Source organism: Lissotriton helveticus, chromosome 11 (genome assembly GCF_964261635.1).
Source record: "Lissotriton helveticus chromosome 11, aLisHel1.1, whole genome shotgun sequence".
NCBI lineage: Eukaryota > Metazoa > Chordata > Amphibia > Caudata > Salamandridae > Lissotriton > Lissotriton helveticus.
Window position 1 is genome coordinate 874489900 of NC_136072.1, and position 72089 is coordinate 874561988.

Sequence of the window (72089 nt, forward strand, 5' to 3'; positions counted from 1 at the left end):
GATCGCTAGCGGGGAAGAGTATGAAGGTTAGTAATTAAGAAAAATAAACAAATTAATTTAAAAAAGCAGGTAATGAAAGTGATGTGATTCCACACAATGCTGAAAAAGACATTTAATAAATAGTCCTATATCAGGGGCAGAAAAATGCAACTCTTCAAATCAAAACATGGTGAGACAAAAAATGCACCTAGGAGGAAAAACTCCAAAATATTAGGAAAAACCGTCAAATAAGGATCAGGGAACTGAGAAAAACAAGAAAATTAAGGATGGAGTTTTGGTTAAAGGGTGAACCTAAAACCCAAGTCAAACATTAGTATATTTGGTCTCTTTACTGTCTATAAGAGTGGCCTAAAAATATACAGCGCTTACCAACCCTTCTCTTGTAAGGCAAAGACAAACACAAACATTTTCATGACTTCAGATGTTGGACTCCTGTCTTCCTAAAAACATGTTTGTTGCTATTGGACGACTTGGAATAGTCTTACTCTGCAGAAATCTCATTTAGTGGGCTACAGAAATAGGCATGAATTGTCAACTGGTTAGTTAATCTCAGACATGTGTGAATCGTGTTCTATTACTGAGGTACAGTGGTTTTACTGATTGTACATCTCTATGATGTTCTTTTGACAGTTAAGAGATATACTACATGTTAAATTATTAAATGAATTTTCTCACTTTCAGGAGAGGTTAGGGGCACCCATGTTGCATGAAACCTGCTAGACATGCCTACTCCAGGAGACCACATACAACAGAACAGTGCTACACACATGGATTAACGAAGACAGATGAAAAAAGTAGAAGAATGAATATTTATGTTGAGGCAATGACTGGGCTTCAGAATCACTATCAGGATTCCTTCACAGATTCGCAGGTGTGTTCATGTCATGTATTTCTGAGTTTTATGGGACATTGGTGTAAGCTTGGAGTGTTGAGCTTAAGTGAGAAGAGACTGGAGATTACGACCTAAGTTCAACCTGTGACTAAGATCTCACAAGACTCAAGAAATGTAACACAGAAAAGTAATCCAATTCTTGCAAGGAATACTTGGGTTAAATTCTGTAACTTGGCAATTGCGTAAAGCTTACATCAGAGAACGTTTGTTATATGTTTAAGATTTAGTCTAACAGAAATACAGTTAATCACTCTACACATACCGCAATGAATAGCAAAACATGACTGTCACTGAATGTTGAACTTCTTGATGCACATTCAATATCTGCAACAAAAGAATGTCCTACTCAGAAACAACATGGCTCTCCATTATGCAATCAATCAATCAATCAGGTGTTTGTTAAGCGCGACTACTCACCCGTAAGGGTTTCAAGGCGCTGAGGGGGGTCGCAGGTTCCAGTCCATCAAGGAGAGGGTCTGTTGCCCAGCCATGTTTTCATGTTTCTTGTGAAGATGAGGAGCGATGTTATCTGTCTGAGGTGGAGCGGAAGGTTGTTCCAGGCTCTGGCCGCACAGAAGGAGAAGGAGTGGCCTCCCGGTCTGGTCTTTCTGGTGTGGGGGCCACAGCGTAACAGAGCTGGGTTGATCATAGGGTCCTTTGGGGTGCGTGTGATTTGAATAGGCTGTTCAGGTATGCTTGTCCGGTGTTTTGGAGGGCCTTGTTAGCGTGGGTTAGCATCTTGAAGGTGACGCTAGCTTCGATGGGGAGCCAGTGGAGTGTGCGCAGGAGCTGGGAGATGTGGCATTGTCTTGGCAGGTTGAAGACCAGTCTTGCGGCGGCGTTTTGGATGTTCTGGAGCTTGCGGGTGAGGTTTTTGTTTATTCCAGCATAGAGTGCGTTGCTGTAGTCGAACCTGCTGGTGACAAGGGCGTGAGTGACGGTCTTTCTGAGTTCGAGAGGGATCCATTTGAAGGTCTTACGTAGGAGGCGGAGGGTGTGGAAGCAGGAGGACGAGACAGAGTTGATTTCGGCGTCCATTTTGAGCTCTGAGTCCAGGATGATTTCCAGGTTGCGTGTCTGGTCCATGGGGGTGGGTGGGCTCCCGGGGGGGGCATCAGGTGTCATTCCAGGCATCGGGGTTTGGGTCCATGATGAGTACTTCCGTCTTGTTGGTGTTTAATTGTAGGCTGCTGTTCTTCATCCATTTGGCGATGGCTTACATGCCTTCTCGAAAGTTATGTCTGGCAGTGTTGGGTTCATTGGATAGGGAGAGGATGAGTTGGGTGTCGTCTGTGTATGACACAATGTTGAGTCAATAGGTTCTGACGATGGGGCGAGTGGAGCCATGTAGACGTTGAAGAGAGTAGGGCTGAGGGAGGACCCCTTGGGGACTCCGCAGGAGGTAGGTGTATGCTCTGAGAGGAAAAGGGGGCCTCTGACCCACTACGTCCTGCCAGAGAGGAAGGAGCGGATCCAGTTGTGGGCCTTATTTTGGATCCCTGCGTCACGGAGTCTGCGTATTAGGGTGAGGTGGGAGATTGTGTCGAACACCGCTGAGAGGTCGAGGAGGATGAGGGCTGCTGTTTCTCCTTTGTCCAGTAAGGTACAGATGTTGTCTGTTGCGGCGAGGAGGGCGGTTTCCGTACTTTGTTTTTTTCTGAAGCTGGATTTGGATAAGTTGAGGATGTTGTGCTCTTCGATGAATGTGGCAAGTTGGCTGTTGATGGCTTTCTCAATGTTGCTCGCAGGGTTGGGCGAACTCCTTGATGATGTTGAAGAGTTCTTTGCTGTTGTGTGCATGTGTGGAGATTCTGGCTTCAATCGCTTTTTTCCTCATTTTACTGATGAGTTGGTGGTGGGCATTGGTGGCGGCTCTGAAGTTGTTGTGGGCTTCTGTGGATTTAGTGTTCCTCCAGGCCTTTTCCAAGTGGCGGTAAGTGCGTCTGGACTCTTGAAGTTCGGTGGTGAACCATCTAGCTTTCTTGGTGTGGGTGTTGTTGTTTTTCTTGAGGGGGGCTATGGTGTTGGTGCTGTCGGAGATCCTGCTGTGTAGGGTTCGGGCTGCGGTGTTGGGGTCATCGTTTTGCGTGATGGTTGGGGTGGAGTTGCTGAGTGATGAGGTTAGCTGTTCGTCAGTGAATCTGGTCCAGTTTCTTTGTGGGAGCAGGTGCTGATGTCTGTGGATGGTGGGTGTTCTGAAGGTGAAGTGGATGCATCGATGGTCAGTCCATGGGAGTTCGGTGGTGTGGCTGAAGGTGATAGAGTTTCCTGTTGTGAAGAGGGGGTTGAGGGTGTGTCCTGCTGAGTGCATGGGTTTGGTCATGATCTGGCGGAGTCCAATGTTGTGGAGGTTGTCTAGGAGGGATATGGTGCTGGGGTCCAGTTGGTTGTCGAAGTGGAAGTTGAGGTCTCCGAGTAGGGTGTAGTTGGTAGGTGCGGTAGCATGCTGGGAGAGGATGTCCGTGATGGAGTTGGTGAAAAGTCCTTGCGGTCCAGGGGGTCGGTAGATGAGGGTTCCTCGGAGGGTGGAGGTAGGGCTGGCCAATATCTTGAAGTGAAGGTGGTCCATCAGGTCTGTGGGCTCATCGGGGAGTGTGCTCAGGCGGAGGGTGGATTTGTGGACGATGGCGATTCCTCCTCCTGGGCGGGTGGGGCGGTGCTACCTGGAGATGTTGTTCCTTGGGAAATGGCGATGGTGATGTCCGGTCACGAGGTGATGCTGGTCCAAGTTTCAATAAAGAATGCTACGTCCGGGGTGGTGCTGTCGAGGAGGTTCCAGATTTGGGTGGCATGTTTGAGGAAGGATCGGACGTTGAAGAGCATGCATTGCAGGGTCTTAGGTTCGGCTGTGTTCTTAGACTGGGTTGCTCTGGGTCTGTGGTCTTGGCGTTGCTGCAGGTTTGCCGGCAACGGTGACAGCTGAAGGGTCCGTGGGTGTCGGCTGGTGATGCTAGCTTGCAGTTGTTGTTGCGGCCTAGGTTTGGAGCGTGGAGTGCCACTGGGTTGTAGCGTTGGCGGTGCAGAGATCCAGGGTTCCTTGCACGGGTCGCGGACGGGTGCAGATGGGCTTGCCTTTGGTGCGCTGGCGGAGTAGCCGTTGCGCGTTCATGCAGCGGCCTCCATTATGTAGGGGTGGGGGAGGCTGGACAGCTGGGAGCAGGGAGGGGAGCTGGATTGGGCCAGTCGTACTGGTCTTGCTGGGGAAGAGGGGCCGCGTGGGCAGCAGCGGCAGGGAAAACGGGCTGAAAAAGGCAAAAGAAAAACAGCAAAAAGAGAGAGAAAAGTGCAAATAAGGCAGATAGGACACAGAAGAAGAGTGAAAGGGGGAGATTGAGATGAGGGTAAAAATGAGTGAAAAACGAAGGAAAGACACAGAAGGAGAGTGAAGGGGGGAGTTTGAAAGCAGGGGAAAACAACAGAAAATGGAGGAAAGACCAAAAAGGAGAGTGAAGGGTGGAGATAGAAGTGAGGGAAAAATTGATTTAAAAAGGAGAGAAAAAGTGGAGCAAGAGAATGGAGACAGAGGTCCACTGGACCACCAGGGATGAGGAACAGGTGAAACCTGCGGGTGGCGGAGGGCCTCGAACACCAACACTCAAGAGTGCAGGGGCTCAGGGGAAGGCCTCACCTAATGGTGGAGCTGCGAGGGAGGGAGAGCAATTTCACTGACAATAAGTCAGTTTTCTTGCTCGCTTGTCCCCGCAGCGGCCGCCATTAAGTAGGGGTCGGGGAGGGCTGGACAGCTGGGAGGCTGGAGCGGGGAGGGGAGCTGGATTGGGCTGGTCTCACTGGTCATGCTGGGGGGAGGGGCTGCGGGGGCAACAGAGGCGGGGAAAAACGGGCTGAAAAAGGCAAAAGGAAAAAGGCTAAAGGAGAGAGAAAAGTGCAAATAAGGCAGCAAAAGTGCAAGCAAGAGTGGAGGAAAGACACAGAGGACACAGAAGGAGAGTGAAAGGGGGAAATGGAGATGAGGGTAAAAAACAAGTGAAAACCGAAGGAAAGACACAGAAGGAGAGTGAAGGGGGAACTTGAAATGAGGGGAAAACAACAGAAAATGGAAGAAAGACAGAGAAGGAGAGTGAAGGGGGAAGATAGAAGTGAGGGGAAAAAACGAGTGAAAAGGGAGAGAAAAGGCGGATTGAGAGAATGAAGACAGTGGTCCACTGGACCACCAGGAATGAGGCGCAGGTGAAACCTGCGGGTGGAGGAGGGCCTCGAACACCAACACTTGAGAGTGAAGGGGCTAGGGGGAAGGCCTTACTTAATGGTGGAGCTGCTAGGGAGGGAGAGCAGTTTCACTGACAATGAGTGCAGAGCTTTAGTGGCAAGATACTGTGTAACTCTGCTGCCTGACTACACTGTCTCAGTGTATCTGGTCATCTTCCAATGAATACAACCTCAATGGCCTATGCACTGTTCAGCTGTGTAAATTGTTGCCTCTCTGTGGTAAACTCTATCAAAGAATCCTAAACACTCCCATGTTGTAATGATAGGTCTCTGCTTAGTCACTCTATAAATGACCATATATTGGATCTTTCTACAATTGAAATGCTCTCCATTGAAAACAATAGTACTGAACTGTTTGCTTCCCTCAATGTATGATGTGTGGACTCTTGATGATGTACACCAACCAAGCAATTCCCTACATTTTATTCAATGGACAATCCACATCACACACTATAATTGAGCCCCATATTGTAATGTGGTCCTCTTCAAGGCATAAACTAATATGTTATTAGTGAATCTTTTGTTGTCCACAGAAGAACAACAGGACTTCCACTGACACACTTCTACTGAAACCTGTACTTTAGCCTTCTTTTATTGTTGAACTTTCCAATACAGGCATCATCATTTGGCCTCAAACATTTCCACTTTATAACTGTGGATTGGTCCACAGCACACACTCTCTCTGAGCCAAATGTTGTGCCCTAGAGGAACAGCAGGGCAATCAGTGGCATACACCTTATTTGATACCTATGCTTGCCCACAGTAGAACTGCGGGTGCCTTCAAGGCTCACACCAACACTAGGCCTCACATTCTCTTGCAGTTCCTCTCCTAAAAGCTCTGAACTATCAATACCAGACAACATCACTAGACCTCACATATTCACACAATAGAGCATCCAAACTCTTGCTGGTACTCACTGTCACTGGACCCTAGAATTTACCCCTCTTTACATGCTAGATTCTTCACTGCAGACATCATCACTAAGCCTTTTCACTATATCTCTTTATATCATGGTATAGCCACTGGGGACAGCACATTGATTGCAATAGGTCACACTGTCCCAGTCTGTGGCATGGGCAATCAATCAATCAATCAGGAGTTTGTTAAAGCGCGACTACTCACCCGTAAGGGTCTCAAGGCGCTAGGGGTGGGGGGGGGTTGGGGGGTGCAGGTTCCATTCCATCAAGGAGGGGGTCTGTCGAAGAGCCAGGTTTTGAGGTTTCTTGCGAAGATGGGGAGCGATGTTGTCTGTCTGAGGTGGAGCGGAAGGGCGTTCCATGCTTTGGCCGCGAGGAAGGAGAAGGAGCGGCCTCCCGATCTGGTCTTTCTGGTGCGGGGGACCACAGCGTAGGAAAGCTGGGCTGATCGTAGGGTCCTTTGGGGTGCGTGGAATTTGAGTCGGCTGTTCAGGTATGCTGGTCCGGTGCCGTGGAGGGCCTTGTGTGCGTGGGTGAGCATCTTAAAGGTGATTCTCGCCTCGACGGGGAGCCAGTGGAGTGTGCGCAGGTGCTGGGAGATGTGGCAGTGTTTTGGCAGGTTGAGGACCAGTCTTGCGGCGGCGTTCTGGATGTTCTGTAGCTTGCGGATGAGGTTTTTGTTTATTCCGGCGTAGAGTGCGTTGCCGTAGTCGAGTCTGCTGGTGACCAGGGCGTGAGTGACTGTCTTTCGGTGTTCGAGGGGGATCCATTTGAAGGTCTTACGAAGGAGGCGGAGGGTGTGGAAGCAGGAAGATGAGACAGAGTTGATCTGGCGGTCCATTTTGAGCTCGGAGTCCAGGATGATTCCCAGGTTGCGTGCGTGGTCTGTGGGGGTTGGCGGGTTTCCGAGGGCGGTGGCCCACCAGGTGTCACTCCAGGCGTCGGGGTTTGGGCCCATGATGAGTACTTCTGTTTTGTTGGTGTTTAGTTGTAGGCAGCTGTTTTTCATCCATTTGGCGACGGCTTCCATGCCTTCTCGAAAGTTGCGTCTGGCGGTGTTGGGCTCGTTGGATAGGGAGAGGATGAGCTGGGTGTCGTCTGCATATGACACGATGTTGAGTCCGTAGGTTCTGACGATGGGGGCAAGTGGAGCCATGTAGACATTGAAGAGCGTCGGGCTGAGGGAGGAGCCCTGGGGGACTCCGCAGGTGATAGGTGTGGGGTCCGAGAGGAAAGGGGGGAGTCTGACCCGCTGCGTCCTGCTGGAGAGGAAGGAGCAGATCCAGTCGAGGGCCTTGTCCTGGATTCCTGCATCGTAGAGTCTGCGTATTAGGGTGCGGTGGGAGACTGTGTCGAACGCCGCTGATAGGTCGAGGAGGATGAGGGCTACTGTTTCTCCTTTGTCCAGTAAGGTGCGGATGTCGTCTGTTGCGGCGAGGAGGGCGGTTTCCGTACTGTGTTTTTTTCTGAAGCCGGATTGGGAGGAGTCGAGGATGTTGTGTTCTTCAATGAATGTGGCGAGTTGGCTGTTGATGGCTTTCTCGATGACTTTCGCTGGGAACGGGAGCAGGGAGATGGGTCTGTAGTTTTTGAGGTCGGTGGGGTCCGCTGAGGGTTTCTTTAGGAGGGGGTTGACCTCGGCGTGTTTCCAGTCGTCGGGGAATGAGGCGGTCGCCAGGGAGCGGTTGATGGTTTGGCGGAGCATGGGTGCGATGGTGTTGGCGGCTCTGTTGAAGATGTGGTGGGGGCAGGGGTCCGTGGGGGCCCCTGAGTGGATTGACTTCATTGTCTTCAGTGTGTCTTCGGTGGTGAGTGCTGTCCAGTCATCAATCGCTGGTTTCCGGGTGTCGGGGGTGGTTGGTGAGGGTTCAGTGTGTTGGTTGTCTTCGTCGAAGTTGTCGTAGATGCTCTTGATTTTGTGGTGGAAAAAGACGCTGAGTTTGTCGCAGAGGTCTTGTGAGGGAGGGATGTCGGTAGACTCGCTGGTGGGTTGGGCGAACTCCTTGATGATGCTGAAGAGTTCTTTGCTGTTGTGTGCGTGGGTGGAGATTCTGTCTTCAATCGCTTTTTTCCTCGTTTCTCTGATGAGTTGATGGTGGGCGTTGGTGGCGGCTCTGAAGTTGTTGTGGGCTTCTGTGGATTTGGTGTTTCTCCAGGCCTTTTCGAGGCGGCGGCATGTGCGCCTGGACTCTCGAAGTTCGGTGGTAAACCATCTGGCTTTCTTGGCACGGGTATTGTTGTTTTTCTTGAGGGGGGCTATGGTGTTGGTGCTGTCCGAGATCCATCTATGCAGGGTTCGGGCTGCGGTGTTGGGGTCGTCGTTTTCCGCGATGGTTGGGGTGGAGTTGTTGAGTGAGGAGGTGAGCTGGTCATCGGTGATTTTGGTCCAGTTTCTTTGTGGAAGCAGGTGCTGGTGTCTGTGGATGGTGGGTGTTCTGAAGGTGAAGTGGACGCAACGATGGTCGGTCCATGGGAGTTCGGTGGTGTGGCTGAAGGTGATGGAGTTTCCTGTAGTGAAGAGGGGGTCGAGGGTGTGTCCTGCTGAGTGCGTGGGCTCGGTCACGATCTGGCGGCGTCCAATGTTGTGGAGGTTGTCCAGGAGGGATGTGGTGTTGGGGTCCAGTTGATTGTCGAGGTGGAAGTTGAGGTCTCCCAGCAGGGTGTAGTTGGTGGATGCGATGGCCTGAAGGGAGATAATGTCCGTAATGGAGTTGGCGAAGGGTCCGCGGGGTCCAGGAGGTCGGTAGATGAGGGTTCCTCGGAGGGCGGCGGTGGGGCTGGCCAGTATCTTGAAGTGAAGGTGTTCCATCAGTTCTGCGGACTCGTCAGAGAGTGTGCTCAGGCGGAGGCTGGATTTGTGGATGATGGCGATTCCTCCTCCTGGGTGGATGGGGCGGTCCTTCCTGGAGATCTTGTATCCTTGGGGGATGTCGATGGCGATGTCCGGTCCCGAGGTGGTGTTGGTCCAGGTTTCGGTGAAGAATGCTACGTCTGGGGTTGTGCTGTCGAGGAGGTCCCAGATTTCTGTGGCGTGTTTGTGGAGGGATCGGACGTTGAGGAGGATGCATTGCAGGGTCTTCGGTTCGGTTGTGTTCTTGTGGGCGGGTTGTGCTGGATCCGTGTTCTTGGCGGTGCTGCAGGTGTGCCGGCAGCGGTGACAGCTGAAGGGTCCATGGGTGTCGGCTGGTGATGCTAGCTTGCAGTTGTTGTTGCAGCCTGGGTTGAGTGCGTGGAGTGCTGCTGGGTCGTAGCGTTGGCGGGGCGGAGGTCCAGGGTTCCTGGTGCTGGTCGCGGACGGGTCGCAGACGAGCGCAGACGTGCTTGCCTTTGACGCACCTTCGGTGCACCAGCGGCGCGCCCGCAGCCCGCGGCCGCGTGGCCGCCATTAAGTAGGGGTCAGGGAGGGCTGGACAGTTGGGAGGCGGGAGCGGGGAGGGGAGCTGGATTGGGCCGGTCGTGCTGGGGGGGAGGGGCCGCGGGGGCAGCAGCGGCGGGGAAAGGTAAAGGGAGGAAAGAAGGGATAAAGAAAAAAGGGAGAATAAGCAGAAATAAGGCCCAAAAGAGCAGAGATGCAGAAAAGAGCAGAAAGGAGAAAGATAGAAAGGGTAAAAAAACGAGTGAAAACGGGTGATGGAGCAGAGGGAGAGAAAGGGAAAATGGGCAAAAATAAGGCACAAAAGAGCAGAGGTGCAGAAAGGTGAAAGATAGAAAGGGAAAAAAAACGAGTGAAGGAGCAGAGGGAGAGAAAGGGAAATGGGCAGAAATAAGGCGCAAAAGAGCAGAGGTGCAGAAAGGTGAAAGATAGAAAGGGGAGAAAAAGGAGTGAGGGAGCAGAAAGAAAGAAAGGAGACAGAGGTCCACTGGACCACCAGGGATGAGGCGCAGGGAAACCTGCGGACGGAGGAGGGCCTCGATCACCAACACTCAAGGGTGCAGGGGCAGGGGCACCTCACTTAATGGTGGAGCTGCGAGGGTGGGAGAGCAATTTCACTGACAATGAGTCAGTGGTCTTGCTCGCCTGTCCCCGCAGTGGCCGCCATTAAGTAGGGGTCGGGGAGGGCTGGACAGCTGGGAGGCGGGAGCGGGGAGGGGAGCTGGATTGGGCCGGTCGTGCTGGGGGGGGAGGGGCCGCGGGGGCAGCAGCGGCGGGGAAAGGTAAAGGGAGGAAAGAAGGGATAAAGAAAAAAGGGAGAATAAGCAGAAATAAGGCACAAAAGAGCAGAGATGCAGAAAAGAGCAGAAAGGAGAAAGATAGAAAGGGTAAAAAAACGAGTGAAAACGGGTAAAGGAGCAGAGGGAGAGAAAGGGAAAATGGGCAAAAATAAGGCACAAAAGAGCAGAGGTGCAGAAAGGTGAAAGATAGAAAGGGAAAAAAAACGAGTGAAGGAGCAGAGGGAGAGAAAGGGAAATGGGCAGAAATAAGGCGCAAAAGAGCAGAGGTGCAGAAAGGTGAAAGATAGAAAGGGGAGAAAAAGGAGTGAGGGAGCAGAAAGAAAGAAAGGAGACAGAGGTCCACTGGACCACCAGGGATGAGGCGCAGGGAAACCTGCGGGTGGAGGAGGGCCTCGATCACCAACACTCAAGGGTGCAGGGGCAGGGGCACCTCACTTAATGGTGGAGCTGCGAGGGTGGGAGAGCAATTTCACTGACAATGAGTCAGTGGTCTTGCTCGCCTGTCCCCGCAGTGGCCGCCATTAAGTAGGGGTAGGGGAGGGCTGGACAGCTGGGAGGCGGGAGCGGGGAGGGGAGCTGGGCACCTTGTTAATAACTTAAAGGGGCACTGTGGAACCGCTGAGGCTGTGCAACTTTTATTTTACTCCAGCCCCGAGACTCTCTCCAGCAAAATGTATCACCAGACACCACACTTTGACACTCTTATTTGCTGGACTCTACACACCACACATGTCTGGGTCCCACACTACCCAACATTATTATTGTTGGCCTCTCAAAGAAATACAAAGTCACTGAGCCCCACACTGTCCCACAAAAGAGCAGGTGGGGTTGCATTATATATAGGGTGTTCTGCCCTGATCAGCACGGCTGTTCACCTCTACAGAATAACAACCCCTCATTCTTAAAGGTAAACATACACTTTGTAGTAATTTATCTAAAGTTATTACTCACAAACTTTGCACAGGGTTTTACGACTCCACACTCCCTATACTTATGTGTGTGAGGTCTCCACACCAGGAGACTCTGCAGTTGGGTCTATATCAGTATAGGCAGTGCAGAGTCATAAAATTCTGCACGTCGTTTGTGAATTGCACTTAGTAGTATGTTTTCTTGTACTACAGAGTGCAATTTGAGAATAATGCCCAATATGTTGACACCCGCAAATTCACGCCTACCCTGGGGCAGCAAAATAGTGAAATGCAGAGTGGCTGTTTGAAATGGCTGATCCATCTTTCACACTTGAAGAGACATCGAGCCTGCTTTTAAAGAGGGACAGAAGTCTCCTTGTGGGTGGGTGCAGTGAAAGACGGCATTTGTCTAGAGGTATATCATGTAGTGTCCTTGAGATCGCCTTTTCCCCCTGTTAGGGTCATACTCAGGTTATGCCCACTAACTGTGCATCACCTCTATGTGGTGCACGGCCAATGTGTCTCCTGACAGACTCTTTGCCTCTATGCCCATTTCCATAATATGTGCTTTAGTAAAGTGTTTCCCTATTTAGCATGTGACCATGTCCTCACACCAATAATATATGTGTGCTGCAGCACTCTGTATTACAGAAGGATCCCTCACTCGCATCTCTTGCCTCTTCTGGAATACTGAAGTTCCCTGTGGGCAAACACGCTCATAGCACCCCAGGGGGACATTAGATAATATGGCCCCTGAACTCTCCACATTACATACCATGGTACAGCCCCGATATAAGTGGTGACATTTGGATTGTGCCCATATGAAAAAGCCACCTTGTCTCCATTCTTTAACTGAAGGACGTCCAATAACTTCCTCAGATAGGCACTTATGCAACACTGAGGCGACTTAGAGAAATGGATATACTGAATTTAGGTGAAGCTTAAAGGAAGCAAAACTGATTTTATTAGGAGCGTATAGGTCTGAGGGTCACATTGATGCTATGCACAATCATTGTTTTTTCGGTTTTAAATGCCGGGAAGTGTGAACAATTTACTGTTGAGCATTCTTTTGTGTTTCATTTAAAATATGCACTGTAGATCAGCACAGTCTCAAAATCAATTTAATGCAAAGTACATCAAATAGCAGAATAGGAATGCATTTGCAAAGCAAGAGTTAACGCAATCAATTAAAGTACCAGGCCATCACAAACCATAATCAGAAAAAAGGTAATGTGCAGAAAACAATTACCAAAAATTAAAACCATTCATCAAGTATCTACAACCTGTATCCTTCCGTGTAGGTATAGTCGTCTTTTGCTATTCAATTACATTATTTTCACTAACTTTTCAGAACATTATAGCAGATTTAGCCATTAAGTAAGTAACGAACACCTCTGTGTGCTGTAGTACAATCTGCATTGCGGCCATAACTTGTCTAATTTCAAGTTTCTTCAAAATTGGGAAATGTTATAATTTGCTAAGCGAAGAATAAAAAAAGCCACGGCACTCGGAAATTATATTGCATTTGCTTAAATATTAGAAATGCGTTCATTGAATGGAATTCCCTTACCGTGCGTCTGGGTTCTTATATGATGTAATTGATTTAAATCCAATTTTGAGAGCATACTTTGCAATTTTGTCCTGTTTTACCTAGATATTTCCGAGTCAGGGAAGGATATCCAATTGAACAGGAGAGATTCGGAAATATACATACTATCACTTTGGGATAGTTATAATTTTGACTGTATTTCTTCAAATTTGATTTTAGAAGCATTTCTATTTCCCCGTAGATCTTGCTATGTCTAATTCCATCAGCGCATCATAACACAGATAAATCAGGAAGAGAATTCTTACATCTATATTGTTAGCAGCTTTTCTGTTTATTTTCTGCTAAGATGCAAGGCTGTTGTCACGGAGGGGTTGGTACTTGAGTGAACCTGGTTTATAATTAAAATCTTTGTTGATATATAATAATAGAAAATGTGACTCTATATGGAAGTAGGGATTGCTCGAACTTTGCCACTTGCATCCTTAGGGGCTGTCAGAACTGAAGCTGATCCCAAAGTGTCAAACATATGCAGATTTGATTGACCCCTTTCAGAGGAAGAGCAGCTTTTCACTTCTCCGATAACCTTAGAGTCATACACGGATATAACAGATGTTAATGAACTGACCCTACAAGAGCAAATGTAATCTCACTACTCTAGTACGAAGAATGTGCTACCGCGTGAGTTGCGCTAACACATTTCATACTAGCTCAACAGCATGAAAAAGGGCTCTGATGGATTAGTCATTCAATGTTTCTCTTGTTGTTAAGTACTTGATCACCTAATATGACCTTTAAACAAGACCATTATTTTCATCCTATAATAATTTATCTTAAGGCCATTGCCCTAACATTTGCAGAATTAAATGCCAGTTGTCAATTAATCCAAGCAGGCTATCTGTCAAGAAATTGTGTCATTCTGCAGGAAGTGAGGGGCAAACGGCAGAGTTCTTGCTGGGTCGAAACGTATGTAATTGCATTATGTGATCAGCTAGTTCTTGGCATCCCAGTTTTTCTTTTAATTGTCAACAGTCGTAAACGATTCTTACTTTTCGTTACAAGAACTGCATGGGATTTATGTGTGGCCATTGATTACAAGAGATCCACCAAACTGTGATTTTCAAAAAGCCCTTTATAACAATTACGTGAATTAATTTATTTAGTGAAGGTTTTAAATAGGTTGGACCAGACCCTCACGGGCATCAGAGGGTCAAGCAAAAAATACTGATTGCAGTTACATATGCACTTGTGATAAGAATTAGAACAGGCAAGGAATCAAACAAAGCAAGATGTAAAATGTAGTGGCTCAATCCTAGTCGTTATTTATATGCCGATTATCGTCGCGCACATAGGAGCATATTAACAAGGCCAGGCGATAATTATCACTAAGCGCACTTAGTGCTAGGATAATTATCGCCTGCCAACTCTGAATTTTATTGCGGTGATAGCATGCTATCAGCAACGCTTATCTCCAAAGCAAGCTGTAATTGTGAGATTATCACTGGAAATACAGCGATAATCCCACTAGGTTTGGCGATAGCTTGCTGATAGGGATAGACATACTTAGCCATGATATCCACCTACAAAGTATATCATGGCTAAGTCAGAAAATTACCAGACGTTAAAAAAGCAGCGTTAACAGCGGTTAGCGCGGCTCTTTTTTATCGCTAACAGTGTTAGCGATATCCTTGATAATAGGAGAAATGTTGCTTAGCAACATTTCACCTATTATTTTACTCTGGAACGCCCCCTTTGCATCTCACTAGAGATGCAAGGGGAAGCGTAGAGTAAAAGGGTGCTAACATGCAAATCTGCGTGTTAGCACCCTGTTGCTGATAGGGCGCTAGTTTTATCTCTGCTTTTTTGGCTTTTAAAGCAAAAAAAAGCAGTGACAAAGCCCTTGTTAATATGCCCCATAGTAAAGTAAAAACAACAGTTGATGGACAGAATGCAGAACAATGTCATACATTCACCCAGTACAGAGATCTGGGCCTAAATCCATCGTTTTTTTGCTCACCACACCACCCCAGTTCAGACATGGCAGTTCGGTCTGGACTGTTCCCATGAGGCCACAGGGTCAAGACTGATTTGCATATGGCCATGTCTGAAATGGGGTGGCTTGGTGAACAAAATAACGATGGATTAATACCAGATCTGTTACTGGGGGTTAATGTTTTGCCATTGTGCCAAATTCCGTCCATCATCTTGTGTGTTTTGCTGTTCACCCTATGTGGGAAGGGTATGCCCAGACGTGGCTCCCGCCACTTTTTGCCTTCAAGAAAGGTAAAAACTTAAAACAACATCTTGTCCGAGCAAGTAGAGAACCATTGGCTAAGAAAGATACCAGAAGCATGTGAGGTCTGCCAGCTTTGGTTGGACACTATTGTTGCAGTAACTGTGCCGCTTGCACCACATACTCTAAATCGATTGTAATTAATGATAAGACGCACATCATGCAATATTTCCCGAATTGCAACACCAAAAATGTGGTGTATGAGGTGATGTGCCCAAGTGGTCTCACCTACATAGGCCAGACCACCCAAGCAGTGAAAATGTGCATTTGCCAACACAAGTCTCGCATAAGATGTAGGACCCAGGGAGCGCCGTTGGTACAACACTTCACTGACTCTGGACATAGCGAAGATGATTTAACCTGGACAGTGCTAGTAGTAATTAAAGCAGGTAACAAGGAGAATTGGAGATGAAGCTGAACCTTGTAGAAGCTAGGCTAATTGAAAGATACCATACTGCTACTGAGGGGTTGAATGATAGAGACAAACTATGGGCACTAATTTAGATACCCTTCACCTGATTGTATTGAGTAGCTGATTATAGAGAACTGGATTTAGAGACCCTTTTCTTGGAGGTACAGACATTTGAGCATGAACGGTACTTGTCTTAACTCTGTGTGTGAATAAGAGTGTAAGCCCAGATGCGAACATGCAGTTCCAATAAGAGTGTTATTTATTATATATATTTTTGTTAGGCTCTATATATGTGGATAGGCCCACAACTGTGTCAGTTCAGTGAAGTTAGAGATTTCCTACTGCCTATAATCTCTGAGATGGTTTTCTCCCCCCTTGGGGACATATTTTAATTTACTTTAGCCGGGAAGTTTGGAGTACCTGAGGCTTTGTGATTGTGAGGCTGATAAGTGGCGTGTACATGTCGAGGTAGACTTTTTTATTAGTGTCCTTTTTGTTTTACTTTCTTTGGTTCTGGTTTTTGACCCATGCGAGACCCCTGTTGTACGTGATGTGCGTTTTACTGCCGTATGTTCGTACTTTGATGTTTGTTCCATGTGTCGATGGACTTCTAATGGAAGCCTTGAGTTCTCGGCCGCTGACCTCTAACCTCCCCTTTTTATGAAAAATAAAAAAACATGGCTGCCTTGAGTTGGATTTTTTCTTGACCTTTATTGGTCTCCAGCACCCACTGCCGAGTGGTCTGGTGAGGTGGGTATGTTTTATGTGCTTTGATACTGCGTGAATTATACAGCGGCTCGTGGCTTCCACCCGATGTTTTCTCCCCTTATATAAGAAGTTACTTCCCCATCCCTTCCCCTTCGTGTGCGCATCTGTTGTGGCACGATTACTCATTAGTATTATTTAGTTTTCAATAATTTTTCGTTTTCTTACCGGTGGGGGGTGGGTCTGTTGCAATGCATCGCACCGAGGACAGTAACCCCCTTAATATTGCTTGGGTGACATGTTAGTGTGGCTTTTGGGACATGGTTGTTGGAGCCCGTTCTCTTTGTTTTGGTCTACTCGCGTGGGGTCAGAGCAGCTTCCAGGACGTGGTCTCTGGAGTCCGTTTTCCATGGTGTTTGATCTACGCACATGACTTCAGTGCGTCAGTGTTGGAACTGGGGATCTCTAGTTGGCAGAGATAGGTACCACTGTCCAAATAGGGACCCTTGCTTCTAGTCAGGGTAAGGCGAAAACCCTCTCTAGATAACCTTTGCTCACCCCCTTGGTAGCTTGGCACAAGCAGTCAGGCTTATCCAAAAGCAATGTGTAAAGTATTTGTACCAACACTCACAGTAACACAGTGAAAACACACACGGGTTGCTTTATAATTGATGGAGGAATACGTTGTGCGTATGTGTAGTCAGTGTGTGACTACAGTACAAATGTATATTTATTCCTTGGCTCTCTGTGGTCTTTCGCCAGGAGAAGGAGAGCCGTGACCTTTTGAAATTCTAGGAGTGATTTTTGGGTGATTCAGTGTGCACCAACAGACTGCATATCTTCAGGTATTTTGTGTACCTTTTAATCTGGATATTACTGTTTGACACTGGCCTGCTGGAGAATTGTATGATATTTGATGGCTGACTAGACTTGTGTAATTGTTTGTTGTTCCAGATTCATAGTGAGCCATCGAACTAGGTGACTGTGGGGACCTTACCTGTTATTCAGGGACTGGAGAGTGTTTTTCCTTCCGTCTTATCTAAGGTACTTGTGTGCCTCCTTTTGGTGATGTCCACCTTGGTTGTGGTAATGGTTTGACACACACAGGACTTTGGGGTGTGTTTTGATCCATTTCTAGGCACTTGTACTGTATTGACTCCACGGTACACACACAGTTTTTATTTTTATTTTTATTTTCCCCCCTTTTTTGGCTTTTGTTTTGCTTTTTTCTGTTAGAATCACTTGACGTTTCTGGCACTGCATTGTCACATATGGGATAGTGCAATATTGGTAGAATTGACTGTTGTTTCCAATGGTTGCTATTATTATTGTTTTAGTGACAGTATACCCTTGTCCTTATGAAGCCTATAGAAATGACTGGCTGAAACCCGACCGCGACTGCGTCAACACTTTGATGAGGAGTCCCTCAAGTGTTGAGTTGGTTTGAAAATAATAATGCACCTATAAAATATTCATTTAGAGGTTTTTCACCTCTGGCGCAATTAGGATTTCCTCTGAGTGTACCACTTGGAGTTAGGAGTGTACACAGTGATAGTTCTATTTTTACTAGGGGTATATCTTTTTGTATAGATTATCTGCTTTATGTATGTATTATAGATGTTGTATATAATGTATTATGTATTGTAATATAGATATGAATGTGATTCAAATGTGATTAAGAATGTTCTGTCTTTGTTTAGCATATATGAAGTGTATATATAAATTTTTGTTTATTTGTGCCCTACCCCGTCCTGGCTGAAGACGGCTGATAGCAGAAACCGGTCCTAGGATGCTTGATTCCGGTCCAGGGAAGGCATGGCTTGGCAGTTCAGTCTGGACTGTTCCCATGAGGCACAGGGTCAGGATTGATTTGCATATGGCCATTTCTGAACTGGGGTGGCTTGGTGAACAAAATAATGATGGATTAAACCCAGATCTGTGACTGGGGGTAAATGTTTTGCCATTGTGCAACATTCCGTCCATCATCTTGTGTGTGTTTGCCATAGTAATGTATGCATTGAGGGGATCTAGGAAGATTCTTAGGTGACTGAACTGCATAAAGAGGCCCGCTAGCATAGATGTAGGTGTAAGGACGAATATTCCTCACTGTGCATCATCTTGGCATTTTGGCAGCCATTTTTGAACCCTTGCTCCTCTGGGCTCCTAAGTAACCTGCATTTGTTGTTCAGTAAAAATCGGGAATCGTCTTTGGTCTCTCCGCCACTTTTTTTTTGTTGCAGACTTATATAGGGCGAACTCCACCTGGTTACGTTACACATTTAGTCACGAGGAGATACAGGGCCTTATTTATGAGGCTGTGCGTCACTTTTAAGCGTCCGGTGAGTCACTTTTTGTGACGCACCAGCAGCGTAAAAAATGGGCCTTGTTGCACCATATTTACAAAGTGACGCATCTAGGTAGATGTGTCACTTTGCAAACCCATGCACCACATTATACCTGCACCAGGTATAATGTATGCAGGGGGAGACGTTTTGACACAAGAAAGGGTCATAGAAGTGACGCAGTGAAATCTATATGCGTCACTTCTATGACCCAATTGAGAATACCTGGTTGTGCTTGACTAGCAAATACAAAAGTTCAGTCCAACCGCAATATAGCACAGGCTAGATTCAGACCTGATTCAAGAGTCACGCAGACTAGACCACTATTAGGAAGGGTTGAGTCAGAGAATTTGGAGGCCAGCTAGCGGCTCCAAATTCTAGTTGAGTTGAGTGAAACATACCCTAAGGTTGTTTAACCGCATGCGTGCGGGCGGAATTCCGCCCGTACGCTGAGTTTTTTAAATCGCATGTTACGTGACGAGCTGGGCTCGTCATGAGCGTGCGAGGAGGCTACCTCATGACGAGCCCAGCTCGTCATGAGCGTGGAAGGGGTTAAAGTAAAAAACTTACCAGCAAGATCCTAGAGTGAAGAAAAGAGGGTGAAGTAGGAAAAAAAAGATGGGGTCAGGGGTTATTTTTTCTTCTGAAAGTTGGATGGAAGACCACTGGGCACGCTGAGATTTAGAAAAGGGAGCCACGCTGGGCTAAAGCCACACATGATCTTCATTGGGGCTGCAGAGCCACGGTGAGGATTTCCTTCCAGAGGAAGCAAGGAAGGGGCCGCTTGTGCAACCAAGAAGCAGTCGGAGAGAGAGTAGCAGGTTCGCTGCACACCCGATTGTGCCACACTCAATGCAATTTATGGACGACAGAAGGAAATATAGCACATTGACACCACATGGTAGACCAGCCCTGCAGCCTGCAGTAAGGCGTAAGATGCACAAAGTATGTCTGGAGTGATTGGAGGAGGTGGACAAAGTGTAGGTGCTCCAGGATCAAACAAATCAGGATTGTAGTATTAAACAACTGAGATACACTTTTAGTGTTGCTAAAGAGGTACCCCCTTAGGTCTTTTTCACTTTAGATCAAAATGCATTAATGGTTAGCACAATGAAGTCTGTTCGAGAGGTTAATCCCTCGCTACCTGTCCAGCTGCCTGCTAAAAAATTAACGCGTAGGAAGAAATTAACTTGTGTGAGAGGGGGGAAACAAACAGATCGAGAATCAGGAGAAAAGGCTTAAGATCACCCCTTCACTCTGGACTTTCTTTATAGTCATGCCCAAGGCCTTGATATTAAGAAAAGAAAGACAAGAGGAGGGGCAAAAGGAGGTCTCGATTGGAATAGTCCAATAGGCCTTAGGCTATGTGAAAAAAAAGAGGGTTCTCATGGGGGAGTGTCGGGGGGGCGGGTTTTAGGTAGAACTAGGCGTAGGGTCACTAGGTGGGGACCATCAGGGATATAAACAAATACAAATGTCCTCAATAACTAAACATCCCTCTGGAATCACGGTAGACAATGTTACATTAGTATTAGGGTTAATTTTTATAGCCAGCAGAAAATGGCTGAGGACCAGATCGCTCAGATAAAAATACTATCCTGGAATGTCAATGGCCTGAGAGTGAAAGTAAGAAGAGAAACGTTGCAGTATTTAAAGTAAAGTAAGACTACAGGTTACGAGTGAGAGTTCCGCCAGAGGGAGCTCGCGAGTTATTCGAGGACGCCAGAACGCCATCTTCACAGTTGCAAGGAGGCTGCGGCCCGCTCCGTAATCGCACCCGCAGGTCCGTGAAAGGCCTAAGAACCGCGCAGCATCGGTCGGACTGAACCGCACTGAATACAGGAGTGAGTGTGCGTGTGCCACCTCCGCCACGCCCGCCTGCTCTCCCGCTGCTCTACCCACTGCTCTACCCGTTGCTGACCCGAACTGCGGCCGAACTGTTGCCGGTCTTGCAGCCAGACCCGGCCTCGACTTTTCATCGACACGGCTGCACTGAGACAGCTACACGGTGAGCTGGGGGAGCAGTGGGGGCTGGAGGGAGTGTAAGGGAGTAAGGGAGCAGCGGTTTGTGGGCAAGTGGGCAAGTGGAAGGTGAGAGCTCCGGGGGAGTATCTGCGTGTTTTAGGCACGGAGCCAGGACTAGCGGCTGTCATACAAATTACTCAGTGACTCCCTGCAAACCCAGTAAAACCCTCCTTGAAAACAAAACAAAAAAAAAAGAAGAAAAAGCACAGGGACATGTCTAAGGATTAAGGTGCGATGACCACGGCGGCTGGCAGGTGTGAGCGCTGCATTGAGCGCTGTGATAACAACGCCTGCTAGCAGGGGGGGGGGTCCTTCGGTGTTTGGCCCTTCATGTAATCATCCTTGTCGTTAAACACTAGAGCTAAAGTGCGGTTGGCAGGCGTAAGCGCTGTGTTGAGCTTCGAGCACTGTGATAACAACGCCGCCACCGACACTGCTCAGTTTGTCCACCCGGGCCTCATACTTACTGACAACAGACTCGAACTATAGGGGAATTAGAGCGTGTGAGGACTATGACCTGAGGGAAAGCAGAGAGTTGGCCCATCTTTGGGATCTCGCTTAGAGGAGCGCGGGATCGTTGCCTTCCTCCTTACCGCCCTACTATCCCAAACGTTTCTAACGCAAACGCAGCAGGATAAAAAAAAAAGCAAGAATTTACAGGAGCAATAATGAGGACCAGAAACTCTTCCTTATTACAGGACCAGATACAGGCAAAGCCTTGCCCTCATAGATCTGCCCGAAGACGGAAGGCAAAACTCTTTTACCCCCCGGGAGTGGGGGAGCCCCACCCCGGGTCAGTGCTTTTGGAGGGGGCCCCTGCGGACTCATCTGGAGCCACCGGAGCTACACCCACACTCCCAGGCTTATTTGTGGTCCCCCCAGCACTGTCAGGGTCATTGAACATGGTATCATCACAAATAGGGGAAGAGGGGAAGTGTCACACCACAGCCAATTTGAACCTCGCCCCGGTGCTACCACAGCAGCCACTGGGCCCCCAGGGAACAGAGATATAAGATCTTTCTTGCTACCTTTGGATACATGTTCTGCAGCACCTTTCAGGCCTCTGAGCTGCTCATTATCCACCAAATCTCCCGTACAGAGCCCGAGATCCACCGCGGGGCAGGCACCAGGGCCTCCCTTATCTCCAATAATAATCACTCTTAGGGGGCAGATCCGCTCAAGCTAGTGTCAGCTGATAGGGCAGCATTGAGGCCAGACCATGACAGATCAGCAACCCCGCCCCCACAAGCAATAAAAAAACCTCAACTAAATACATCATCATATGAGGCCCTGACGGCCGACGTTGGCAACGGTCCCCGCTGCAGTGCATCAGCAAACAGAGAGTACTCACTTGACGCGTCTGGGAGCTGCAAAGTACACGACGAAGGAGGAGTAATCACTGAACTACCGGCTGGGCAGTCGCAGTCCCCGATCATGTTGAGCTGGAGCCCACCGAATCAAGACAAAACGTCTCAGCTCTCACCCACGACACGCGGAAGGGAGGACAGCCTCCCTGTATTAGTAGATTATCTAACACTGATCAATGAGACCCTTATTTCTATGAATGGAGCAGCAATCATGCATGCCGAAAAGCTTGATGCCCAGATAAACATATTACAAACAGTGGCAAATTTAATTTCAGGGGTTGATGCCAAACTGGATCACTTGAACTCCCTGATTCGTAGATCACAGGAGAGCCCAAACCTCTTGCCTGAGCCTTGTAGTTGCGGTCAAATTTTAAAAAATCTAGAAAAACTCCCATACATCATGACTACTCTAATTGAGGACCTTAAAACAGAAGCCGGTAAGAACAAGGATTCAAACACAAAGGCTTCAGTGTCTGATCCCTCCATAAAAGAATGCTTAAAAATCTCGTTACTAGACGGCACAGTAACACATAATGAACATCAATCTGCTAGGGATGGGCCCATACCAACGAACAATGCAAATATTAGAGATGCCGCACCAATTACAAACCAAAACTTAGAATGGCAGCAGACTCCTACATCGCCCAGTTCAGACCCCCAAAAGAATTTATCGAGGAAAAATAAGAAAAAATAAAAAAAATGAACAAGGCGATTAAAAACAAATCCATACGGGAATGGCTGCAGCCTGGTCACCAGACACAAGGCCACACAGAGTTACCGGAAACGACTGACCTAGAAGCTTACTCCTCAACAACAGAAAGCTTGGTCCCAAAGTAGGAAGCTCTCCATTTGCCTAACCCAATAACAAACCAAGGGTTGGCTGCCTCTCTGGTGGCGTTCCGGCCAGCCCCACCAGTATCAACCACAAACCCTGTAAATGACCCACAAAATCAAAACGCCGTGGAAGCGACTTGCATTACTGAATATGATGCTCGATCAAATCATCCTTTGGCTGCTGTTTCATCTACGTCGACGACGCACGGTGTGCCTCAAGTGTCACGGGCTGTTTTAGATACAAAGGGCATTGACAACACTTGGCTTAATAATGGGTTTCCCAGCTTCCCACTTACGGCGGAAGCTCATCAAGCTACGGGGGCAATAAGGCAGACAGATGCCCTCTCATTTGGCCTTTCACAGCCAATACAAACAGGCGCTCAGGCTGCGGTCTCCGTTGGTGATTCAAATTACTCCCAATCCCAGGATCGGGAAATAAGGCTATACCCAGAATATGTCTTGCAGGGGAGGTGGGACATCCTTAATCGTAGCAATCTTCTGATCCTCTGCGCAAACATCCCAGAGCTGGAAGGAATAAAAATCACAGACATCGAAACCATCGCCTTCCTACCGCCAGAGGCGGAAGAGATAAACGAAACCACGGAGTTAACCTTCATGAGCTCGGCCATGGCAGAGGCTCTAAAAAGCCAGCACGAACTATTGGAAAGCTGGGGCATAAAGATAAAACCCAAGTGTCCACAAAAATATCCTTTGATATTAAAAACACACTCTGCGCACCTCCTGATGGGAAATATGGCACAACCAGCTGGGGAGCATCCACGTTTGCATGCGCTCTACAACGATGCTCCAGAATTGGTGCCCAGACACCAGGGGCACAAAGGTGGCATAAACTCCGGCCACCCCATCAGAACCCCAATTAAGATCACCATGGATTAAATCCAGGGGACACGCACATGCGCAACACTGGGACCCGTGAATAAAGACTGGTCCTGGCTCTCGCTTGCTTTAAACTCCAAGACCTAATGGATCTTGCTTTAACGCCTGGGGCCACTTTCCACGACGCATGAAAAACCCAGACCTAAAACCCACAGAGAAGGAATGGTCCCCGGTGAGTCTGAAAGTCATGTCTTGGAACGTTGCTGGCCTTAGGCGGTTGCTTCTCAAACAAAACTCGCTGTCATTTATGGAGGAAGCAGACGTAATTTGTACACAAGAGACTTGGCAAATCCACCCTCTCTCCCTGAGAGGATACGCTGAGTATGGACAACCAGCAACTGAATGTAACATCTTCGGTAGACCCTCAGGAGGAATATGTGTCTATATTAAACATGCACTAAATCTGGAATTTGCAGAAATCTCCAACCTACCGGACTTCCTCCAGGCAGGCATCCTGAAAGGCTATCGCCTGGTAAATAGTAATCTCTCAATACTGTTAATCAATCTTTATCACAACCCCCATGTGCCTTCATCTAACCCGGCCATGCTGATACATCATATCGAGTCCTTACTGGGGGCCTTGAATGCATTATTTTTGGCGATTTTAACACTCATAACATAGGGGTTTCGACCACACGCAGCCACCAGGCAGGGGCTACTGACGCATTAAACGATCTACTGAATCTTATAACCTGGCGGCGGCCCACTCAGTCCTCTTAAAGAACAGTCCAGGGCAGATGGTCGGCCCCACGTTCAATAGCCAAACCACGGTTGATTACATAATTTTAAGCGGCAAACTCCAACTTTTAATGTCAAACTTTTCAGTCCATCCGCGCAGTGACAGCGACCACGCTGCCTTAACTGTCACTCTGAACCTCATAGTGGACCAACGCCACAAGCTTGAATACATCGGAGCGGCCGATGGAGAAGAACTAATATAGCTGCCCAGAAGGATCAAATGGGAACAAACCGCAATAACCAGATTTAATAGCTGGGTAAATCAGTGGACAGGTTGGCCATCGAGTGAATAGAAAAAGGGCGCAATAGAAAGCTGGAATGCCACATCAGAGACCCTGGCGGTGATTCTTCGCGGGAATCAGAATAGTGTGTCGCACAGGCGTCCCCTCCGTAAATATGGTCATAATACAGAAATCAAAATAAGCGCCAAAAAACTAAACAAGAAACGTAAACTGTTTCATAAAAGCGGGACAATACAAAATAAGAACCAACTACAAGAAGCTAAAAAAAGTCATGCAAAAAAGGTATGGGCTGCAAAACGTGCCCATTGTGAAGCACAATGGTTAATTATATTTGACTTGCTGAGCCCGGGAAAATCACAGGAGTTTGGGAATTATACATGCAACATGGGACGAGGCCCAAACCACAGAGATAATGCCCTCGAAGCCTCTATTTGGGTCGCCCATGTAAAAGCACTATATACTAATGAAGCTCCCGCAAATATGCAAAATGTAACACCTATTGCTGGAGACTACCTTGACCCTTCCATCGAGATGACGGCCCCACCGGGAAAATTGTTGGTCTCCAAAATTTTAAAAAACATCAGACAAAACGCCGCACCGGGCCCCAAGGGGCTTCCCGGGCATCTATTCAAGGCAAACATTGACTTTTGGGCCAAAAATTTGGGCCACCTGTACTCCGAATGTTGGCTCCAGGGGGATGTTCCAGACTCGTGGAGAGGCTCGCTCTTACAGCATATTCATAAAAAAGGCCCAAAATCTGAACCCGCCAATTACCACATGATTGCCTTGTTGGATATTGAGGGAAAAGCTTATGCTAGCGGCATCTTGAGGGACCTCGCAGATTGGTCAAGCGCAGCCGGCATCCTTCCATTCTGCCAAACCGGATTCAGATCTGGGTCAGCCACAGTTGATAACATCACCGCTCTTTCTTTCCTGACGCACCGCACACGGACAGGCAAAAGTCTTCCCCTCTTCGCTTGCTTTATTGACTACTCTGCGGCGTTTGATGGGGTCGACCGTGCAATTCTGTGGCACAAGTTGGTCCAATGGAACATCAATCCGGGGCTGCTAAGAGCGATACAGTCCCTGTATCAAAAAACTTGGGTGCGCATCAAGCTCTCAAGGGACCATGCTTCTGCAAAGATCAACACAGATAGAGGCCTAATACAAGGGTGTGTGCTAGCCCCATTATTATTCAACTTATACACAGCGGACATGGAGAGGGCCTTGACTGGGGCTGCCCTGGCCACCCCAAAGATTGGCGGGCGCAAAATACATTTTATGCAATATGCTGATGACTTGGTCCTTTTGGACCACACGAGAATGGGGCTGCAAAAGGTGTTGACGGCACTTACCGTATACAACGATAAAAACAGACTTGTAGCTAATCGAACAAAATCAAAGGTAATTATATTTGTGCATTACCCAAGGAAAAAATCTTTGAAATGGAGGCTAGGCAATCTTTTGCTGGAAAGTACACAGCGGTACATCTACTTGGGCATCTGTTTTCAGGAATCGGGGCTCTCAAGTGCCCATCTTAAGTCAATCCAGGCCAAAGGTAAATCCATCACCTATGCCATTTGCAAACTGCAAGCCTCCTTATACAGCCCGTCTACCACGGCCATCAATAGAGTACTTAAAGCCAAGCTTATGCCGGCACTCAACTACGCCCTCAAGGCATTTCCGGGCAAACTGAGCAATGCATTAGAAAAAACTCATTGCAGGGCTTACAAGCTGCACCAGAAACACCCTCGTTCGCCTGGTGTTCTCACTCAACCAGCAAAACCTGGAAAAGCTGGCCGCCTTAAGTAAATATTATTTTTTAACAACGGCGGCACAAGAGAACACACTGAAGGCAGTCTTGAAATGTATCTTCAGAGAGCCAGGGAACCCCTGGTCGGCCACCCTCGAAGCGGCTGAGGTCCATCTCAACCTCGCCATGGACTCCTGGAATCCTGAATATGTCACATACCCTGCCATCAAAAACGTGATTAAAAAACAAGTGCGTGCGCGCTCACGGGAACTGTGTCTGGAGTCCCTGAGGAGAAGAAAAGACTTGCATGAGACCCTGTGTTTCCCGCACACCCTGCACACCCCTAAACAGCATCTCTCGCAGGCAGTGGGCAGAGCAGCCCTTCATAAGATCTTGGCTTACAGATTACACCCATTGCCCCTCAAAGAATTATGCCTGTGCGGCAAGGCCAGCCCAGGAGCACAGGATTGTAGGCTCTGCAGTTATAAACGGGAGTCATTGGCCCATCTTCTCTTCTGCAGCCCGGCCCTGCGTTTGCCCCGCAGTCTTTACCTTAGACCACTAATAAGACATTCAGGGTTACGCTCTGCAAAGGATGGGATTTTCATCTTTATACCCTGTCCACGGTAAAGCACATGGCCGCCTTTGGGAAGTTTATCTTTCAAGCACGGACAATGCTGATGACTTCTACTGGTCGGACATAGAGTCTTTTGCCGGCCCATGAACCTTTTTCTTGGCATTTCTGTATTCTCGGTGCAATTAGACAATTTGATCTGTTTGAAATTCTTTTGATTTTAACTTTTGTAATGTTATGACTTTTGTATCTTTGGTTTTATGTAATGGTTTTCAGTAACCAACAATAACATATCATTCATTCATTCATTATTTAAAGTATTGTTTATCATACATTATTATCCTACAGGAAACCCATGTAACCGAAAGTGAATGTTTGGAATTGTTTGGTTCTAGGAGATGGGTGCAGGGAGTAGCCTGTACCATCCACCACTCCATTATAAAGGGGCTGGCTGTACTGATAAAAAAATACACACTACCATAGAAGAACGCAGAGGAGATAAAGCGAGTAGATGGGTCATTGCAAAACTTCAGAAGTACCACCAACAGTTTACCTTAGTGGGTTATTTTGGACCGAACATTGATGATGTGGGGCCATTTAGAGAAATGTTGACTAATTTACTAAAGTTCCCTGATCCTGTTACTCTAGCGGTTAGTTAACAGCAGTTCAACCATGAAGTAGCTAAAATGTTTGAGGGAAGACCACCCAAAAAAAGATATGTCTAACAGTATATATTTCTACATTAACCCTTTTCGGCATTATTGTGAATGTTGTTTAATTTATTTTGTTTTAGTTTAATGAAGAGGGATTTGTTATATGTTGCGTCTCTTGTTTTTACCCTTTCCTTACTAGGAAAAGGAAACAATTACTCTCAAAGTAACTCACCTTAGCAGTCTTTCTCTTGAGCAGAACTTGAATGTTGAGATTCTCTTCAGTGCCCTGTTCAGTGAGAATGGAGGTATGCTATATCCTATATAATCAATAAAGTACTGTATCTATATTATCATTAAAGTTCAAGGATTACCTCTCCACTCGTCATCATTCTTCATCATCCTTTTGGCACAAGGTGACAGACTGTGTCAACAAATTAATGGAGGAGGTCCATACCTTGGTGCAAAATGGCAAGATGAGAGTTGGTGGGTGAAGGAGATGTTCTCCATGATTCAGCTGGCTGAAGTTCTGCCTAGTGGGCCAACTGGATCCTGTCTCTGTCTCAATTCCCCTCGAGAAAACTGCCCTCTCCGCAATGAACTCCCCACCTGATTTATGGGTTCCTTACATCTTACAACACAAATATGGTGCCAAGAAAGACCCTGTTTGCTCTCACTCTCTCTCTCTTTCTTTCTCTCACTAAAAAACAAAAATCCTATCGCTCACCCATACCTGTCCTTTTATTTATACCTGCATTGTTTGACAAACATCAAAAATATACTATTCTGAAATCCCCTATAACACAACCCCTATTAGTTACTATATTTTATAATGTGTCTTTTTTTAATAATCCTTCCAAACAGCAAGTTTAATTGAGTCAATCGGTAGCTTCAACTGGTGAAGGAGTCGTTGCAAGACTGGCAGGACAACACACAGGGCACGTCTTTTAACACCACTCATCGACACACATTGGTGTGTCCTTTTCTTAACATGCTCACTAACGCACTATATTCTAGTGCTATCACTGCCTTAGTTAGTTCCTAACACTATATTTGACATTGTTTTTTGAATGGCTTTTAATTGAGGTCAAATGTAATTTTGACATTTAGGGCCAGATGTAGGAGCCCAAATACCGGTCGGTAACGGCTGATTTCGGCCATTACCGACCGGTATTTGAGAATTGGCATGTAGGGAGCCAATATTTCCTATTCGGTAAAATTACCGAATCGGCAAATTTACCGAATCGGTAAAATACCGAATCGGTATTTTTACCGATTCGGTCAATTCTAGATGTAGGTGGGACTCTTCTGAGTCCCAAAGGCCTTACAGATTCGGTATTTTACCACCCAATTCAATTGGGTGGTAAAATACCGAATCCAGGTGTGCGTGCACATGTGTGCATGCACACCTATGCCATGTGACAGACAGACATGCCCTTAGGCCACATGGCACCCATGCCTGTATTTGGGGTGATAGAGGGTGTCAAAGTGACACCCCTGCACCCTTGCTGAAATCGGTATTTACCGAATCTGTAAATACCGATTCGGTATTGCCCATTGATTCCTATGGGCTTCAAGGCCCATAGGAATCAATGGGCAATACCGAATCGGTATTTACCGATTCGGTAAATACCGATTTTTACAGATTCGGTAATTCAATTACAGAATTTACCTAAATCTCCCTCCTTCTATTTTACCGATTCATAAATACTGAATCGGTAAAATTCGGTATTTATGAGTCGGTAAAATAGAATTACCTACATCTAGCCCTTATACTCTTACCCTATTATGTACTCAGATTTTTAATCAAGAAATGTAAGCTCTTTGTTATTGTGAATTCCACAACTTGCCAAAATGACTACTGCTGATAGCAGTGCACCATAACCAAGACTGGCACAACACAGCAGGCACACAGAAAGCTAAATTACTGCTCTTTTTCATTTGGATCTAGATTGGAGCCTGGTGTAGAGTTTGAAGTCCAGGCCATCACTTTTCCATTAAGAAGGAACTGATTCATCCTTCAGGCTAATGGAATACTCTCTGCAGTATTTAAAGTTTGGACTGACGGTCCATAGTCTTTCCTGAGAAAGTGGGGTGCATTAGCTTATTCTCAATACTCTGTCGTCAGTTTGCCAGCCCGCCTCTGACAGAGAAAACTCTGTCAATGTTGGTATGATGTGCATTTGTCTGCCATATTTAGAGTTGTTTGCTGTCAGAGTGGGACTTGGACATTTAAACTTAGTACAGCAGTGTCAGACGTATTTTCAATGCAGAGACAAAAGAATACAAAAATCTCTTAAATACATAAATGTATTAAATCCAAATCAAATTTTATATATGCAAATGTATCTATCCTCTTATATGGGAATTTTAATAAATCATCACTATATCATGATGTAACAAGTACACATAAAGAAAGAATTTGCAAATTGATACATACCAACACATACCTCAATACATACCTCCCTTGAAATGCAACCCTACAACTCCATTATTCACTCTTATTCAATCAGATTGAACCAATTAAAAAGAAACTCAGCATCACCAAAGTCTGAAAATTAAGGTAGAGACAAGCAATGTTTTCATCGTCCATCGTTTTTCTATTTTTTGAAGCATATGTTCACAATCTCACTTTGGTTAATACAATTCGGTAAACATAAATACCCAACTATATATACAATCAAATCTTTCTTGTGTCTAAAATAGCAATATTCTAATACTTTATGTTGGTCAGTCCACATTTTGGTGCCAACATATACTGACACACAGAGATGTACTTTAGCCTTCAGCCAAGGCTCAGGGCGCCAGAGTGGGGGTGTAGTACTATGGTGTAGTACCTTTCCATCACATAGTCATGCATTAACATTGAAATAAAAATGAACACATATGCATTCATCCACCATTTAACGTCATCACACTATGTTGTGTCTTGGCCACAAGAACAGTCTGAAAAATTGGCACAAAAAAGTATATGTTTAGACTTATTTTTTGCAGTATATAAAATTCAATTGGTGTGAAAGGTAACAGATATCACATACACCCAAAAAAAATAACACGTCATACATCATGAACTTAGAGTAAGAAGGACTGAATTATTGTCAGTGTGATGCTAGACAAACACATAAAAAGGTATATCATTCTCCATCAGTTGTTAGCAATTGTACATATATAAATATTGATATAGTTGTTAATTGCTGTAGATTGTAATGTGATAGAATGGGTCCATAAGTGCCACAGTTTCTATTGTCAAAAAAGTACCAGGACCTTTGGTGGTTGGCCCACCTCACCTCACGTTCACGTCTATTCCCTTTGGGGTATTTTCATAGCATTCCAAACATGCACTCACACCACAAGTTACACTCAAGACACACAGGATCGATTTTTTCAGTTGCCAGAAAGTCAAATGTAAATACAATATTTAAAGAATTTATATGTTTGATTTTTATTATTATTAGGTTGGCTCAAAGAAACATATATACCATTTATCATTAAAAACAAGACATAGTTATACACATTAAAAACTACACAGATAAAAAGCACAATTAATAATCATAAAAAAATTAACACATTAGTATGAATTGATATTTGCATTGGTTCTACTCAAGGAGTTAATTGACTGGGCTAATGAAAACCCTTTAATTCCACTGAACCAATCAGGTTTTGTACAAGGTCAAGGTACAACAACAAATGTATTGGCAGCATCTAAGACGATTACCGCCAAGGGTTTTGATCTTACTGTGGCCAGATCTATGTTACCAATGAGTAGCTGCATCTGTTCCTCATTATATATAACATCCATTAATGAACCCCTTTTGATCGGAATTGACCAATCCAGGGGCCAATTTTGCCAGTCTCCCTACTAATATGCCCATGAAGATTTTATAGTCGGCATTCAGCAGGGAGATCGGACGATAAGAGTCTGCTCTCAGAGGGAGTTTCCCAGGTTTGGGTATTAGAACAATACTTGCTTCCCTCCATGAACTGGGGATTTGCCCTGTTGGGTTATAGATTGACTGAAATAAAGTCCCCAATGCTGGAGTTACCTCGTCCGACAGAAGTTTATATACCTCGCTTGGGAGGGCATTAAGGATCCGGATGCTTTCTTATTTTTAGATATCGTTATTTGAGTTTTTATCTCCTCCAATGAGATCGGTGAGTCCAGGAGGTCTTTACCAGCCTGCATTAGGGAAGATAGGGATTTAGTGCTCAGCCATGCCCGTATTTGATGTTTTGAGGGGCTCAGGTTCTCCTTATACAGGTCTGTCAATAGGGAGAGAAGGCAGTCCTGTATGTCCTCTTTATCAGTGGATTTATCGCCGCTGTCATTTATTACTAGCTCGCTAATGTTGTTTTTAGAGCGGTCAGTTCTAGCTTTCCATGCTAGCAAGGCACTAACCTTCTCGCCGTACTCATAGTTCTCCATATTCTTATTTAGCCATTGAGCCTTACATTTCTCATCTAGCTTCACTCTAAAATCTTGCCGAGCTAGCTCTAGCCCTCCTATTGACAAGAGAAACTCTGCTTCTAACTTCTTAAACTTTTCCTCTCTCAATTTTAACTCCCGGCCTACAGCTTGATTTTTAGAGTATATAAGACCATGAAGCCGACCCCTAAGGCTAGCCTTAAAGGCGTTCCAGACAACCTTCATAGACGTTGAGCCTATGTTGATATCAAAAAACTCTAAGGAGGGTGCTTTGATGCCCTGAATAATATCTGGGTCAGTCAACTTTCCCCTATTGAGTGTCCATCTAGTTTGAGTCGAGCTTGTTATTTTTTTGTATGAAAACAAAACGGGGCATGATCAGAGAGGTGACTTGGAAGAATAGAAATGGCAGACGTTTTAGCCAGGAGATCTCTGCTCACTAACATATAGTCAATCCTGGAAAAATGGTGGCATCTTTTACTATAAAACGTAAACCCAGTTACATCTCCCATCTTGCCCCTCCAAGCATCTACCAACTCTAGGTCGTGTATCAAATTCTTCATTTCACGCCGAATTCGAGGTGCCCCTATATAATGACCTTGATTTGGCCTATCCTTGAGGGGATCTAAGAGGACATTGAAGTCCCCCCCATGATCATTGGAGGATTCTCCAAGATTAGCTTTGAGTAATGTTTAGAGATATATGACGAGTCGTCCACGTTTGGGCCATAAAAAGAAGCACAGATTAAGTCACTGCCCCCAAGGACCAAATACGCGACGATCCACTTCCCGGTTTGGTCTGTATGCGTTTGATTTTCACCTTTGATGCCACCAAGGCATTCAATAGGGTCTTTTGGACCTATCTCTGGGAAGTTTTGGAAGTAATGGGCTTCGGCCAATGCTACCAGGGAGCATCAGCAAAAATTCAGATTAACGGGTCGCTTACTTCCAGTTTTGAAATTCAGAGGGGAACTAGGCAGGGGTGCCCTAGTTCCCCCCTGTTGTTTGACTTATACATAGAGCCGTTGGCCCAGGCTATTAGGCTAGATGAACTAATCCCTCCTTTCAAATCTCGGCAGTACTCATCAAAAATAGCACTATATGCGGATGATATTATCCTCTATATCAGCAATCCAGAAGTAACAATACCACGAGTCGAGTTCCTCCTTTCTGGATATCTAGCCAACTCCTCCAATACGGAGGTAATGTGCTGGAATATTGAGGAGTGAAGGGGGCAGATCAGTATAGAGTTTAAATATCTCGGCACTACTATAGTTAAAGAGCTTGAGAAGATTGCCCCTTTAAATCTGAAAAAAGTCACTAAAGAACTAGACCGTCTGTTCGCAAGGTGGAAGAATCTCCCCCTACCTATATATGAGAAGGCAAACTTTGTAAAAATGTCTATTCTCCCCAAGTTAAATTATATCTTCAATGCTGTCCCCCTGATGTTTCTCCAACAGGGTATATCGAAAATCCAAAGTAAGATCGGGAGTTTTGTATGGGGAGACAAGGGAGTGACGATGTCATGGAAGAAACTGAGGAGGTTAGTCAAAGGCGGGTTAGCCCTCCCAGATATCAGCTGGTATCTGGTAGCATTTTAATTTAAAGCTACCTGGATGCTTTTGACAGAACCTGCGGCTTTAGCCTGGGGGCTATTGCTTAGTGAACTGGCAAAGAATGAAAATGGGGGTAGTGCAGAGGGGTTTCTCTATAAATTTGGGTCAACTACATTTTTTAAAGGAGTTCGCCAGAAGGTCCTTAAAAATGGATTAGGAATCTAGTTTAAAGTAAGGACTAGTTGTGGGATAGGTTACTATTCTGATCATGCCCCTGTCTGCGACTCTCCGGGGACTCCTCTCTGCATTAAGAGAGCTGGAGTCTCTATTTGGTCAGATTTGGGGGATGCAAATGGTATCCACTCATGGGAAATACTGAGAGCCAGGATAGGCCCCGGCATATCTAAATTTAAGTTTTTACAACTAAAATCCTGGTTTGAGGTGGATAGTGGGGGTATAAGGGGAAATTGGGATATAGAGCTTCTATTTACATCGGCCCAACAGTTGAAGAAAGAAGTTTTGATTTGGTATAGGAAGCTAGTTGAAGCAGACAATAAGGATATCCCTACACAGGCTTCTGCTTGGAATCAATCCCACTTTGAAACTGTAATAGGTGATCTTTTAGAACCTTCCCTAAAACTTCTTTATAAATTTACAAAATCAGCTAGTTTAAAGAAGAATCACTATTTGCGACTAATCATATTTAATATACCCCAGCTAAAATAACAAAATTTGCCCCAATCCCGAGCCGAAATGTCACAGATATATGGCTCCTAAAGCTAACAACATCCATATTTTTTTTGAATGTCCAGATCTGGGTCCATTCTGGAAAGGGATTGGGGGCTATTTGTGCAGGATTTTTGATACGAACATTGTGGTTAATGGGTCTTTAGTTTTCTTCGGTAATGATGGTTCCTCAACAATGGACTTGGCAGCGAATGATAGAGGATTATTGCTATGTCTTATCCTGCTGGCGCGTAGAGAAATATGTATGAAATGGAAAGACCCAAGCACCCCAAGAACGGAAGATTGGCTTAAATCTGCATTTGCGATGGCCCGCTTCGACCTTGTTGGCCCTAGCAACACCTTAACTAGCCTCTGGCAACCCCTTATTAATATGGGCCGAGATCTGAGACTGTTTTGATAACCATGCGGAAAGGTACCCGGTCCTATCATTACACCATAACTCCAGTGTAAGGAGTAGGTCGGGAGACCTAAGCAAGTGCAGCTAGGTGGAGGGAGCCCAGATCCATAATAACAGCTGTAACACTCTGCAATATGCTTATAGGTAAGATGAGGATAAAAAATAAATAAACAACAAATGTGTAAACATTGGGAATTCTAATGGAAAAATATATTTTTTAAAAATACAGCCATTATATCTCTGTTTCGTTGATTTTAAAGCTGCCTTTGACTGCGTGAATAGGCAGATTTTGTGGAGGAAACTGGATCGGTATGGCATTAGCTCCAGCCTTTTAAACGTAATACAATTGTTATATACTGATACTTGAACAAGAGTATGGCTAGGGAATGGCTCAAAGCTTTCGAGGAAAATTAAAACAACTCAAGGCATAAAGCAAGGGTGTGTTTTAGCTCCTTATTTATTTAATCTATTTTTATCAGACATTACACTTGCAATGAACAATGAGTTAGCAGACTCACCAAAGCTGGCTGAGAAATAAATATCTTATTATACGCTGATGACGTCGTCCGGCTCGGCCAAACAAGGATAGGGCTGCAGTGATTAATAAATAAAACATCAATGTATTCAATTGAGAACAAAATGACCATAAATTAAACAAAACCAAAAGTAATGGAAGTCAGTACCAAGAAACGGAAGGCCAGTCAATACAAATGGTACCACCAAAGGCGGGAGCTAGAAAAAGTTCAATGTTATACATATCTTGGGATACTCTTTGACAAGAAAGGATCTTTTTAATACCATGAAATGGAGATGAAGAAAAGAGCTAAGGGTCTACAAGGGACTTTTCGCGTACTTTATAGCTCCATGGGAGGCCCAACTTATACCCCATTAATAAAAGTAATAAAAGCGAAATAGCTCCAGAGCCTTACATATGGAAGTGAAATACTCTTGGTTTGGATTCTTCATTGCTAAATAATGCTATTACAAATACATTTAAACATCTGTTTCGGCTTCCACTTAATGTATCACCTGATCAGATAAGGCTGGAATTTGGCTTTTGTAATCAACATTATGCAAGAATGGAGACAAATTAAAACTAATATCAATAACCCAATGTACAAATTTTTGTGGAAAGAAATGCAACAAAATAAAAAATTGTCGTTCTATAAATATCTACAAAAAGCTCTTGAAGAATTGTCAATTGCTGAAATTTGGGAAATGTCTTTAGCAGTATAACGTTTTAAGAAAATAATTAACAAATCAGTTAAGCATTTGTCTCTTTTAAAAGACAAAGAACTGTTTATTAAGAGATCCCATGCATGGATGTTGGTCCAACAATATTTAGAAATACCATGGTCTGTACAAACCAAAAACACTTTTATGAAAGCACGATTCGGCAACTTACCTGGCTTAAAACATATGGTCCCCTGGTTGAGACCATCTAAGCCGATTATGTGCAGACTATGCAACCTATGGGACAAAAGTATTTTGCATTTTGTTTGTATATGTACTGTAATGATGGCTGAAAGAAAACGATATTTGAAAAACTGCTTCATTGACAGAGGTGTTCGTACCTGCAGACATGCCATGGTAGTTTATTTTAGACCAAAGTATATTAAAATTGACGCCAATTTTACTAAATTTTTAATACTTGTTAAAAAGAAGTTGGATAATTGTGAGTTGCCCACAGGAAATCCGGAAGTCTAAAAGAATTAAGGACAAAATGTAGGACTATTTTTATGATATCACATAAAAATGATAGAAATATTAAGTTATACTATTTAAATTAAGTCCTGGAAAGATGACGGTTTGATCTAATGTCTATAAATTGTGTTTATGTTTATTTAAGAAAACTATTTTAGACTTTTAGAAATTTTAAAATTATTGATCTGTATTTTAAATTGGTGTGTTTTCTTTAAGAATGTAGTAATTGTAAGATTTTTGTTAATCATGCAAATAAAATTTACCTTACTGATTAGTGGCACTCGAGAATAAGGAGGCAACATAAATTGCGAGAACTTTATTAGAAGAGCTTCAGGCTTGGGCTGACGAGGAATCAGCTATTCCCCGGAATCAGACCGGCTTTGCAAAATCCATCGGAACAACAACAAACCTGCTAGTCATGGCAATGTTAATCAACAAGGCGGATTCAACAAAAATACCATTACACCTACGTTTTATTGACTACAGGGCCGCATTTGACTATGTAAATCGTAGCAATCTGTGGGCTAAACTGGCGAGCTGGGGTATACCACAGACGTTGTTAAACCTGATAATTAATCTGCAAATAAACAAATGAGCCCAGATAAAGCTTGGAGATTGATTTTTTTCTGTCAAGGTGCATACTGACCCAGACGGAGTTAAAAAAGAAATGCGTTTTAGCCCCAATCCTGTTGAACTCGTTCCTAGCAGGTCTTGTTCTGGCACTAAACGCCTGTAACTCACTTGCACCAAAGTGAGGTGGCTTAGTACTTCCATGCCTCCTCTGAGCAGATGACATTGTCCTGATCAGTCATACACAGGTGGGTCTACAACATCTCCTCACCAGCACGTGGAAATACTCTGAAGCCAATGGCCTAGTTATCAACCTGGAGAAAACAAGGACTATGACAACCAGGAGAAACCTAAAGAAATCCCCATCCTGGTTCTAGGGCAGTACACACATTGAATAAGCATGGGAATATAAATATTCTATGCGTGATTATTGATAAAAGAGGCCACAGAGAGGTCGTTAGTAGTGAGGGTGAACCCTTCTCGCTCTGAAGCATTGTTTTTAGCCTTGTTTAGCCTATATTTTAAGTGTTGGTTGTGTTTAAGATTGCTTTTAACTGCGCTGACACGTACCCACTTTAAACCGTGTTTTGCTGTGTTTTAGTTTGCTGTTAACCCTGCTGATACGGATCTCTCTGCTGCTGATCCACGCATTCTATAGTTGCAAGTGATAATTGGCCTAATCACCTCACCACTGCATTGAAGGCGCTGAAGGCAGTCACCTCCAGCATGATCCCTGGCCCGCTACGGTAATTAATTACTGATTGAGCGGAGGGACGTGACTCCACCCCTGTACCTCCCACACCCAGCTTGCATGGCCAGCTGACGCAGCCACTCTACTTTAGTAGCATGTGTGAGCGGGCGCGCGCAGCCAGCGCACCGCCAGCAGGTCGAAGGCACACCAAAGGCAAGCCCGTCTGTGCCCGTCCATGGCCGTCCGGGGCCATGGGCCACCCACTATGCCCGTTTAAAATCCGCACAGCCTTTGCGGTACTCTAGCCGCAACCCTCCAGACTATGAAGAGATCTCTGGCTGGAGCCTGATATCACTCTGTACAGGAAGGAGAAGGGATTACACATTGTATAAACTGTCAGTTTTGTCTCAAACCCTGCATTAATACATCCCAGCAGGACCACTTGAAGCTCGCCCTCATAAACTGTGGATCCCTTGTCAAACACAAAATGGAAGTTTATGACTACCTCACTGACCACCAGCCTGATGCTTTGTTCCTCACTGAAACATGGCTCAGTGAGGACTCCGCCACCAACATTCTAGAAGCAATTCCAAATAACTGTGATATGGTCAGACCTGACCGCATCTTAAAACGCGGAGGGGGAATACTCATAATTTTCCATCTATCCCGTATCTGTACCCTAGATAAAGTCCTTGTAGGAAGCTCAGAGGCAGCTCTATCTAGTTTATGTAGAGCAAACTTTACTACGAAGAGTGGTCTTCTAATCTAGTGCCCACTTGAGCCGCTAAACGATTTTACGGCTAATCTCATGGACCTGGGCACCCAACAACCCCTTAAACACACTAACTTTCTGGTCTTGGCTGATCTTAATCTACACGTAGAGGATTAACTTGAAAATGGAGGCACACATCGTACATAAAGAACTTGCGAGCATACATTTAAAACTTGAATCTGTGGCACCCATATATTGTGCAGGCCACTATTAGACCCCATTTTTTCAAACCATGTGGGCCTGCTGGTGGAACAACCGACTCCTGTTCCTTGGTCTGACCACCACCTCAGAGAATTCCGTATACCTCTACCTAAATCTCGCTGTACCAAAAACACTAATCTTAATGGTTCCCACAGGAACTGTCCAAGTTCAACTGTGAAAGTTTTTCCAGGGCACTTCATAAAACCCCACCATTACTCAATAATGATGTTAATCAGGCTAACACCTTGATTAATGAGTGGATGTCAGAAGCATTTGATAAAGTGGCCCCTTGGACATCTAAGACCACCAAGCGAGGGTCTAAATCAGTCCATGGTTCAACGAAGAGCTCAGAGGTGCCAAACAGGGATGAAAGCGTCTAGAACGCAAATGGAGAATAGCTTTCTCCAAAGAAGCGAAAGATGCTTATAAAACAGCACAGAACAAATACCAATCTCTCCTCAAAAAGAGCCGCTCTATATATTCCAAAGAGAGGATTGATAGGGAAGAAAACTCCTCTAAAGAATTGTATGCCACACTGAAAGAGATCTCGTCTCTGGAGAGAACACTGACAACTCCTGTCAGCTCTGAAGAGAGGTGTAATGCTATTGCCGACTTCTTCCTACAAAAAGTATCTACGATATACAACTCTTTCCCTGAGGAAGCTCAGAATTGCCTTAGTGAACCTAAAGAGGTTTCTAATGAACCATACGGGCGACGGATGGACGGGGGATGCTGGGGTCGCCTGAGATACCACTGCAGGGTCTTATCACAGTACCCGAAACACATGGTCGTATCTTGCTTCCTGAATTAATTAAGGAAGAGAACACTACTTCTTGAATCACAGAGTCCTACTTTGAAATACTAAATATCTGGACTTCTATTGTTGAACTAACAGCTACACTACAGATCGTAAATTGTTTCATTGAATTTTTCTAAATTCTGAGTTTTACATTTAAAAGACTGCTTGAACTGGGAGAATCACGAGCTGCCAGATTGTGAGTATTCGCTGCCTAGTTTACATCCGCTCTCAAACCCCAGTGTCCAGGACAGAACAAGACAAGAGAGGTTTTGCTACCTAACAAATTAATTTGTATTCGCTGTCCGCCACTAGCTTTGACAAAGGATCTTCAGTAGTCCGAGACTTTAGAGCCTCATTTGGAACATTTTCCTGGGCCCATCTGTTACCACAGTATAAGCCTGTCCGCCACTAGATTTGACAAAGGATCTTCAGTTGTTCGAGACTCTAGAGCCTCAATTGGAGCATTTTCCCAGGCTCATACGTTACCATATTACAATCCTTGAGAAAGTCACGGTGGTGAGGACACGCGCGTTGGCTGTTTCAGTGCTACAAAGGCAAGGAACTGGAATTCTACTTAAATCACAGAATTTGTGCTTTGTTAATGTTAAGACTGTTTGAAATATAACTTATGTGCTTTTGAGGAAATAAATCACTGTTGAATCATCCAATCTTGTTCTGTATACCAAATTCCTGTGACAAAATGTTTCTCTCATTATCCTATGGTGTTTTCTTTGCTGTAGAAATGTATCTACAAACTGTACATGAAATATTTAGAGTGCGGGGGTCCTGTCTCTTGTATATTTTGAATAAGTCTTCTGTGCCTTGTTCTAACTGATACTCTGGGTAGTGGGGTATCTTACCCCGAGTAGCACCTACCAGAAATGATAAAATGTGAAGAGGCGAGAGCTAATTTCTACCTATATCTGATAACACCTTCTTTGAAGTGCGACACTATATCCACCACTACCGTGTGTGGTTCTCTGTCTAATGAACCATGTGTGCCATCCCTGAGCGTGTTTACTGCTCCCCCTACACTGGAGCTCAAGGAAATAGCTCTAAAAATTAAATCTGGCTCCCCGGCCGATCCAGTGGCACTGAACAGGATAAAAGAAGGCATTGAAGTGATAATACCTCAAATCCAGCAACTAATAGATGCATCCTTTAAGGGCAGAGAGGTTCCTAGGGCGTGGAAACATGCAACGGTCACACACCAAAAGAAAAAGCCATCAGCCAACCCTGAGATATTGGATAATCTGCGTCCCATCTCTTTGCTCCCCTACATATCCAAACTCGCTGAAAAGGTTGTGAACAAACAATTGATGGAACATATAAACTCACACAACCTTCTACATCCAACTCAATCTGGTTACAGAGCACCTTTTTCTACCAAATCTGCTCTCCTCTTTGTAACAGAAACCATACAGAGACAGGCAGGTGTAGGTCAGACGATGGCCTTGGTCTTGCTAGACCTAAGTGCTGCCTTTGACACAGTGTCCCACAAGCTACTCCTTCCACGTTTACGGGAGTGCAGACGGGATGGGGTTTCAATACAGTGGATGCGGTCCTTCTTGGAGGATCGTAGTTTGTAGGTTGTATAACACCCCCATCAATCAAAAATCCTGCCACTCCATCAAGGGATCTCACAAGGATCTACTCTGAGTCCCGCCCTTTTTAATTTATATTGTGGACTTTTGGCGAGGATTATGGACAATTAAAATATCTCCATGGATCTAGCCGCATGGATGTCGAACCACTGCCTTAAACTGCATGGGAACAAGAGAAAGGTCATGATTGTCGGGAAATCACCCTCGATCTGAGATGCAGCCTGGTAGCCTCAGGTACTGGGGCCTATCCTAGAGCCCAAAACTGAAGTTAAAAACTTGGGTGTGTGGCTAGATCCTAAATTCTCATTTGAGTCCCAAACTAGAAAGGTGGCAGGGAGATGCTTTGGCAATCTGAAGATGCTAAGTAAAACCCTGGACATTCTCCCTATAACAGCTAGAAAACCATAGTCCACACCCTGGTGACCTCACAACTTGATTATGGGAATGTCCTGTATCTGGGTGCACCTAAAGCCTGCATGAAACGACTTCAACGTATTCAAAACACAGCAGCATGCCTTGTTCTCAATCTACCGAGGCGAGCGTCATCAAAACAAGCTCTCAACTCCCTCCAATGGCTGCCAATTGAGAAGAGAATTCTTTTCAAAGCCATATGTTTCTGTCATAAGTGCCTACAGGGGAAAGGCCCTACCTAGCTGCACAACTTCCTCATGCCTTACAATCCTGGCCAACAGCTAAGATCTACAGGAGTACAGTTACTCAAGATTCCCAGGATAAGGAAAGTGAGGATGGGTGCTCGATCCTTTGAGTATCTAGTGGCCAAGAACTGGAATACACTCCTTTTTTAACTACGAGCGGAGAAATCTGAACCAGTCTTTCGTAGAGGACTGAAAACCTGGCTTTACAATCTCTAGTCCAGCTATTCACCCACACCTGCTGATGTGCTTCTAGCATGGGGACACACCTTTTGGGGTAGCCAGGCACTCTATAAATGAATTATTATCATTATTTACTGCACAGAAAAACAACATCAACGCAAAGGCCGCGCCCTTGCAGTCTCATTAAAGGACGGTAAATTCCAAACTGAGCAGTCAGTTGATATTTTGCAATTAGATCAGGTGGTAGGCGCCAAACTCCTTTCGACAATTGCCTAAGGCAATTGTTGAAAGGAGTCACAACAGCATAGAGAATCATTCTCGGCCTGCCCAAATAGACCTCGCCTGCACAGATCAGGCTAGAATTTGGCCTACAGAAACAGACCCTGGCAAGGGGCATATATAATTAACTGGGACAGAGTCCGGAAAGCAGCACCAAGAACTCTCAATCAATGTCTGTGGAAAGAGCTACAACTGCAAGCAGAAACATCCTCTTTGAAATATCTTCAAAATAGCCTGATCAACACACGGCTACCTCAGCTGTAGGACACACCTACCAATAATGCTGTTTTAAAAAAACTTGCATGGAAAACGGTTAAGCATCTCTCGTGGATCAAGGACAAGGCTTCCCTCTCAAAAAGGGCTCTCGGCTGGATGACTCTAAGCACCCATACAGCCCCAGTTCCTAAGAAATATTTTGATTTGTGGTATGCCAAAGCCACTAAAATTAAGCTTCTAAAGTACCGACTAAGCCTTTTACGCTGCATACAGCACCTCCCTCACTGACTCAAGGAAAAACCGGGCTCCACCTGCCGCCTATGTGGCTTAGCAACAGAATATCGGCTGCATCTCGTATGCTCATATAAAGAATTTTCAGAAGAAAGGAAAACACTAATAAAACCTCATTTAAACAAACAAGGGATACACACTACGAGACAAGCAGTGCTGGCATGTTTTGCACCTGGAGACCCACAGTTGAACTGCTGCCCGGTGAAGCTTCCGAGACTGGTGGAGAAAAAAATGCCAGATTAATGGATGAGCTTTAGACCAAGGGAGTTTCCTTAGAACAACTTTAAACCTCTCCTGCAGAGAGCACTGGGCCTCATGATGCCCTACTTCTACCTAGTGATCAAAGGATACGTTTTTCCAAGTAAATTGCCATGCTCGCAAAGACGCAATAAAACAAAAGAAGATTTTAGCAAACATGCAAATCACAAATCTGTGAATCCGTAAGATTGTAGTACTGGGCCACATCAATCATGCAGTAAATCTATCTTATTAAAATGTACTTATTAGGCATTCTACATTTTAAAGGGGGCAATTTCATACATCAAACTCATCCCCGATCCTATTACGTAGCACAAGTAAATCATGCTGGGATGAAACACAAGATTAGCACTTTAAAAATACTTCAGGCACTTTTTGCACTAAGAGCACTTTGTAACCGTCCTGGCATTAGGCCGGACGTGAAGAGATGGGTGGAAACTGACTATGTAGCTCCTTCTAACTGCACGGAAGAAAAAATAGATAGCTTTATGAAGAGTTATTTTTTAGCTGTTTAAAGTCTGCAAAGGACCTTTTTTAACGGACGTGAACGTGCAGCCGTAATTTTATTATTACGTGTATTAATGATTTTATTGACTGACGTTTTGTATTGCAATTGTCTTTGTTAACTACGCAAATAAAATTAAAGTAAACTAAACTAAGCATTCGTTGACTGCCATGATTCTTCAGTCAGTGGTCTACCCTGACTTGGTTGGGGAGCTAAAGGACATGGACCAAGGTACTGGTCAGTTGATTTATAATCATTTCTATGGTTTTATTAAACTATATTTACATTTAGCAACTTTAAACTATTGTCTAAAATATAAGTGCTGGGTTTATGGTTTTGTGTAGATATTTGGTAAAGGGTACTTCAGTTTAAGCATCATGCATATCTAATCCTTCATATTAAAAGTGACACAGGATCTAGTGACAGAAGTAATAATAATGTGACATCTGACAAGTTTGTGTGTGACTAACACTTCTAAATGTTTATGAATGTGTCTATTGAAGCATATAAAATGTACAAATTGAAGGGACATTATATGAAATATACTTGTCACAGATTGTTTCAATTATTTTAATGTGCGTTAATCTTTCACATCATGACCATTCTCACATCCACGTTGCTACAAGTGCATTAACATTCAACACACTTGCAATAATGCAGATGGGATAGAGGTCTCATTGTGACGAATTAACACTCCACCTAAATATAAATCTAGCCAACATTCATTGAAGTCAAGGAACCGATATGTTAGAAGTAAGCATTATGTATGATTATTGTAAAAAAAAAAGCATTATTATTTTGATATGGCTGACCACTCAACTCAAGGACTAATACCAACTCTAGTTAGATTGAACCCTCGAGGTCACTAAACTAACCTGAGCTCAATCCCTGGTAGCAAGGCCACAAAACTGACAGGCTCAATTTATAGCAATATGTAAATTATATATATTGTAGTAAAACAATGATCAAACCAAAATCATAAACAGCAAAAAAAAGTAGAAAAATAGAGTAAATTTTCTTAAACAAAATAAGAAGTCGCAGTCTAGTTTGTGCTTTCCCATTTTTTAGCTATAATTATGAAGAACTTTACAAATTTATATCTCGGGTTTCCAATATTGGATTATTGTCATTTTGATCTCTTTGTATTTATTGATTATTCCTCTTTTTTTGTAAGCCTCGTTCTTGGCCCTTTCAGTGGAATCAGACACTGACAGTCCACTTACTCCATGCCTCCCTTATTGTGACAGGCTTCACATCCACAGTACGGGCAATGCCAAATGTATGGTCCTAAACATCCAACAGTGAGAAGTACAATGCATTCCTAGTAAACAACTCTTAGATTTACAAAAGTACATTTGCGTTGTATCCCTTTGCTCGCATTTAATTCAGACTTCTTCTTGTTTTTCTGTTGCTGGATCGTGGATGCCGTTTCAAGCCATAAACTGATTACAACGGTCTGATTAGGACTTATCAATGTAGGTAGATACTGTAGGATATAGCATTTATTACTATTTTTGGCTATACATTCATATTTCATGACATGGTATGGTTTGGTAAATGGCATACTTTGACAACATCTTACGTGGTGCCATTGTGCATCTCCAAAACTATACTGGTGAGAATGCAGTTAGCTACTATCTGGAGCTACGTAGCTGTTGAATGCACTTTGACGCTTATGAGACCGGGGTATTTTTCAGTGTTATTCCCTACGCGCTCTGGATTGTTAATTTTACATCCATAATAGTAACTGTCCCATTTGTCCACAGGTTAATATTGGCCATAAGTGAGAATACATTAATGAATTGTTTCACTTAGGGTAGGCCATTCCGAATCACCTTGTTACTCTGGTCCATGGGTACTCACAAACTTTCTCTCAGGGGCCAAATTTACAGTGTGGTTTGTGTCTGAGGGCTGCACCGGTGGGTGCGGGGTCAGTGGGGAAGGGGGAGGGGCTAGAGCAACAAAAAAAACTGTGAGCCATGAGGTTGAAAAGGGGTCCCTGCAGCGGACGACTTCGTCCACTGAGCTACCAGACCCGGTATCTAATTATCTATCTATCTATCTATCTATCTATCTATCTATCTATCTATCTATCTATCTATCTATCTATCTATCTATCTATCTATCTATCTATCTATCTATCTATCTATCTATCTATATATATATCTGCCTCCCTCCGTCCCTCTATCTCCCTCTCTCTCCCTGTCTCCCTCTGTCGCACTCACTCTGACTGTCTCACTCCCTCTCCCTCTCTCCTTCCCTCTCCCTCCTTCTCTTTCCTTCTCCCTCCCTCTCCTTCCTTCTCCCTCCCTTCCTCTCCTTCCTTCTCCCTCCCTCACCTTTCCTCTCCTTTCCTCTCCTTTCCTCTCCTTCCCTCCCTCACCCTCACTCCCCTTCCCTCACCCTCACTCCTCTTCCCCTTCTCCCCCCTCTCCCTCCCTCACTCCCCTTCCCTCACCCTCACCCCCTTCCCTCTCTCCCTCCCTCACTCCCCTTCACTCACTCCCCTTCCCTCACTCCCCTTCCCTCACTCCCCCCTCCATCACTCCCCTTCCCTTCCCTCACCCCCTCCCTCACTCCCTCCCTCACCCCTCCCTCACTCCCTCCCTCACTCCCCTTCCCATTCTCCCTCACTCCCCTTCCCTCACTCCCTCACTCCCCTTCCCTCACTCCCTCCCCCATTCCCCTTCCCTCACTCCTTCCCTCACTTCCTTTCCCTCACTCCCTTCCCTCACTCCCTTCCCTCACTCCCCTTCCCTCTCTACCTCACTCCCCTTCCCTCACTCCCTCACCCCCCTTCCCTCACCCCCTCACTCCCCTTCCCTCACTTCCTCACTCCCCTTCCCTCACTCCTTCCCTCACTCCCCTTCCCTCACTCCCTTCCCTCACTCCCCTCACTCCCTCTCTCACTCCCCTTCCCTCACTCCCCTTCCCTCACTCCTTCCCTCACTCCCTCACTCTCTTCCCTCACTCCCCTACCCTCACTCCCCTTCCCTCACTCTCCTCACTCCCCTTCTCTCACTCCCCTTCCCTCACTCCCTCCCTCCCTCACTCCCTTTCCCTCACTCCCTCCCTCACTCCCTCCCCTTCTCTCTCTCCCTTCCCTCACTCCCCTTCCCTCACTCCCCTTCCCTCACTCCCTTCCCTCACTCCCCTTCCCTCACTCCCTTCCCTCACTCCCCTTCCCTCCCTCCCTCCCTCCCTCCCCTTCCCTCACTCTCTCCCTCATCCCCTCACTCACTCTCCTTCCCTCACTCCCTTCCCTCCCTCACTCCCTTTCCTCACTCCCTTCCCTCACTCCGTCTCCCTCCCTCAGTCTCCCTCTGTCGCCCTCCTCCCTCTGTCGCCCTCCTCCCTCTGTCGTTCTCCCTTTCCCTCCCTCTGTCTCTGTCCCTCTACCTCCCTCTGTCACCCTCTGTCATCTCACCCTGCCTGTGTGTGCCCGGGCTGAGACAGCTTCCCCAGCGCGCACAGACACACAGCCCCACCGAGCACTTCACAGGTCTTTAAAAAGACCATTTGCAAGTGAAAGGGGCTTTGCTGTATTTCACCTCCTCTTAGCGCCCCTGCACCTCCACTCTGGCCTCGCTGGAATGAATCGCCCGGCCCCCACAGAGCAGCAGTCTCTCCGAGTGGCTCTGCAACCGTCAGTGTTTGCAGACACTCTTTGAAAATGTTTTTTTAAAACACGGGTACGATGATGTCTCATGGTCCGCGGGCCGCCATGGAAGCGGCCCCCACAGAGCAGCAGTCTCTCCGAGTGGCTCTGCAACCGTCAGTGTTTGCAGACACTCTTTGAAAATGTTTTCTTAAAACACGGGTACGATGATGTCTCATGGTCCGCGGGCCACCATGGAAGGCTTGCAGGGCCGCTGCTGGTCCACGGGCCGTACTGTGAGTACCCGTGCTCTGGTCCAACACTTATTTTACTCGCTGGCCATCAACGTATTGTATTTACAAAAACAGCAGCATGTCATTATATATGATTATGTGTCCAAAATTATGAATAAATGCTCTATCTTATAAAATCCCCTCACATTACTTAGTCCTGATTAGATCCTTGCAAATAGTTTATGGATTGAAACAATGTCCACAATCTACAAAAAGAAAAACAATTAGAAGCCTAAAATGAATATGTACAAACGCATAAAATGCCAAAGAACGTTTGTCAATTGAAGAGGTATTTACTGGGAATGCATTGTACTTCTCACTGTTGGATGTTTAAGAATATTACTGTATAAATCTTCCTCGAATGAAGTAAAAACTTCTAGAACAAAATAATGTTATTTATGTATTGCAGTCAAAGCATTGATTAGGAATAGTAAATGTTTATTGATATTATTAGACTTTTGTTTAAAAAATGCTAAGGAGAACAATTGTGTCCTTTTATTGTCTACCCAGTTTCTGATGGGTTTAGGGGGTCACTCGTGCATAAGTATTAATATTTTAACATCGGCAGGTAGAGCCTGCGTTATAGGTGAATCAAGCTTCTGCTTCCAGTCCGCAAGCATGTCAAGCATGGTAAGGGTCACACTAGGGTAGAAATGGTATCTGGAAATGAAAGCTTCTCTGTCCATGCCACATATGTTGCCTGTCAACCCTCTCTCTCCTCCTCAAATAATTATTCCCCAAAATGAGGGGGATAGCAATAAATATGTTCAATCACATAGTGAAGGTAAGAGAAGAGTTTTGGTGTGTGAGACCATTTCTTATGTGGTCAGCCTGGCTGTGATTAGTTGGTGTTGAACTGTGTTTTAGCCTAGATGAATGGTAGAGTTGGGAACAATCACACCTTTCATTCTCAGGTGTGTTGCATGTATTGTAAGGTTCGTAATTTACCATTTCCTTTAAGTTATAGAAAAACGTAATTCCTTACCTAAAGTGAAAAAAATAAAATAATTTAATATGGAGTAACAAGTTATGCATTGAATTAGGTTACATTAATTGAATTAATTAAGAAGAAATATGAAGAAAATAAAGTTATATTAATTTTTCGAATAATATATATTAATAGTATTTCCTGTGGTGTTTTATTTTAAGTCCCTGTCTTTATTATTTCCTATAAGAGTGTGCTGCAGTATGTGTGGATGCCCGTCTGTGGTACCGGACTCACTGAACCTCTGAGCTGTAGGACATTTACAATTTCTTTGGGTAATTTTTCTTTCCCTGAAAACCTTCCGAACCCTGCCTTAATCATTTCTTTTTCCTTCCTTAACACCTCCATACTAGTAGCGGCATCATTTTCCAGCCACTCTTGCAGTATTTTCCACATGTATAACTAAAATGTTTACTGTGCATAGTGTGTGCAGAGGTCTTTGCAGTCGGGTGGAGATCTCCACACATAAAAGATAGGAGAGGCAGAGACCTCCACACTTCGGTTTGTGAATAGCATTTTGTGGTACATGTGTATAATTATTTTATTACTACTAAACATACACCAAAATTCAGTTTGCAAACGGTCCCTAGTGTGTTCAAGCCCCCTCTGGGCCTCACAAGGGCTTGGATCAAGGATGATAAAGAAATCCAGGGGCATATGTACAGGCCCCTCTCGCCATGTGAACTGCACTATTTGTGGCGTTCTCGTGGCGATAGGGGCCTTGCCTTGTATACAAGGCAGCGTTAAGTAACTTAAAGTAGCTTAACACTGCCTTGTAAATAAGGCCCCCTTTCACGCAATGCTAGGCATGAAAGGGGTGGGCAGTGGGTGTTGCGTTGGGCGTTCCACTGCAACACCCATTGATTGCCCCCTATTTACAAGGGTAGCGTAAATAGGAGGCACCACCAAAATTAAGGCCAGGGAAAACCTGGTCTTAAATTGCTTTATTTCTCCTCTTTTCTGCTTTCTGAAGCACACATGGAAAAAGCAAAAAGCCTTTTGATTGTTTTTCTACAGGAAGGTCCCCCTTCCTGCATATTAAGAATCTTTTTGAAAAAAAATTATTTTGGGACTTCCATGTGTGCTGCATTAAGCAGCACACATAAAAGTGACACAATGGCATTTAAAGATTGTTTATGTACAGGAAGGGGCACCTTCCTTTACATAAACAATCTTACCCCTGCAAGCAAACTCCCTTGCACTACGGTGCAAGGGTGCCTGCATTGGCGCTACACTGCTAAGTGCAGCACCAGCACAGGGGGGTGGGGGGGGGGAACCAAGGCTGCACCATATTCTTGTAAATATGGTGCGCCTTTCATTTCTGAAGTGTTGGAGTGAGGCGTTAAACCATGACAGCTGACGCCTCACTCCGCCACTTCCTTGTACATATGCCCCCTAGTGTTGCTTTTTTTCTTTTTCTTTTTAGCTGGATAAATACTTTACCCATTGTATCTAAGTTAATTTAGTTCGTTTTGTGGTTTACCCTGAATGGATTTTAGTATTATTTTCACTAAATGAGTGGGACTTCTACTGAGACCATAATCAACATTTGAGAAAAACAACATTGACTATATTTAAACCAATTACAGGGCAATTCCAAACGATTAATTACAATTGAAACACATCCTAAAAATATAAACACACTAGACTGTGGTTCAATAGAATAGTTAATTTATACATTTGGAGCAGGGTGCACATTACAGCTTTAGGTTGAAGTGACACTGCACCTGCTGGACGCAGGGGTGCAGAGCAGGAATATCGACGGGGAAATATCGAGGAACAAAAATATTGCTGCAGAAATATCGTTTGGAAGAAATATCGACCAGAAAAATATAGATGACAAGAATATCGACTGACAGGTAAGTAATATCGATTGTAAAAATATTGTTATATTAAATATCGTTTACAAAAATATCTATTTTTTAATAATGTTATGTATTTTTCTTTTTTTAATAAGAATTGTTTGTCATTTTATTATATGTTTTAAAATTGTTCTTCTTATTCATTTATTTTAAGTTTAATTTTGCGTTATTAGTTCCGTAGCGGGTTGTGGGTTTATAGGGGAATAGGGTGGGAAGTAATTTAATTATGTAAAATTAATTTATTAATTAATGTGTTGATGTATGAATTAATTATAGTTTAATGATTAGTTTTCATTAATTTCAATTAGTTAATTAATAATTAATTATGTTAATTGTTTAATTTATTTTAGGTGTTTGCTGTGGTATATATATATGTAAATGGTGTGAAGGGTGGTAAGTAATTCATTGTTTAATAAATAATAAAAAAATAATTTTAAATAATTATTTAGTAATTATTAATTGTAATTGTGTAATTAATTTTAGGTATGTGTTGTGGTGTATATATGTGTAAATGGTGTGAAAGCTGGTAAGTAATTAATTGTTTAATTAATACATAATAAAAAAATAATTTTTAAATAATTAATTAGTAATTATTAGTTGTAATTGTGTAATTAATTTTAGGTGTGTGTTGTGGTGTTAATATGTGTAAATGGTATGCAAGCTGGTAAGTAATTAATTCTTTAATTAATAAATAAAACATTAATTTTCATTAATTAATTAGTTAATATTAAATGTAATTGTGTAAAAAAAAATAAGTTTTTGTTGTGGATTTTATAGTGCTAAATAATGTTTTACATTTGTTAATAATATATTTATATTCATATATTAATTATGTTAAAATTAGAAATTACATTTATTGAAAATGTTGATAGTTTTATTTTTTATTGTTTTGGGATCCTGCACTTTCCCTACTGTTGCACTCACTGGAGTGGTAATAATAATTTTTACCCCTCCGCTATCCTGTGCTTTCCCTACTGTTGCACTCACTGAAGTGGTAATAGTAATTTTTACCCCTCCGCTATCCTGTGCTTTCCCTACTGTTGAACTCATTGGAGTGGGAATAGTAAATTTTACCCATACGCTATCCAGCGTTTTCCCTACTGTTGCACTCACTGGACTGGGAATAGTAATTTTTACCCCTACACTACCTAGCGCTTTCCCTACTGTTGCACTCTCTGGAGTGGGAATAGTACATTTTACCCCTACGCTATCCAGCGTTTTCCCTGCTGTTGCACTCACTGGATGGGGAATAGTAATTTTACCCTCCCGCTATCTAATGTTTTTATTTTCTTATTACATGTATATATTATTCTCCCTCTCCCTCCTTCTCTTTCCTTCTCCCTCCCTCTCCTTCCTTCTCCCTCCCTTCCTCTCCTTCCTTCTCCCTCCCTCACCTTTCCTCTCCTTTCCTCTCCTTTCCTCTCCTTCCCTCCCTCACCCTCACTCCCCTTCCCTCACCCTCACTCCCCTTCCCCTTCTCCCCCCTCTCCCTCCCTCCCTCCCCTTCCCTCACCCTCACCCCCTTCCCTCTCTCCCTCCCTCACTCCCCTTCACTCACTCCCCTTCCCTCACTCCCCTTCCCTCACTCCCCCCTCCATCACTCCCCTTCCCTTCCCTCACCCCCTCCCTCACTCCCTCCCTCACCCCTCCCTCACTCCCTCCCTCACTCCCCTTCCCATTCTCCCTCACTCCCCTTCCCTCACTCCCTCACTCCCCTTCCCTCACTCCCTCCCCCATTCCCCTTCCCTCACTCCTTCCCTCACTTCCTTTCCCTCACTCCCTTCCCTCACTCCCTTCCCTCACTCCCCTTCCCTCTCTACCTCACTCCCCTTCCCTCACTCCCTCACCCCCCTTCCCTCACCCCCTCACTCCCCTTCCCTCACTTCCTCACTCCCCTTCCCTCACTCCTTCCCTCACTCCCCTTCCCTCACTCCCTTCCCTCACTCCCTTCCCTCACTCCCTCCCTCACTCCCCTCACTCCCTCTCTCACTCCCCTTCCCTCACTCCCCTTCCCTCACTCCTTCCCTCACTCCCTCACTCTCTTCCCTCACTCCCCTACCCTCACTCCCCTTCCCTCACTCTCCTCACTCCCCTTCTCTCACTCCCCTTCCCTCACTCCCTCCCTCCCTCACTCCCTTTCCCTCACTCCCTCCCTCACTCCCTCCCCTTCTCTCTCTCCCTTCCCTCACTCCCCTTCCCTCACTCCCCTTCCCTCACTCCCTTCCCTCACTCCCCTTCCCTCACTCCCTTCCCTCACTCCCCTTCCCTCCCTCCCTCCCTCCCTCCCCTTCCCTCACTCTCTCCCTCATCCCCTCACTCACTCTCCTTCCCTCACTCCCTTCCCTCCCTCACTCCCTTTCCTCACTCCCTTCCCTCACTCCGTCTCCCTCCCTCAGTCTCCCTCTGTCGCCCTCCTCCCTCTGTCGCCCTCCTCCCTCTGTCGTTCTCCCTTTCCCTCCCTCTGTCTCTGTCCCTCTACCTCCCTCTGTCACCCTCTGTCATCTCACCCTGCCTGTGTGTGCCCGGGCTGAGACAGCTTCCCCAGCGCGCACAGACACACAGCCCCACCGAGCACTTCACAGGTCTTTAAAAAGACCATTTGCAAGTGAAAGGGGCTCTGCTGTATTTCACCTCCTCTTAGCGCCCCTGCACCTCCACTCTGGCCTCGCTGGAATGAATCACCCGGCCCCCACAGAGCAGCAGTCTCTCCGAGTGGCTCTGCAACCGTCAGTGTTTGCAGACACTCTTTGAAAATGTTTTTTTAAAACACGGGTACGATGATGTCTCATGGTCCGCGGGCCGCCATGGAAGCGGCCCCCACAGAGCAGCAGTCTCTCCGAGTGGCTCTGCAACCGTCAGTGTTTGCAGACACTCTTTGAAAATGTTTTCTTAAAACACGGGTACGATGATGTCTCATGGTCCGCGGGCCACCATGGAAGGCTTGCAGGGCCGCTGCTGGTCCACGGGCCGTACTGTGAGTACCCGTGCTCTGGTCCAACACTTATTTTACTCGCTGGCCATCAACGTATTGTATTTACAAAAACCGCAGCATGTCATTATATATGATTATGTGTCCAAAATTATGAATAAATGCTCTATCTTATAAAATCCCCTCACATTACTTAGTCCTGATTAGATCCTTGCAAATAGTTTATGGATTGAAACAATGTCCACAATCTACAAAAAGAAAAACAATTAGAAGCCTAAAATGAATATGTACAAACGCATAAAATGCCAAAGAACGTTTGTCAATTGAAGAGGTATTTACTGGGAATGCATTGTACTTCTCACTGTTGGATGTTTAAGAATATTACTGTATAAATCTTCCTCGAATGAAGTAAAAACTTCTAGAACAAAATAATGTTATTTATGTATTGCAGTCAAAGCATTGATTAGGAATAGTAAATGTTTATTGATATTATTAGACTTTTGTTTAAAAAATGCTAAGGAGAACAATTGTGTCCTTTTATTGTCTACCCAGTTTCTGATGGGTTTAGGGGGTCACTCGTGCATAAGTATTAATATTTTAACATCGGCAGGTAGAGCCTGCGTTATAGGTGAATCAAGCTTCTGCTTCCAGTCCGCAAGCATGTCAAGCATGGTAAGGGTCACACTAGGGTAGAAATGGTATCTGGAAATGAAAGCTTCTCTGTCCATGCCACATATGTTGCCTGTCAACCCTCTCTCTCCTCCTCAAATAATTATTCCCCAAAATGAGGGGGATAGCAATAAATATGTTCAATCACATAGTGAAGGTAAGAGAAGAGTTTTGGTGTGTGAGACCATTTCTTATGTGGTCAGCCTGGCTGTGATTAGTTGGTGTTGAACTGTGTTTTAGCCTAGATGAATGGTAGAGTTGGGAACAATCACACCTTTCATTCTCAGGTGTGTTGCATGTATTGTAAGGTTCGTAATTTACCATTTCCTTTAAGTTATAGAAAAACGTAATTCCTTACCTAAAGTGAAAAAAATAAAATAATTTAATATGGAGTAACAAGTTATGCATTGAATTAGGTTACATTAATTGAATTAATTAAGAAGAAATATGAAGAAAATAAAGTTATATTAATTTTTCGAATAATATATATTAATAGTATTTCCTGTGGTGTTTTATTTTAAGTCCCTGTCTTTATTATTTCCTATAAGAGTGTGCTGCAGTATGTGTGGATGCCCGTCTGTGGTACCGGACTCACTGAACCTCTGAGCTGTAGGACATTTACAATTTCTTTGGGTAATTTTTCTTTCCCTGAAAACCTTCCGAACCCTGCCTTAATCATTTCTTTTTCCTTCCTTAACACCTCCATACTAGTAGCGGCATCATTTTCCAGCCACTCTTGCAGTATTTTCCACATGTATAACTAAAATGTTTACTGTGCATAGTGTGTGCAGAGGTCTTTGCAGTCGGGTGGAGATCTCCACACATAAAAGATAGGAGAGGCAGAGACCTCCACACTTCGGTTTGTGAATAGCATTTTGTGGTACATGTGTATAATTATTTTATTACTACTAAACATACACCAAAATTCAGTTTGCAAACGGTCCCTAGTGTGTTCAAGCCCCCTCTGGGCCTCACAAGGGCTTGGATCAAGGATGATAAAGAAATCCAGGGGCATATGTACAGGCCCCTCTCGCCATGTGAACTGCACTATTTGTGGCGTTCTCGTGGCGATAGGGGCCTTGCCTTGTATACAAGGCAGCGTTAAGTAACTTAAAGTAGCTTAACACTGCCTTGTAAATAAGGCCCCCTTTCACGCAATGCTAGGCATGAAAGGGGTGGGCAGTGGGTGTTGCGTTGGGCGTTCCACTGCAACACCCATTGATTGCCCCCTATTTACAAGGGTAGCGTAAATAGGAGGCACCGCCAAAATTAAGGCCAGGGAAAACCTGGTCTTAAATTGCTTTATTTCTCCTCTTTTCTGCTTTCTGAAGCACACATGGAAAAAGCAAAAAGCCTTTTGATTGTTTTTCTACAGGAAGGTCCCCCTTCCTGCATATTAAGAATCTTTTTGAAAAAAAATTATTTTGGGACTTCCATGTGTGCTGCATTAAGCAGCACACATAAAAGTGACACAATGGCATTTAAAGATTGTTTATGTACAGGAAGGGGCACCTTCCTTTACATAAACAATCTTACCCCTGCAAGCAAACTCCCTTGCACTACGGTGCAAGGGTGCCTGCATTGGCGCTACACTGCTAAGTGCAGCACCAGCACAGGGGGGTGGGGGGGGGAACCAAGGCTGCACCATATTCTTGTAAATATGGTGCGCCTTCCATTTCTGAAGTGTTGGAGTGAGGCATTAAACCATGACAGCTGACGCCTCACTCCGCCACTTCCTTGTACATATGCCCCCTAGTGTTGCTTTTTTTCTTTTTCTTTTTAGCTGGATAAATACTTTACCCATTGTATCTAAGTTAATTTAGTTCGTTTTGTGGTTTACCCTGAATGGATTTTAGTATTATTTTCACTAAATGAGTGGGACTTCTACTGAGACCATAATCAACATTTGAGAAAAACAACATTGACTATATTTAAACCAATTACAGGGCAATTCCAAACGATTAATTACAATTGAAACACATCCTAAAAATATAAACACACTAGACTGTGGTTCAATAGAATAGTTAATTTATACATTTGGAGCAGGGTGCACATTACAGCTTTAGGTTGAAGTGACACTGCACCTGCTGGACGCAGGGGTGCAGAGCAGGAATATCGACGGGGAAATATCGAGGAACAAAAATATCGCTGCAGAAATATCGTTTGGAAGAAATATCGACCAGAAAAATATAGATGACAAGAATATCGACTGACAGGTAAGTAATATCGATTGTAAAAATATTGTTATATTAAATATTGTTTACAAAAATATCTATTTTTTAATAATGTTATGTATTTTTCTTTTTTTAATAAGAATTGTTTGTCATTTTATTATATGTTTTAAAATTGTTCTTCTTATTCATTTATTTTAAGTTAAATTTTGCGTTATTAGTTCCGTAGCGGGTTGTGGGTTTATAGGGGAATAGGGTGGGAAGTAATTTAATTATGTAAAATTAATTTATTAATTAATGTGTTGATGTATGAATTAATTATAGTTTAATGATTAGTTTTCATTAATTTCAATTAGTTAATTAATAATTAATTATGTTAATTGTTTAATTTATTTTAGGTGTTTGCTGTGGTATATATATATATGTAAATGGTGTGAAGGGTGGTAAGTAATTCATTGTTTAATAAATAATAAAAAAATAATTTTAAATAATTATTTAGTAATTATTAATTGTAATTGTGTAATTAATTTTAGGTATGTGTTGTGGTGTATATATGTGTAAATGGTATGCAAGCTGGTAAGTAATTAATTCTTTAATTAATAAATAAAACATTAATTTTCATTAATTAATTAGTTAATATTAAATGTAATTGTGTAAAAAAAAATAAGTTTTTGTTGTGGATTTTATAGTGCTAAATAATGTTTTACATTTGTTAATAATATATTTATATTCATATATTAATTATGTTAAAATTAGAAATTACATTTATTGAAAATGTTGATAGTTTTATTTTTTATTGTTTTGGGATCCTGCACTTTCCCTACTGTTGCACTCACTGGAGTGGTAATAATAATTTTTACCCCTCCGCTATCCTGTGCTTTCCCTACTGTTGCACTCACTGAAGTGGTAATAGTAATTTTTACCCCTCCGCTATCCTGTGCTTTCCCTACTGTTGAACTCATTGGAGTGGGAATAGTAAATTTTACCCATACGCTATCCAGCGTTTTCCCTACTGTTGCACTCACTGGAGTGGGAATAGTAATTTTTACCCCTACGCTACCTAGCGCTTTCCCTACTGTTGCACTCTCTGGAGTGGGAATAGTACATTTTACCCCTACGCTATCCAGCGTTTTCACTGCTGTTGCACTCACTGGATGGGGAATAGTAATTTTACCCTCCCGCTATCTAATGTTTTTATTTTCTTATTACATGTATATATTATTTTATTTAATAGTTTAATGTGTTAATTAAATATAGAATATATGAAATATTTTTATTTATTTTTAATTATTTAGATTTGTTTTTATTTAGTTTTTATATAATTATTACATTTTATAAATTAAATAAAGATAATAGTTTATTTGTTATAATTAGTTAAAATATATATTAAAATTAATTTAATTTGTTAATAATAATAATAATATTTAATTAATTTAATTTAAGTTATGTTATTTTTTAAAGTCAATATTTTTACATAGATATTTTTGAGTCGCTATTACTGTACTTACCTTTTTAAGTATAAGGAGGTAATATTTTTGTTATCGATATCTTTTACATCGATATTCTTTTCATCAATATTTTTGATATCGATATTTTAACATGGATCCGGACTCAGTATATGTATGATATATTTGTACATACATACATGAATTCCTAATTGTTGTGAACTATGACTTTTATACCCCCAAGCATACATTAATTTTCCTCAATTACATCTCTGACATTCCATACAGAATAATTTAAATTCATTGATTGAGTTGATAGTCAAAACCCCTTTAATAATATATTCACTAAATAAGCAAACATGAATCAGACAATTCAAAGTGTATTGTGCTAAAGAGACGGAGATCAATGGGCCCCCACTATAGTACGCCATAAATATGCATGCTACATTAAGTTTCCCACTTAGATAAGGGTGCCCAAATTATCAACATTATCCTCCTCGCATGATGGCCTTTTCTGGCATGGATTGCAATCTCCAGATTACAGGCTGCATGTAAACGAGCAAACCACTGCCGAAACAGTGGGGGAAGCGGGTCTCACCATGCTGAGGCATTTGTTAGTCTTAATAAAGCCATTGAAACAGCGAGAAAATAATCTATTACCTGGGTTGAATATTCTTCTGATACCCCAAATAAAATCACCTCCGGAATCAACAATACTTCTATATACAATTTACAATCAAAACATTTTTGGATTTTGTTCTTTAAGGAGATTAAAAAGGTGAATGAAGCAAATATATGAACTATATCTGCACACAATGTTGCACACCGGGGGCCTATTTCGCTGTTCTAGCTGGTGTGTAATATAGCATAACACAAGTCTTAAAACCTGCACTTGTAAATTAGACGGCATTAAAAGCTTTAGCAAACTCAGCTTCTGAAATCGCCATCTTCTCTTGTCATTTAAGAGCAAATTTATCAATATCATATTTCATTTCATTATTTAATATATCTTAAATTTCCCCAATATGGATATTATTCTGTGCTATTAAACTCTCCACCAGTTCCTTTTCATGAAAGCCATTTGAACCAACCCTTTTGTGCTGTAGGTCCCTCATTTGCAGGTACTTGAAAAACTCTCTTTATTACTAATACCAAACTTTACCTTCAGTTCATAAAAAGTTATAAAGCCAGAAGGAGAAAATAATACCTAATTTGTCTATACCTGCCTGCACCCAGTTTTGTATATAGCCATCCCTAAATATTTCAGGCAGTTTTGGGTTATTCTGAATCGGGGAATAGCAATTCAGTCTTCCTAAAACTGTCATTTTCTGAAGTGATGACCATACCTAATAGAATCCCAAGAGACCCTTAAAACATACTTTTTTATAGTATCTCAGCTCCAATTGTCCCCAAAGGCACCCCCATGGCCTCCCTGCCAATTAAAAATTCAAATATCGAAGGGATGGATTTTATGGGTTCATTTGTTGATGGCTCTGTAAACAAAATATGGCTATATTGCAGTGTGGACCCAATAATATAACTTGAGATTTGGTAGAGCCCAGCCTCCTTGTTCTCTTGGAAGTGAGAGATGTTTCAACACCCTTCTGGGTTTGGCATAAGCACATAAGAAACTTGTAAAGATAGAGTCAAATGCTTTAGTCCATTCTTTGAAAATATAAGGGGGAGAAATCTAAAAAAAATATAAAATGTTAGTGAAGAAAATCATTTTTATCATGTTGCATCTACCAATCATTGTAAGATGCAAGTTATTCAATCTGAAAAGCTCTTTCTTTGTCTTCCCTATGAGAAGCTCTAAACTATCCTTTTCCATTTCCTCAACATCAGATGATATGCTGATGCCCAAATATACTGCATTTTTGACTACTCGCTTGTCTGCCTTCAAGATCTTATCATTATTAACAATATAGGTTTTATCTTTATTCAAAGAATAGACAGAAATCTCTCCAAAAAGTAAGGTTTCTGCCTCAATTATTTTGAGTGCAATTTTTGGTTTGGAGTTTACTACTGCAATATCATCTGCATATGCCCAAATTCAACTTTCATATCCTTACGATGTTATTGGTGAAATTGCAGTATTTCGTTCTATTTTTTGTATGAAAAGATTAATATACAGTGCAAACACAAGTGGGGACCAAACACAAGTGGGGACCAAGGGCATCCCTGTCGCATTCTACGGGAAATCACCACAGGCTCTGTCATGTCCGCTGAAATACAGATATTCTCTAAAGGTTTATAATATAAGGCTTTCATTCCCTATAAAAACCTTGGTCCGATGCCTATTGCCTTCAGTGTCTGCCACAGGAAGTGCCAGGAGACCCTATTAAATTCCTTTTTATGCATCTAGTAGGATCAGGGCCACACCTGACACCTGCACTGCATCAATGAGCGATATAACTCATCTAATGTGGTCTCTAGTGTCTCTCCCCATGATGAAACCATGCTGTTGCTTAGCCACTTATTTGTTATTACCTGGGCTAATCAAACAGCTAGAACTTTAGAGTAGAGTTTTGAATATCTATAAATTAACGTTAATGGGCGATATGAGCCTAGTTCTACCGAGGCTTTGTTCTTTGTCAAAAATACAACAATTTTAGAGATGGACGATGAATCTGGAGGAGGGGCTCCACTATATATTTGTTTAAATAGTGCGGTCTTATGGTCTTTCAATTAGGGAGCAAATATTCTATAAAATTATGAGGGGATCGCATCAGCCCCTGCCACTTTACCAGAAGGAAGATTAGAAATCGCTAAAAAGATCTTCTCCCACAGTAAACCACCTCCAAGGATTCCCCTTTATCGATAGTTTATTTAAAAAAGCTGTTTTCAAAAATTCTCCAGTCTGCAATGGACTATACCTAGTATCTTCAGAGTATAGAGCTTGATAGTACGTTTTAAATGCTTCTCTAATTCTACTTGAGTCAGAGACTAGCCCAAAACTGGGGTCCTGAATTTCTCGTACTTCATTAGTCATGCTCTTCTGCCTTGCTCTGACAGCCAGATGGAGCCCTACTTGTTCACTACACGCATGTGTTCTTTCCTTCCAGACCGTGTACTTCTCAACGGCCCTATTAGTGAAGATCGCATCAATTGCTGCCCTGGTTGTTAATACCCCATAATTGGGCCTTCTTCATTTCCCATCCCTGTGTAAATACTCTGACCAGATTATCTTCAGCTGCCGCTAGTCTGTCTTGTTTGATTTGTAGGAGTCACTTTCTTCCCCAAATTCATGGAAAACATCAGTGTCTCCTCCATAGGCTTGCCTTGGATGTACCTCAAACCATGCTAGAAGAAGCGCTGCCAATATTCTCTGTAAAGTATATTGAAATCCACTTTCTAATATATCTGTGGTAATCTTTATTTGCAAGCAAAGCATGCTCAAAACTTCATGTATTTTGCGTTTTCCCCCGTTTCATGTATTTCTACAACCAAAGGATTATGGTCCAAAAGGAACCGTGTGTTTCGCTCGATTTTATATGCTCTTATAAATGTATTTGAAGCAAGAAAATAATCCAATCGAACATGTGTGAGATGCAGAGCACAGATATATGTGTATCCTTGCTCCAGCGATCTCTTCCAACTCCAAACGTCAATAAGGCCATGATCCTTACAAACCCCTTCTAGGCCTTGGAATACTTTAGGTTTTCAACCAATGTATTTTGGTTGTGCTGCAATATCCCAGCAGATCGATGTTAAAAACCCCACATAGCACTATCATTTAGGGTTGATAAGTCAATTCATTAGATATCTGGTTGGAAACATAGGGGTTGTCAAGTATGCTGCCATAAACTGTATACAGTGTAAAGTTATCTCTGCTAATAGAGGGACATACTGCAATTACCCATCTGCCCTGTGTATCAGCCATTACTTGTGTACATTTTAACCAGTTACCTCAGGATAAGATTGCGACCCCTCAATGCATACCCCTTGTGATGTCCCACATATTAGTCTATAACCCATTGTGTTTAGCACATCTTTTTCTGAACCTTTAATGTGCATCTCTTGTAGACACACAATGTCTACTTTCAACACCTGTATCCCTATTGAGGTTCTAGATCTTTTCTTGGGATCATTCAAACTTATCCTCTGCAATTCACTGTTGAGCTGCATCTGCTTGGAAAAATTCTCCACTATGGGCGTGCCTTTATTGGTTGCAAAATGTACATGATGTATGTTTATGCCTGCTGATGTCAGTCCCTCTGCAGCACTCCTTAGTAACTGGACAGACTCGACTCCAATCTAAGGGGCCTATTAGGATGACTTTGTCCGCCCGTCATCCTAGCGGAGATTGGGACCGCCCGCCATAAGGGCGGGGGTCCCGTAGGGGGTATTAGGATGTGCCCGTCACAGTGGTGGGCACATCCTGCACTTTTTAGCATTGTGGCGGGCGGTGCTCTCAGCACCGCCTGCCACAATGCTAAAAATGCATTTCAGCATTTGCATAAACAAAGCGGCAGGCACCGCGCGGTGCCTGTCGTTTGTTTATGCAAATGAAGGGGGGTACCACAGGTACCCCCCGTGTGCACCCCCCACCCCTCCTTCACTCTGGGGGCCCGCAAGGGGCCCCCAGAGTGAAGACCGCATGCATTTCCGTGGCGGCATGTCTGAAAGCCCATGCTTTGATGTCATCACGCTGCAGGAGACCTGGGCCCATAAGCCAAAAGTATTGGATGGATTTAAAAGTAACAATTTTGCAACCTCCCCTTCTCCTGGGCATAGACTATGAGGCGCCTTGCTTTTTTAATCGTATCTCTAGGCAGCTGAAGGTTGTACCTATCACCATTATTCATACGGGGATTTGTTATGGGTAGTTTTTTCTCACGATTTTCTTTTTTTTCTGGTACATTTTTATAAATCAGTCTGGGGATGTGGCTGTCAAATTGAGGTTTTATGTCGAGTGATATTAATCCCTGAGATTAGATAACTTTCAAAATTTAGGGTTTTAAATGGAATACTAGCCCATGATTGTAATGTCAAGCTGTGTGCTAGCCAAATTGGTAGTAATCCTTTTATCCACATCGCTGCGGCAGCTATTCTGCCGCAGCGCTAATGGGGGGGGGCCGCGCGGCGGGCCCATGCTGGTGACGGAACCGCTCCGTCACCAGCCGCGGTTGAGCTGTGCTCATGACGGAGCGGTTCCATCATGGCCCCGCCCGCCTAATAGAACGCGCCGCGCAGGCGTGAAATCAGCGCCGCGCAGGCGCGTCGGGCGGGCCATGACGGAACCGCTCCGTCATCAGCACAGCACCACCGTGGCTGATGATGGAGCGGTTCCGTCATCAGCACGGAACCGGTTAATATTGAAGATTCACCCCCCTGTATAACCCCTTTATATCGAAGGGGCACATGCTGTAAGATGCTCTTGGACATGCAGGGCTCTGCAATGCAATGACTAGGGAGGTTTGTCCATCCAGGGATCTACCAACATTTGCTGGGTGGGGCAAAGGGTGAACCATTGATTATGTGTTCATATCGAAAACGCTTGTGAGCGATACCACGTTTAGTTATCACAACCCGATTGAAAGAAGGGTGACAGTACCACTAAGATTTAGCCCAGACTCTCTGCCAGGTTTGACTGGCTTAGTGGTTATGGACAGGGACTAAGGGTCCAGTGGTTTAATCTCACTATTACCTCTTTATTCCAGATAGCAGTTGGAAGAAATCTCAACTTTATTATGGAACCCCTGTTAGCTCTTGATCCATCTCCCGTAGTGATTCTGGAGGCCCATGCTCAACTGAATGTTTCTGTTAACAGCGTTAACAGGAAAATCTCGGGTCAGGGACCAGCTGTACAACATGGTTGATTTGATAAAGCCGGTAGCAGGCCAAAAACAACTTTGTGTGGCTCTTAATGCTAGGCCACGAATCCAGCAGTTCTACACATTAACAATTAGGAAGCCAAAAGCTGTACTTATAGAGGCTTCCTGGGAGCAATTGCTTTCCACTTATGACTCCTGGGACTCTAGGGGTTTTTGGACAATTGTAAATAGCAGACAGCCTACTTTGTCTGCCCCAGATGATATAGGCACTTCTATCAGCCCGAGCACTAGAGGTCCCATTTTCAAAGGGTTTATGTCCTTGGTTCCGATGGCCCTTTGGCTGAAAATTAGGACAGTCATCTGTACCCATTGAACATTAGGCTTGATCTTGAAGAGTTACACGTGGCAATTCAATCTAGTCCGTCCAATAAAGATCCCAGTCCCGATGGGATAGCCATGGACCTCTAGAAGGCTGAGATCCACTTTTGGGCTCCTGTTTTGACCAATGATCTTAATACTGCTGTTCAGCTAGGTCTTTCTCCTACCTGGAAATCTGCTGTTATAGTACCCGTCTTTAATAAAGATGACAGACAAGATCGTACCTCTTACAGACCTATTTCCTTGCTTAATTTGGTGTTGATGGTAGTAGGATGTATTATTCTACAGCATTAGGATTCATGGGCCAAAACTCATAATATTCTTTGCCCAGTTCAGTATGGGTTTAGGGAAGGCAAAGGCACAATTATACAGTGGTTGAACCTCAACCTCCTGATTGGTAAATATGTAGTAGCAATGCAAGGGACCATTTATCTTGCAATCATGGACCTGAGAAGTGCTTTTGACTAGGTGAATTGGTCCAAATTATGGGATAACTTGTTGGCGCTAGGGTTACCTACTACATTGGCTAATTTCTAAGGGTTCCGCACTTGGATGTGAATGCAACAGTGAAATATGGTATGGGAGCAGAAGTTCCATACTCCTTTGTCCTCCCACAAGAAGTCAGCCAGGGCTGTGTGCTGACCCCAACACTCTTTTTACTGTATATCAATGGTTTAAACATTTTTTTGGCCGCTTAGAGGAAAGACCTGCCCAAGGTCAAGACGGTCCCTGTGTACTTTACCTGGATGATGCCTTGTTGATGGCTCATATGGTCAATGGGATTCAGACAATTGTTGACCTTTCTGTCAACTTTATGGAGAAGCTGGAGCTGGATGTTAATAATATTAAAACACATTACATGGTGTGTGGGAGGAAACCCCCCAAAACTAGACCAATTGTTATTAAAGGGAATTAGGGTACTCGGATGCCTGAGTCTCCCTATTTGGGGGTTAATTTGGGCAGCACAACAACTGGCTTCCATGCATATCAAAGCAGTGTTCCCGCTTTTCATTGGCTTGTAGTGCCTTTTTAGATTTTCAAAATTGATCAGCTATAGACCTATTATAATTTTTCAGATTTATAAAATGAAATGCCCTTTAGTATTTTTTTTATGGTGCTACTATTTGGGGTTATCAGAATCTGTAGGCAAATAAACAAGTGGAGGACCACTTTTGTAGGCAATTGTTGGGTCTGGCCCCTAATTGTTCATCACTATTTATTCTGAGGAGTTGGGTCTTGATTACGTGACGGATTGTGCAAAAGTGCCTCCAGTGCTTTTGCGGATATCAGTGTGATGTGGTGAATGCACAAAATGTAACGGATGTGATTGAGAACTGTTTTAGCAGTGTGTATGGACTTAAAATTCCATGGCTGTACTATATTGGGTCCGTTGGCCGGTCGTTGGGTTACCCTAATTTGTTCTATAAACTGCATCTTCTCTCCAAGGGGGACAGGAGAGCAGTTACGGAATGGTTTATAAACCACTAAAAAAAAATTAGGTAAACTGAGATGTTTTCGAGGCCAACCACCTGACTGCTTTTATTTTTGCAAACTGTTTGCTGGCCCTGAGCCTTATCTTCTTCTTGTAAGTCATCCATGGGAGAGATCTCTTTTGACGAGATTTCGGTTGGGGTCTATACGCTCATATATCTGTTTTCCGACTGGTTAGTTTGACTCAAAAATAACTGAAGTATGTGCCTGTGATGGCTGCTTTCAACAGACCTTGGAACATTGGGTACTGTTTTGCAAATTTTACAAGTTATTACGATATAAGTATTTAATACTACTTTTAAAATCTAGGAGCTTTCATCAGTTCTGGTCAGCTTTTTTACACCTACAGTTACCACCTGATCATGCGGTAATTCTGACTGTTTCCTCTTTTTCGAAAGGTATACTACACTGGAACAAGATTATGAATGTACAATATTTTTTGTGAACCTGTGGATTGCTCCCTGGGTTGGATTAAGGTGAAGTGTTTTAGAATTTTTCTACCACTGAAACATTGACAATGTAATGTTATTTTTATTGTAAATATATATTTTGCATTTGTTTTTATTCTCTTTGATGATTATATTGTGTAATGTAATTAATATATTATACATTCATTTGTTCATAGTATGCAAAGCCGTGAATCTTTGTATTAGAACTATATTGTGTTGCATTACAATTTTAGTATCTATTGTGTTTAAAATACTTTCTCCAGTTTCACTTGCCATTTATATGGTAAACATATTTCAATATTACTATGTAACATGGAGAAAAAGTCAGAAAAGGGAAGCTAAGCTATGAATAGCGATATGAATAGTACCGTTTTACAGGCAATGTCCAATTTAAAGATATGTACAATTTTCATTTAAAATACTTGAATTAAATTAAAAAAAAGAATTTGCATTAATTAAACCATTAATTTATGTTTTTTATTTTAAGTCCCTCTCTCTATTATTCCCAAAAAAAGTGTGCTGCAGAGTCTGTGATTGTCCCTGTGTGGTGCCAGACTTACTCTATCTCTATGCTGGAGTACCTTTATAAGTGTTTTGGGTCATTTTTGGCGGTAGTAACTTTAAAGAAATCTAAATGAGGAACATATAATCTAAATGATAGGTCAGAGAGGGGTAGGTACACGCAAATACTGTGTCAGCAATGATGATGACATCAACAGCATGTGGAACCAAATCATGGCGGCCATACTGGTGCCTCAGCAAGAGCACCATAGCCCATTATGCAAGCAAGAAAATTGCCCCAAGGTACGGATTTGCAGTAATAAGTCACTAATTAGGAGAAGTGGACCCTTCTGAATCCTGCTCCCTGGTCTCAATTCACCTGCTGCACCATTATTAGTTACACCCATGGCAACATGTGTCGATAGGTGCCAGACTCTGTTAATCTACAAGGATGGCACATAAAACACAACCTGGATGGCTGGGTACTGTCTTCAATTAGCTACTTCTACCTGGGATGTTTGGGACATTACAAACAGTTGGTTTGTGAAAGGATCTCAGTAGGTGGGTGTGGTTCCATAACAATCAGGGTCACACTATGAAATATCATGCCCAACAATGGGTTCCAATAAAAAAAAAACTGTTTCAGTTGATAATCTTGCTAGAATCTAGCAGGTTATGATTGGTGATGTAAGATAAAAGTGGGCCAATGTATTTAAATAAAAAAATACAGTTTCAGTTGATAATCTTGTTAGAATTTAGCATGTCATGACTGGTGACCTAAGATAAAAAGTGGGCCAATGTTTTTCTTCGCTTTCCCTTTATTGAAGAGTATGTTGTCTGGGTCTTTCCAAAACAAAGTGAGTGAATGTGCCAGATGGGGTAGTATTGGTATCTCGTCCAGATTCATTGGCTCAGCCTTGATTTTACTAGCTATACACTGCATCCCAATGTGTTAGCAGCTTGGTGGCTAAACATTGGGGTGTGGTTTAGTGCACAACGTAATATAATATGATGGACATTTCAGAGCTATATCAAGCCCTTGTAGGGATAGAATCATAAGACCGATATGGATATAATGGCAGGACCCAGAGATTAGCCATGCAATTGCATGCTGACCTGCTTCTCATTGAGCTGAGAAAGTAGTGTAGAGGCTTCACAGTAAACATTTCACACTCGAAAGCCAAATTCTATATTACTAAGAATAGTTTACTTGGTACACTGTAAAATCTATAGACCATGGATAGGATTTATTTTGTGTTCTTCTAAGTTTTCATCTTACAATTCTCAGTAGCATTAAAGTTATGACAGCCAGTCATCTTTGTTTGGAAATTCATCCACCTTTTATAAATATTTTTCAATAAACATTTGTATTACATTTTCAGTTATGTAGCAGCAATAAAACCAATACAAAACAAGAAGCTCCCAATCCCACTATATTGGTATGCATTTCCTATAAAGGAATACACAATGAATCCCTGCACAATTCATATTGTGTTTTGTAGGCCAGCTCCATTCCTGGTTTCTTTTGCCATATACCCCACATATCTCTGCAAGGGTCCCATATTTTAGTACATTTCCATGTGCATTCTTGAGCTTTGTAAACTGTTTGTTCTGGCTGCATGCATCCACCCATGTTATTTGCCCATACCCAGTGAGGCTAAAGCTCCCCAGAAGCGCACATTGTTTCTCCTTTCTACCATCAGGGCAATATTGCACCACAGTTAAGCTTATCTGGGTATTGTTAGATCTCCCTACACCCCCAGTATTACTGCCATAGGAGTACATGTTATGTTTACCCCATAACTGCCACTATCTTTTAGCAAAATTGTACACAAAAGGTTTGAACTTGTTGGCCCTCCCACAGCATAAGCTTCAGTGTTCTCACCCAGTCACATCACCCTAAGCATTTATCATCCCCAGCTCTTTCCATTTTAAACAACCTTGTTCTGATGTAGTATGATTTTATTAAATATGTTGAATTGCACCAGATGAACCCTGCTCGAATGGCGACCTCCCTCTGATATCTGCACTCTTCTCCCCAATCTGTGTCCAACAGAAATCCAAGGTCCTGCTTCTATATTCCTCAAAGTATTAAAAGAAGGGCCTAGCAATGAATGGTGAGTGTCCTGAATATCTGTTAGAAACCATGTTTATGAAGCAGGGCCATCAGCACTAGGTATTCTAATAGTGTTTCCTCCAGCACCTGTTGGAGCTAATCCCTATAATTGGCGAGAGTGTGTCTCACCTGTAAATAGAAGAACCGTTGGTTGCTAGTTTATATTGATCCTAGAGTTTCAGAAAAGTTATCATATCCCTATGCCCATACATCCCCTAATTCGAAGATTCCCAGGAGATCTCATTGCTTAAAACAAATGTGCTTTTTTCAGATCAGTCAAGATGTCAGAGTTCCACTAGGGCATTTCCAGGGGTCACTTTACCTCTCCATATCCTCTTTTTAGTGGCTGTCTTACCCAGTTTGATCAGTTTCTTTGTTTGAATTGGCAGGGTGAGCATCCCTTGTCTCCCATAGCATTTCCCAAAGTACCCTCTCTCACCCATCGTTCATCTCTCCAACAACAGTGCTGAGTTCTATTGGGATGCAAAAGCTCATTCCTACACAGGTAGCAACTGTGCGCCCAAAAATATATGTGCAGATTGGACTGGGCAATTCCACATTCTTGTCATTCTTTGAAGTGCGACTTGTCAATGCAACTCTTACGGTCTCCCATACCATAAGAGCTGTCTTGTCACCACATTTACCATCTGTAAGATATACCTGTGTATATAAGTCGGTATCGGCCCACATTACATACGCATTGAATGTGCATTAAGGAACTACATTCCCCGTGGGCCTCCTCTGCATATGACAAAGCTAAGTACGCGTCTCAGAGTGACAACGTTTCACATGGTCACCCAAGCCATGACCACCAAAATATTCGGTGAAACCTTTTTTTTTGTCAAAGGTTTGTTTATTAATATTTTAAAACAAAAACATGCAACAATCCTGCACATCTTCCCACGCAGGGGGGTAGCATTGAAATCAAAGCCCAAATGCAACATATTGAAGCAAGACAAAACTCCATTTAGCCAGTCCGCTAACACACAAAGTAGCTCTCTGGAGGACGCAGCTTCTGACATATATGGTGAATACTAAACGGCTTGCCAATTTAAGTGGGGGAGTAGCGAAAGCTCAGGGCGGATGCCCTCTCGGTGGCTCGGCTGGTAGCCTACGGTCCCAAGGTGAAAAATATTAGCCGCCGTAGTTCGGTAAGTCAATCGGATAGCTTCCACGTGCAAGATCCCTGGCAGGCATTGTCGTAAAGGAAACGATAAGAAGGAATATCACACTAACATCAACAAAATCCAAAAAAACCCTCTCTCCCCACATCCCTCCCCCTCCCCAGTGGTGGTAGCAACTACAGAAGACAGAGGTCAAGTACGCGTAGTGTCAGGAAATCACAGTTGGAATAGGTGGAGGGCTCTAACGCTAGCAGGACACACTGCAGATGGAAGACCCATTGAGAGAAAGGTGACCAGTGGGCCCCAGCGGAATGCAAAGTTCTTAAAATCATCCAGGAAGATGTAAGCCATCCACTCTAAACTCGATAGTTTCCATAGGCATGAATGCCAAAGGGAGATAGCTGGTGCCTCCTTCCTTTTCCACGCCGCAGCTAGGGTGAGCTTGGCCGCCCCAATGGAGAGCCACATAATCTTTTTGTCTGCCTTAGTCTGATGCTCGAGACTGGGATCACGGAGACCTAGTAGGGCAGGGGCCATGGAAGTAGGGATGGGGTAACCCAACATTTCCTTAATTTGGGCAAAGATTTCCTCCCAGAATGGACGGATAATGGGGCAGTCCCACCAGATATGCTGAAAGTCCCCTAGTAGCCCACATCCCCTCCAACATCTATCGGAAGTGCCAGGGAATATTTGTCTCAACTTGGCTGGGTGTAAGTACCAATCCATCATGGTTTTCATGTGCGCCTCCCTAAGTTCCACGGGGTGGTTAAACTTGGCTATATCTGACCATAAATGTGTCCACTCCGTGTCGGAGATATCTTGTTGAAGGACATCCTCCCACACAAACATGTATCGAGGTCTAGGGGAAATTGCATTGGAAAGTAGGAACCCATATTTAAAAGTGATGGCACCCTTCATGGAGGAAGTCTTGGTCAGAAAGGCCTCGAACTTCGTGAGGGGCCGTGTAGCTGCATCTCTCACTTGGGGGGACAGCGCCCAGTGAAGTAATTGACCGCGATGATATCGTTCATTCTCCTGAACCCCATAGTCCCTCTTACAGCTGTCAAAGGTGAGCGGGTCAGAGTTGTGGAATAGGTGTGTTAATGCCAGGCAGCCTCCCTCCTTCCAAGCCTCAAAGGGACCCTCGGTCAACGCTGGGGGAAAGGCGGGATTAAAATGTATGGGCGTAAAGGGGGAGGGGAATGTAGTCCACCTATCATCCTTGGAGACCGAGTCCCACACCTTCAAAGTAGTGCTAGTGGGGGTACTGATATAAACATTTTTGGGCCTGTCACTCTTGGGCTTCCATACCAAATCCCAGATCGTCCTCCCTGCAACGCTCCGATCCTGACTCTTGTTGTGTCCATTCTACCAATACTCGGAGCTGTGCCGCTTTATAATTCAATTGAATGTCAGTTAGCCCCACGCCTCCCTCCTTCTTTGGTCTGCACAAGATGGCAAAGGACAAGCATGCTCGTCCCCCTTGAGAAATAATGCGTAACATCATGGATTTCACTCGCCGGAAAAATTCCCCGTCGAGTTCAATGGGAAGGGCTTGAAACAAATACAACAGTTTGGGAAGAAGGGACATTTTAACTGCATGAATCCTCCCCAGCCATGATATAAACATTGGCTTCCATCTGGCCAAGTCGGCCTGGATCTTAGCTAAGAGCGGGGGTAATTGGCCGAGTAGAGTTTCTCCAGCGTGGAGCTCAAGTGCATCCCCAGATACTGAATAGAGGAACCGGCCCATGGAATAGAAGTAAGATCCTTGAAATGGAGGACTTCAGATTGGGGGAGAGCGAGGTTAAGGACGTAGGATTTATCATAGTTGACTTTGAACCCCGCTACAGCTTCAAAGCGCTCCAGTTCCGCTTGCACGTGAGGAAGAGAGTGGGCTGGCTCAGAGAGGGAGAGAAGGACATCGTCCGCAAAGAGAGTGATCTTATGTGTCTCTCCGGTGAAGGGTAGGCCTCGGATGTCAGAGTTGGCTCACACCGCCAGTGCCAAAGGTTCTATGCTTAGGGCAAAAAGCAGAGGCGATAGGGGACTTCCCTGCCTAGTGCCCCGTGAGCGTTCAAAGAATGAAGACTGGTGTCCATTCAAAGCTACTCTGGACCTGGGGGAGAGGTAGTTCTCCGAATAATAGTCAAAAATTTAGAGGAGAAGCCAAAGGCAGTCAACGTCTGGAATAAAAACAGTCACACCCTATCAAATGCCTTCTCGGCATCGAGCCCCACCAGGATTGCTGGGATTTTGAACTTGTTGGCCTTTTCAATCAGGTGTATATCCCGCCTCGTGTTGTCATGGGTCTGGCGCCCTTTAATGAACCCTGATTGGTCCGGATGGATGCGTGCCGGCATCAGGTCGTTGAGCCGTTGTGCAATTATGGAGGAGTATAGTTTTGCATCCAAATTCAGGAGGGCAATTGGCCTATAGGAGGCACACCTACTAGGGTCTTTCCCGGGTTTGGGTATGATAGATATCAGGACTTCAGCTATTGTTCCCGAGGTCTCGCCCTCGTCCGCCATGCTATTGAACAACCGGACTAGGAACGGGCTGAGTTCAGAGGCAAAGGTCTTATAGAAAATGGCCGTGCACCCATCTGTCCCCGGGGCCGTATGGGGTTTCAAGGCCTTAATGGCAGCCAGCACCTCTTCTCTAGTGAAGGGAGCAGAGAGCGTTTCATTCCACTCCACTGATACCTGAGGCAGCGCTAATGTCTGCACAAACTCTTTATGAACGTAGGCATCAGGAGAGTCTCCCGAATATAGATTCTTGTAGAAGGTACCGAAGAGCTTAGCCTTAGTCTCATCTTGGTGTGTCAGTTCCCCCTTAGTGTCCTGGATACCCCCAATATACTTCTGCTCCCTCTTGTCCCGGAGCTGCCTGGTGACATGCTTCCCAACCTTGTTACCCTGGGAATAGGAAAGACATCTTAATTTTAGCAGAGTGTA